Source organism: Electrophorus electricus, chromosome 16, assembly GCF_041902795.1.
Source record: "Electrophorus electricus isolate QZ-2024a chromosome 16, ASM4190279v1, whole genome shotgun sequence".
Taxonomy (NCBI): Eukaryota; Metazoa; Chordata; class Actinopteri; order Gymnotiformes; family Gymnotidae; genus Electrophorus; species Electrophorus electricus.
Window position 1 is genome coordinate 7,816,102 of NC_137512.1, and position 72,089 is coordinate 7,888,190.

At 40.2% G+C, this 72,089-nt stretch overlaps 3 protein-coding genes across 12 annotated transcripts in view; all 3 read right to left on the reverse strand.

Annotated features, from left to right (window-relative positions):
- fgf24 (fibroblast growth factor 24) overlaps positions 1–9,368 on the reverse strand; it is a 9,436-nt gene extending 68 nt beyond the window's left edge. The window contains exons 1-5 of the mRNA XM_035532296.2: positions 8,493–9,368; positions 8,234–8,270; positions 5,031–5,202; positions 2,512–2,618; positions 1–1,217 (exon numbers count right to left, since the gene is read on the reverse strand). The exon at positions 1–1,217 is cut by the window's left edge and continues 68 nt beyond it. Of these exons, the coding sequence (XP_035388189.1) occupies positions 939–1,217; positions 2,512–2,618; positions 5,031–5,202; positions 8,234–8,270; positions 8,493–8,524 (627 nt within the window). The 5' untranslated portion in view covers positions 8,525–9,368 and the 3' untranslated portion in view covers positions 1–938. The remainder of the gene's footprint in view (positions 1,218–2,511; positions 2,619–5,030; positions 5,203–8,233; positions 8,271–8,492) is intronic.
- Positions 9,369–18,565: 9,197 nt separating this feature from the next.
- npm1b (nucleophosmin 1b) lies at positions 18,566–34,789 on the reverse strand. 7 transcript variants are annotated; one of them, XR_014117610.1, is made up of 12 exons: positions 34,656–34,789; positions 34,134–34,216; positions 33,684–33,803; positions 32,044–32,137; positions 31,791–31,882; positions 30,886–30,974; positions 30,588–30,639; positions 29,053–29,136; positions 23,979–24,086; positions 22,129–22,203; positions 21,901–21,998; positions 18,566–20,156 (listed from the first exon to the last, which is right to left on the reverse strand). XR_014117610.1 is itself a non-coding variant. In XM_081699061.1 (12 exons), the coding sequence occupies exons 1-12, from the start codon at positions 34,705–34,707 to the stop codon at positions 20,112–20,114; spliced, it is 981 nt and encodes a 326-aa protein (XP_081555187.1). In that variant the 5' UTR covers positions 34,708–34,789; the 3' UTR covers positions 18,566–20,111. The 7 variants fall into 7 exon arrangements, 6 of the variants coding, with proteins under 6 accessions (XP_081555187.1, XP_081555186.1, XP_081555185.1 ...); XM_081699061.1 differs by having other exon boundaries at positions 21,901–21,993; positions 30,588–30,633; XM_081699060.1 differs by having other exon boundaries at positions 21,901–21,993; positions 30,588–30,636.
- Positions 34,790–37,682: 2,893 nt separating this feature from the next.
- Positions 37,683–50,507, reverse strand: tlx2 (T cell leukemia homeobox 2). Of its 4 annotated transcripts, none has more exons than XR_014117574.1 (5): positions 49,490–50,507; positions 44,225–44,413; positions 43,571–43,808; positions 39,125–39,740; positions 37,683–39,022 (listed from the first exon to the last, which is right to left on the reverse strand). XR_014117574.1 is itself a non-coding variant. In XM_081698995.1 (5 exons), exons 1-5 carry the CDS (start codon positions 49,968–49,970, stop codon positions 39,014–39,016), a joined length of 1,098 nt encoding a protein of 365 aa, XP_081555121.1. In that variant the 5' UTR covers positions 49,971–50,507; the 3' UTR covers positions 37,683–39,013. The 4 variants fall into 4 exon arrangements, 3 of the variants coding, with proteins under 3 accessions (XP_081555121.1, XP_081555120.1, XP_026873087.1); XM_081698995.1 differs by having other exon boundaries at positions 39,560–39,740; XM_081698994.1 differs by lacking the exon at positions 37,683–39,022 and having other exon boundaries at positions 39,029–39,740.
- Positions 50,508–72,089: the final 21,582 nt, after the last annotated feature.

A 72,089-nucleotide genomic window follows, 5' to 3' on the forward strand; every position in this document is an offset into this window, starting at 1 on the left:
TGTGTGTGTGTGTGTGTGCGTGTGTGCGTGTGTGCGTGTGCTAGTGTTAGAGAATGTTTGAGATCAGGCCCATTGTCACTGGCCCAGTGCATTCTCATAACCTTTGCACCATATTACAGCAAGTTAAGGTCAAAAGGTTCTCGTCAAATCAACACATCGCACTCTTGCAGTCCGTTCATTTCCAGGACTCTTTGTTTGTTTGAACAAGAACTGCCGCCGTGGCCTGTGCTGTAGCGTGGCTAGTCAAAGCATGTTGTGCACTCCTGAATCACAGGTTGCACAAATATGCAAAAGAAAGCATGTGGTGCTCCGTGGGCCTCAGCACATTTCACTCACAGACAGGCCCGGTGAGCTTGGGCTATCCAGAGGAAAGCATCGAGCGGAAAAAAGGGAAGTGGGAAAAGGAGAAATGGGGCCTTCAAAATATTGCACTCGAAGCTTCACGTTTTTCTAAGGAGGCCTGTGAGGGTCACGTGACCCTGCAATTGCTCTGTCATTGCTTCTCCATGAGAGCCCATTCAAGAGGAAAATATCCAATCCTCTTTGAAGGGGAAAAAAATTCAAAATGAAATGAAGTTTTTCTCAAGCGGCGTCGTCAGATTTCTTTTCAACTGGATGCCTTTTGCTGTAAACTTGTCAAAGCAGGAGACAATAGTTCCTTTTTTGTCATCCATAGTTTATCCAGTATAAATAAAGTAACAGACACAATATTATATTAATGATAACCCAGTAACATTCAACACTTGGGAGATACTCAAAGCTCCTGAAATATAAAAATAAAACATCTTTGAACTTTATTTAAGCTTTTTGTCTTTGTTTTTTTTTTTTTTCTTCTAGCCATCATTTCTCGCCTGTTGCTTATTTGTAATAGTCTATGCTGATTTAAGGCAAGAAGCTGAGGACATCTGCCTGTGGGACAGTTCACACACGCATCACCGTCAGTTCGTTTTGAGGTTGGGCCTCAGACGCCGTGCCCTGCGCGTCCGTTTAGTTACCGTGGTGAAACGGAACTCCTCCTGAGGGTCCACCGTGCCCTTGAGGCCCCGCTTCATGAAATGCACTTCCTGCTGCGTCTGGGCCGTCCGCATGCCTTTCTTGGGCCGGCCCTTACGGTTGAAGCCCAGGTACCAGCCTTTGTACTTGGCAGACACAAATGCCGTGTAGTTGTTTTCCAAGAACTCCTCCACGAACACACACTCCGGGCTACTCCCGTTGAGCTGCAGGGGAGAGAAAATAACATGTCAGATGAGGCCCACCTGTTGAGCAACTCTCCCCAACCCATCAGCTGGGGTTCTCGTAAGATTCTGAAGCCAATGACAATAGAACGATACTGGGAGTGAAGGTTAAAATAAAGACTCTTCCATAAGATCTAATTTGTTGCTCTTTGTTATGGAGTAACTACAGTGAGGAATGGAATACCATCCGGGTTGTAAGGGTTGAGATGGGATCCTCCTTGAGTGTGTACTTCGCAACAAAGCTTAAGAAAAAGCCAAGGAGCATGAGATGGAGAGGAATGATTGCTAGAAATGGAGACATCCCTCAGAACAGATAAGCCTCGGCTGCACTTTGGCCTCAGACTTAGTGTCTCGGAACATTTATTTATTCATTTATTTATTTGTTTGTTTTTGCTCAGTGGTTTATTTCAGATTAAAGTGGACAGTAAAATGCAACCAATGTGATTTTATGACAGGGATCTCGCTCAACTGTACTCGCTCAACGCCACATCTCTGACAAGACGGGACTGGACGTGTGCCACCTTTGGTGCTTACGGTGGGTATCAAACAAGCTGGAGGAAGATGGAATGTACCATTTATGGTTAAGTAAAGGGGGTGTTTCTCTTTCCATCTCAAATGTTCTTGCGGTATGGCAGCCACCAAAAGATGGAAACCAAACAACACAGTTTCACCTTGATGCCAGACTCAGGCATCCAGTTTGATTCGAATAGACAAGAGTGAAACCTTTGCTGAATTTGAACGAGGAAGGGGTGGACAGAAAAACACTGGGTCGACACTTTGCCAACATTGCAGCTGCAGCGGTTTTGAAAATGCATCGTAAAGCACGTCATCAGCTACCATACAGCAGGATGGCATGGGACAGTCACCTTGTTGAATGACAGTACTCCCAGCAAACAGCATGTCTAAGGTCTCTACTTAATTGTACAGAAGATATCATGAGAATCAGGAATATTAACTTGTGTCCAACCTCATCAAGCAGGATACATACAAGACAACATATTGCTGAGGCCTCTAGTTTTCAAGAAGACATCACACAGAGCACTTCATTGATCTAAGTATGATGTCTTCTAGTGCTCACACCATAGAATGGCTTTTTCATCACATTAATGAGGCAATTAATTATGAATGAATGATTAATGAATTAACTAATTGGCACCATAATGAGGTTCTACATCAAACTGTTGTCCAGAATTGCTGTGTAACTTCTTGCAAACAAGTCATCAAGGCTGTTCATTAATGCCTAATTAATTGGACTTCTGCCAGTAAATATTCTTACCTTGCCGATAATTTTGCCACTCTTGTCCATGCAAATATAGTAGCCACTCTCTTTTCCTTGTATTCGAATTTGACTTCCGAATGTTTCTGTCTCAACAACAAGAAGAGCTGCAACAAAGAAGAAGATACATTCGCTTAAAACCTTAAGAAAATACATACTGGAAAGAAAGAGAACTGAGCTATTTGTGCGCTCTGTCATTTGTTAGAGCTTCAGTTAGCAAAACACATTTGGTGTACTGACAAAACATGCTGAGAAAAAAGGCTTCACTGAAATTTAAAGATTTATCAAAAACTACCACACACAGACGAATGGTGAAAAGCTCTCCCATCACCTCTCTTACCCTCTGGACCCCTCTGCATCTACCTCCCTCCCTCCCTCCCTCCCTCCCTCTCTCTCTCTCTCTCTCTCTCTCTCTCTCTCTCTCTCTCTCTCTCTCTCTCTCCATTTAGCCACCTTTGTTCAGGCTCACCCCTCCCAGGGGGAGCTATCTGGCAAACCTCTTGGAGCAGTTAAGATCCCCGGGGATTGGGTTTCCAGTCGCCTTTAGTCCCTGCTCACTCAATCAAAAAGTTAAGATGATCCATTTGCTTAACACACAGAGCCATTCAGCAGAGCTCAAAGAAGGGGGCTCTCGGGGCAATGCCGAAATTGTCCCCTTTAAAAACAGCTCTGAGTACAGCGAGCAGGGGAACCAGTTCGGGCAGAGCACTTGAGATTTGTGAAGAAGCGAGAGAAATATCCCACTCCTTAGGCCGGCGGATAAGGAGGTGACACTTGGAAAGGGATTGTTGAAAAAGTAGAGAACTGAATAATCAAGGGCAGATGGAATGGCTGGGGAGGTATAGACTAGGAGGGAGAGGTACACCTGTTTCTCTTGACTTGAATGCTCTTTTTTATTTATAGTTATAACAAATACCTGCACTGCTTAAGAAGTTCCTCCTGTATAATCGGCGCATGCTTGCTCAAGGCATTTTTTAAAGGGCTGCCTGACATACTTCGTGTTCTGAGGGCCATACATCTGTTTCACATGTTTGCCAGACAAGAGCACCGAATGGCAAAGTGCTCACAGGAAAATCAGCTGTTGCACAATGTTTTTGAATTCTGAAAATCTATTGTAGCCTTATTTCGGTTATATAATAGAACTGAAATTAGCCTTGTAGAGAATGTTTTGCAGCACAGTCGTTCCATAGTGGTGAAGTCAGTGAACGCATTTATTCTCGCACATTACTGGAGCCCTAAGGAACAGTAGTAAATATGAGCGTGGCGTCTTTGTGCTGCTGAGAGGCGGAGAGCTTCCTGGTGCCAGGTGTGAGGATTTACCTGGATCTGCCTGCATTCCTGTCCACACTGGCAATGAAGAACCTTCCCTATGATCCCCTCTCAACACAGTTCTGCTCTCACTCTCAAAACCGCCTCAGCTGCCACCTGCCTAAACACAACATGAAGCCATTTTCCCATCAGCTGACAATCCAACGCCGAGAGCTTGGGATATCTGCCGCTCGTGTGCGCGCTCATCAAACCATTTTCCAATCAGCGCTCCCTGCTCTGACTCCGAACAGCTAACTGGGCTTCACCATCTGAAGCAGCGCACCCGTCGAGGAGTTTGTGCATACACGAAGAGCAAGATTCGGACGGACACGGTTGAAAACGAGGTCGGATGTAAACACACTTGTATCACTCAGCGCAGCTCAGTCTAGCGTTTACTGGGCTTATCTCTACGCACAGCCCTCCTCCTTGCTAGCTCTGTAGTACACACGCTCACAGCGGATGCTCCACTTTCGACTGGTCTGAAACCAGATTCCAGTTTTCTCCTGTGACATCTGAGGCTCAGGATGAGACACGGGCCACTGCACCTATGACTAGTAGTCAAAGAAGCTTTTGTTTTGGAACAACACAAATACCACTACCTGGGCCATAACAGAAAATGTTACACTTCAGATCAAGCTCCTATCAGGTTAAATATCTTTATATAAGTTAAAATTAAATTGTTTATGGTGTAGTTTTAACAAATCAGAGAACAGTTCTGCTTATAATTTTAAAATAGTCCAGATAAGGGTCTCTGTAAGGGCACCTGACCCTAGATCAGGCTAGTCACAGCCTGGTATAATACCTCTGAACAAGATGAAGCTAGCATTACTTTCAACATCATGTACCTTCCTGGAAGTGGGAGAGCTTAAAAAAAAAACCAGATAGCTCAATACAATGAATCTGTTACATTCTGCACCTGATTTTCATTAACTGCAATAATCCCACAAGCAGATTTTAAACATCAGACATCTAAAAGACGATTGAAGGTCAGGAAATACCTACATAAAGCCCATTCCATCATTCCACTTATCTTAGGTCCACATGGTCCTGTTATGTCATGTATACAGTATTCTTTGTACACCACTCAAACACATCGTAGAAACAAAATATGGAAATTCATGTAAACACTAATCATGCCAGTCTGGACGTGAGTGTTGGTGGTGTAGGGCTCTCAGCTAAAGCCGCAGAAGAGGAACAGGAACGCCCCATACCGTACTTGCCCCCATCTTCTCCATTGGCATTGATCTTCTTGCCGAGGATCTGGACATGCTTCCCAGTGGTCCGGCTGTACAGCTGGTATATTCGCACTTGCTTCCGGCTCACGTTATCCCGACTCTGGTTCTTGATGTAGAAGCGGAAGTCTGCAGAGCTCTGGTGAGACTCCTGCATGCAGAGAAGCAGAAGAACAGGGGATGTCTATACAGAGGACAGACACTGGATTTGATTGCATTACATGTTAGTAAAGTCACTGAAAAACAGAGTTTAATAATTTCGATTAGCGTATGTAATAGGTATCTTGATTTATTTACTTGATTTATTTTACTATTTATTAAAAATCAAGACGAGGGGAAAGTTCAAAGCTGAAAAAAGATAGATGCTTCAGTGAGCCGTTGTAGTCTTCAATAAGACAAAGCATGAAGCATGATTATTGTTCACTTCTTAGTGGAGAATACTATGTGCCTGGAGATAAAACCAGAAAACTAAGTATTCCATTTACACTAGCAAGCCACTAGCAATTATCCACCTGAAGGATTGAGATCTGTTTCTCTGTCATCAAACAAATATCTGCCTGAGGTCAGAATTACACCCATAAATCACACACATACAGATACACACATCTGCGTCCATGCTAACAGATATTCGTGCAGACACATCTGCAATGAGATATATGTACATCCACACCCATTCACACACACACGCACATGCACACAACTCAGATAAAACAATGCGACCTGAGGGATATTTCAAATGCTCTTATTCATTTTCATTCACTATGTTATAAACTTTGCCGGAAAAAACAAAACAACCATAATCTCTCTTCCCCTTTACTCTCCTCTCCTCATCTCCTTATGCTCTCCTTTCTTGTCACCCTATCATATGGGAGAAACGTATACTTTCAAAACCCCTGGATTCTCTTCCCGCGCCAAGCATGCGCTCCCCAGCTGTATGAGTGGTAATTACCCAGTAATGGTCTTTTATGTGGCTGCTCTCAGGTGGCTAATTATATACACATTACATACTCTGACTCGCTGTTATTTTAACCTCAGCAAATTAATGACATTTAAAGTGTGCAGGGAGGAAAATGCACTCATGGCAGAACAAATCTTCAATGCAGAGATGAGAAACAAGGCACTTGCGCAGAGCTGAGCATGCAGTGTGCTCTGAAAACACTCGGATTCGGGTGGAAAAAATACCAAGAAGATACAAACCAAGAAGGAATATCAAGAACGTGAAATCTCTCTAGCTTCTTTAGCACCATAGCAAATTCTTCACAGCTGTACTGATTCATTCATTAAATCTATTAGTTAGGTAGCATCATTACATTGAGCCCTAGAGCTTGACAATAAATATAAGTCTGTTGCATAATGGTTGGATAGAAGACTCTCGTGCACAATAAACCATGATACTGCAGAGATCCATGATACTGCAAACTAGACATAATACATGCTATATATGACAAATATGTTCTTCAAGACATTTACTACCCTGTTGTGCCATAGAATTTATTTAGAAATTAAAATAACCACAGTAAAAAAATAAAATAAAATGTATACATTCACAGTATGTCTTACATATATTTTGCATAAAGTTCAATTTATCACAGACAGAGGGTCATACTTTTCTTCTAGAGTAGTTACATCATGACATAAAGCCCACACACATTTTTCTCGTAAGGGAGAAAACAGACAAATACAAGCGCACACACACACAGCATTTCCTTTGAGGGATTTGCTCCGAAATCTCTCCATCTCTAGTCAAACACCGAGGTGTGTTCTGAAGACAGTTACATCTCATGGCAAGCAGGAAAAAGGGGCATGCCTACACAGCGAACCCACACCAAAGCCATGCGGAATATGTTTTGTTTTGTTTTTTTATTTATCACGCTGCCTGTCTCCCTTCAAAGCCAGCCTAGCAAGCTAGATATTGTTGAGACTTCAAAAGATCAGCACCATCCTTGCTAAGAAGCTGTGCACTCTTGCATGCCTGATAGGGCCCTATCTGCAGACACCATCCTCGACCGGAGCTCAGGAAACTACGCATCAATGCACTGCCAATTCAGCCTTGCTCTTATAGACATATCACACCACTGATTTCCAAGTATTTCCTTAAGGAAAAAAAACAACAGCAACCAAACCAACAGAAAATTGGGACTGGTAGAATTAAGACAAAAGAAGGCCTATATATGCTTGAATATGTTTGACTATGACCCGACCTGCAATTAAAGCACTAGTAGTGTAATTACTGACACAAAACACAGAGGAATCAGACAGCCTACACTATGGCCTTCTTTGCTTGGCACAAAAATGAGCGTGTAGTATTATATAACACACTTGAGTCTCATTTTCTTCAAGTTGCTGTAGTTCATTTTCTGAGGGGTATCTTTTTATATGCTTGCTTTTATTAAGAAATTCTCATTTTGGGGGCTGAAAATTACTTTTCTTCTGAAATGTATGAAAATGTCAATGATTTCTTTGGACTGCAATGTATTTAGAGATGCAGGGTGAATTCTGAAAAAGTGCAATGAATTCTGAAAGGTCCATAAGCATACACACAGATTGAGATTTTGGAGCTTCACTGGGTGGTAATTTTGTTGCCACAGCATGTGCATTGTAATTGTTTTGAGGAGCAAAAATACACAGTATTTGACTAAATAATAACTATTTCTGAGAGTAAAAATAGAATTTAAAACTGTTAAAATTACTATTAGCAATTTCTAGGACTATAAATGAGATGATGTAATGTTTATATATGTCTAATATTATATATCATTGTATTCATTAAATTATCCTTTTTGTTGTGTATTATTCATCTATAGTTTTATTATTTGCAGAAAAAAACTATAATTTGCCCGTTGCATTGCCCATAATAGGGATTTTCCAGTGCTGAAAATGTTCTAGTATTTTATTTCTCATTAGAAACATGCATTTCATCTTTAGATGAAACAATTATGTCAACCCCGATTTGTTACTTACACAGACATTTAAATAAATGTGAAAAATATATTTACATACAGAAGATGCCATTTCTCATCCAGTATTAATCTAAACACCTGATTATCTCAGCAGTGCATTTTCTGTAGTAGTCTCACTTTGCAAATGTTATAAAAAATACATAGAATTAGCAAATTGCTGAAAAATCCTTATAATCTCCAATTTAATCCAGACTAATTATCAAAGAAAACAGTAAGATTTACCTGTAACTGGAAGTAGAGGACCAGAAAATGTAAACACCTGGAGTGAGTGAGTGAGTGAGTGAGAGAGAGAGAGAGAGAGAGAGAGAGAGAGCGTGAGAGAGAGACAAAAAAAAAAGGGGGGGGGGGTGAATCATAAGTAATTATACGAAATAAAAGTGTACCAGCACGACATCTTTAAATCTGGCTTTCAGCGACTTCTATTGGCAAGAATGTACGGTCTGACTGAATGAAAAAAAACGTAGGACAATAGAATCCTTACACGTAGATGAACCTTGAAGGCAGAACAGACATCTTGGTCAAATACACCTGTTTCCACCGTTTGCTGCCCCAGTAAGTACTGCACGGAGCCCCACCAGTGTCCTCACACAGAAAATCCCGGAGGAGATTTGGAATCCCAATGAAAGGAGAGATGAATGAAGAATAACTGAGCCACTGGGAGCAGCATGAGGCTCTTCCTTGTCTTTAAATGATTACCCCAGCTGAAGAAGAAAGGACAAATGTCTCCCCGATGTTTTCCAAATCCTCTGTGGTCGGCGGTTGTCCCGTAAGCGTGCGCACGCCGTTCTCTTGCCGAAGCGCGGAAAGATTCAATTTGAAAAAGCGGATTAGTAGGGTGTCTCTTCCCCCGCTGAAAATCCCCCAGACTTTACCTTTTTTCCACCTAGGGAGTGCTCATCCAGTATTTGCGAGTTTAAGTTAAATTCCGTTCGCTCCTGCTGGGGACGTCTTAACGTAGACCTTATATGGGGCATTGTAAACTTTCCATGTCCATTGTTTGCGGAGGTAAAAAAGTACAATGTTTCCAACTACTCCGGGTTATCACGGAGATAGTTTATTTTCAAAAAAGACTCTGCTTAAGTTTAGTCTTGACAGTTATCCAAGAGGTGACGATATAAAAGACGCTCAGAGCCGCGGCGGAGGCTCGCAGCGCAGAGCGGGTGATGGTATAGATTCCTGTCAGCGGTCTGTCTGCCGCGAAGGCTTTGAGCGCTGCGAGGATTTTTTGTGGTAGTGGGTGGAAACCTGTCAGTGGTTTGCACCTGATAGGGTAATCTGAAGGACCATTCGTACGGAGAACGCTTTTTTTTAAAAAACAATACACCATTCTGCATTTTCTTAGCCCAGTTTTCTTATCCCATTTTCGTCATAAATGTTATTCCATGGAAATTATTTTCGGTTTCCAGACAAATTAGTGTGAATACAACGCAGGTACATTTTTTAAACTGGTGAAAGCCAGATCCACAAAATCGCGATACACCGACATAGGTAAAACGAGGTTGGGCTATTTACATAATATTAATAATATTATTATGATTAATAATAATAATAATAATAATAATAATAATAATAATAATAATAATAATAATAATAATAGTAGTAGTAGTAGTAATAGTAATAATAATAATAATAATAATAATTGATGGGGTTGTCAACTATAATATTTATCGCATTTTGCATTCAACTGAGGATTTATTCACATTTTGCACTTCAGAAATTGCAGAATGTAATTCGTTTGACAGAGGATAGGTGAGATGTCAGAAGAGACCGAGACGCCGTTTTGGCCCTCGTGCGTTTGTGGATTCCGTGCTGCGCTCCCAGACGGTATTGACATGCAAGTGGTTGTCGGACTCGATTTTTCAATATTGTGCTATAAGTTATCTGGCATTGAAATGCGAAGGAGGTGTGAATGCGTTTACAAGCCCTCTGAACATGCCCCCCCCCCCCCCCCCCCCCCCATTGTGCTCCTCGCATTCTTCGCTCATTATCGGGTAAACTGCAGCTCTTTTTAGTTTCAACAATAGAAAACATTTGGAAAGACAAACAGTTTGCAGTTATACACGTTTATTTTTTAAACCTTGCATGCATATACTGAGACTTTTTCATAATAGCCTATAACCAAACATGTGCTGCCCAGTCCGTTTAATTTTATTGTACCGGACAGTGGCCAAAATATCTTAAATTTATTTAAACAGGTATTTGGGGATTTTGCTATGCCACTAAATGTCCTAGAGCTTCCGCTTGCTGTATCTCCAAAATGCTTATTAACAGTCTATTGTAATTAAAGGCTGATGGGTTTTTGGGGTTTTTTGGAATACCGCACTGAGAAAGGACAGGCAATCGGCATTAACATTAATTAAATCCACAATTATAGCGCTGTGCAGTTTCTCACCAGTCACAGAACGTGTTTTAGACTGCAGGTATAAATCAGAGAATATGATACGAACCGACACCAGATACCTTTGATGTGTGTATCACCTAGTGCGTGAGACAAGGTCACAATTAACCTCCGACAACAACCGAAACAAAAGCTGTAAATCGGAGACTAGCACACAAAGGCACGTCCGTCACCGCTTAAATGAGATCAAGACTGGTCTGGGCACCCGGACCATACATCTCCACTAGTAAAGGGTTAGCCATTTAATCTGCAGTTACTGCAACATGGCAATTAACAGATTTACGATGTACTGATGTTGGTAAGGGAAAATCAAAGTGGAATAGTGCCTACTTCTTGAGCTGTAAAATTGCAAAGGTTTCGGTCTGTAATATAAGCGACTTTTAGCGACTATTAATCATCATTAAATTTGGGGCAATATAGAACAATAAACAATAATTATATTATTATATAATCAGGTAATTTACACATGCTGCAAGAAATTAGTTGGGGTGTGTTCTCTGAATTGGCTGAATTAAGTACCATAAACAATATCGCTTAGAAGACAAAGTGTTAGGAAGTCAGTAAAAGTTTTAAATTCCAAGCTTTGTGGCTGAGTATCTTAGTAGTAAAAACACATATTGAAAGGGTTGTAATTCAAACTCGGGTCAGTGCAATTTTTTTCAAATAAGATAAATAATTTGAATAAAAAAGCAGAATGAATGAATAAAAGTGTAGATGAGTGAGTAAACAAATGAAAAACATCTAGGGAAAAAAAGCCATGAACACAGGCGAGGTCACGAGTTAAAGATCTCAAAGAATTTTTAGTTTTGAATGTCCTCTGCTTCTCTTCAGTGAATCGGTGTGGTGATCATCAGGAATGCTCTGAGACTGGCGTTCCTGAAGTTGAATGAAAAAAGAAAAAAGGCTAAAAAAATCTCTGAGGGGCGGTCACACACAGTTGTTCAAAGGCTTATAAGGCCTTTTAAACCTGACAAAAGAGCTTCACAGTTGTATAAGTAAAGCCCTGTGTACTACGTTAGTGTCAGAGCTCCCACCACCGCACACATACACACACAGCTTCCCACCTATCCACTCTTTCATCTCTGACACGAATATATCGGTCGAGAGTTGGGGCAGGCCGGGGGTGGCATCTGCATCTTATTGAACCAGAAGGTGAGTTGGAGGCCTCACTGGATGGTCCACATACAGAGGTCTTTCAGGCATTGGGACCAACTGACTTCTTTAAAATCCTCTTTTACGTTCTCTGGCTCTCATTGTGCCCACGCCAGCGGTGCTACATACTCACTCATCTGGGACCGGTCACAGTCACAAACAGCAACGCTATCTGAACAGAATCTGAGACTCAGTCCGAGTGACCACATAGATGGAAGAGCTACAGTTGCAACCGAGCAGGTCGATCAGGGGTCGCGGCCCTCGAGAGTGTGACAGAAGGTGTGCAGGAGGGAAGGTGAAGTCTGCCATGCTGCCTTCATGGCCTCGTGCGCAGTCCTAATTTGTCCCCTGTCACAAGTCGACTGCATGGAACCATTTAGCGCTACACTGAAGCGCAGCGTTTGGTGCAGATGATGTTGGTTAGGTGTGCGTGTGGGAACAGGAGTGTGTGTGGGATTTAAGTGTGTGTGAAGGAGTAAGTGGGTGTAGGTGGGTCTGAAGTGTTTGTGTGGGAGTAGGTGAGGATGACTGTATGAGAGTAAGCTTGGGGGAGGGTTGTTGGGGGTGGCAAACATGAGCTAATATGTGGGTAGTCTGTGATCCTTGTGTGCCAGCATGTATATGTGTGTCTTCATGCTGAGGGCAAGGGCGAGTGGTTCTGTGCTGAGGCTGCTTTGGCAACTGACTTTGATAATTGTCCTGTCAGTCCAGTGCAAATACCAGTGTCCATATAGAATGCATTCGCAGGGGCCAATGTGTGACCAGCGCAGCATGGTGCTAATGATGCTATTTCCCCTCCTGCCCTCCAAACGCTGTCCAACATCATAAACACTCGCTATGGCTCCCTCGCCGCTCGCCGCTAACATGTGTTTTTATTTTCGGGACCGCATCAATTTGCACGCCTCAGCGCACCTCTCGGTCCTTAATTATTCTGCAGTCGTTCGGGGAGAGCATTTTGCGATGGAGGTTAATAGATTTTAAAGAGCCTGGCTGTCGGAGCCTGTCACAGCAGAGGAAAAGCTCAAACCTGAGGGCAAGTAATTGGTACAGGATTGGGCGGCGTTTCTCCCTGGTTGTCTGGCACACTCGGCCCAGCCTGACAGAGCAGGGCTGGGGAACCGAAGCAGCAGCAACTAATCACACGTGCTTATTTGCTTCATCGGGTCTGCTGCTGAAAGATGAGGTTCATGTTGTAATGACACAAAATTCAGTAGTGGGTGGATCTGAGCAGAGGGGGTTAACATACATGATGTAAAACTCATGTTGATGTCTTATGAAGTACTGCTGTAATTAATTGACCCTCATCCCCCAAAAATTATTTCATTGCTGTAATTACCTAATTGTGGCCCTTAAGAAGGATGTGTGAAGACATTTTAAACATTAGCAGTGATGATGGCATCTGTTACATTTACAAGGTCAACAAAATACTTTGCCCTGAACTTCACCTTGTTTACTGCATCTCTTTGAATAACACCATGAAAAGTAAAACCAAACACTTAAAAATGGTCAGTTGAGTAAAACCTGATCTCAAATAACAGTAAACACAACAATGCCTGAACATCAGAACCCATCTCATTTCAGCTCAAGTGACATACTGTAGTTTAACAGACAAGCTTTGTTCCTGTAAAAACAACCCTGGTCAAGATTAAATGGATTCTGGTTGCCCAGCTGAACTTGATATGTTCACCTCTCCCTCTCTCTCTCTCTCTCTCTCTATTTTTTTCTCTTTTTTGCACAAACACAAACACACGCTCACCGGTAAGAAGCCTAGATTGCAAGCTGAGTGTAGTTGTGGTGTTAAATGTGTCCCTCTAGCTAGTCCCAACTTGTTGGCCAAGTCTGGCCCAATGGGCTAATCCATTCCCCCTCTCTAACACCTAATGGGTCGGTCCAATCCATTCCACTGTCTAACACCTCCTTAGACCGTGCGCTTCCTTTGTTCTGACAATACACAAACTGCCATTCACATGGACACTCTGTAATCAGTGAAATACTAGCCTCTGGGCTTTTGAGAGAGAGAGAGAAAGAGAAACACAGAGACAGAGACAAAGATATTCAGCCATGACCAATTCATCCTAACTACCTGTCTGGTTTCTAGCTGCAGATGTTATTTGAAAGAGAAACACAAGAAGTGCCCATACCAGCTGTAAAATTCAAATATCAAAGGAAGAGATGCTGGTACCGCCACTTAAGCAACTCACTTAAAGGTTGCATACCTCATATGAGACCCACTTCTTTTTTTTAAAGTTTCTGCATTGAAACAAATTCTATCATACAGCTCATGTTTAGTGCTGGTGTTTTACTCATATCAAGCAACCTTAATTTATTTCTCTGATGCAATACATACACATCTTCAGCATGCAAACATAAGTATGACAAATCTTTGTATCCTGCTTGGTTGATGAATATACTTATATGCTCCCTGAGCTGACATATTTGTCTTTGCTGCTGTCCTCACTGACCTGCAGCTACTGACATCTGTTATGCCTCCGTCATAATCAACCAAGACCAGTTCTAGCAGTGCGAGTCTGGCCTAAACCAGATGTTTTATGCTTCCACGGCCAGCCCATTTCCAAAACCAAGGTCAAGGTCAAATCAAAGTCTGGATTAATGGTCATTTTGCCCCAGATATATGACAAGGTTCACACAGAACAGTACATTCATCCTTTCACAAAGGTACATGCATTTAACATGACTGAGCTGAACCAAAGTTTGGGTCCAGCCAGCAATATGCTAAGCCAATACTGCTTGATTTACATTGTGATGCTCCTTACTGAATATATTGTTGCCACAATGGACACTTAACAGGCTGAACACACATCAGTTGTCTGAATCAGGCTGGCTAATTCCAGACGATGGACAGAGGCTACCCACGTTGGCACAAAAAGTTTGTACATCATGCACCTTGTCACAGACCATTTTGCTGTAAATGGGTTCAATTCATCTTGATAAGAAGCTCCAAAACACACTTATGAGCGCAAAAAAAAAAGCCTGCTGCCCCACTCCCCATTTTTCTCGTGGGGCTACAGGTGCCCCATGCAACCCTGGTCAGAGGATGTGTTTGAAGTGCGCTACATCTGTATACCTCAGGGATGGTAGTCTCCTTAAAAATCCCCCATCCCTTCAGGACTTGTTTAGAAGTGACAAATTGCACTTTTTTTTTGTTTCATCAGAGGTACATTAGCTAAAGGTCTGTGTATGAAACCTGGTCCCAAAGCAGAGGACACAATGCAGGGGATGGTCCGGGGGAAGGGGGGTTAAGGAGATCTAGAGGAGGTAAATGAGTTTTCTTGCCCCTGATACTACACATTATAGAGGTCAGTCTTCTCCCTCTCCTGTGTTCATGGAGACCATTATCTAATTATCTTATTTGCATGATAAAGGAGCCACCATGCCCTTCAACAGCTGCTAAAGTGACATTGTTGCCGAGCTGTAATTACAGCTTCATAAAAGAACCAGGACCCAAACATACAAAATAGATCAGACAGAAAGGAAAAAGCAAAACTGAATTGACCATGTTACGATTTTATCTAACTGGTTATCACATCAGGATTCACACAGTTTAATGAGAGGACCATGAAGAAATTCAGTTAACCCAAATTAAGCTGTAAAAAACCCCGAAACTTTAATTAAACACTTTCTGCATTTGTGTGTGTGTGTGTGTGTGTAAGTGAATAAATTTATTTATCAATATTTCTTATACCCGCCTCCCTAAATCCCTGTTGCTGATGTAGATTCATCCAGTAGGCCAAATCAGTGTCCAGGAGCTGTTTACCTCTTTCATATACCCAGGACCTTTTCTTGTCTCAGAGTCTGTACTGGGCGTTGATGGGCTGAGCCCAAGGTTTTGTGGGTCATGGAATGCAACGCACATCTTTGCCATAGCCAGCCATGGAGGTAATGTGCTCGCATGTTGGTGCATGTCGGGAGAAGCGCACCCTCTCTCATATTAATAAAGCAAGGCAGAAGCACACCAGCCCTCTGAGCTGATCTGTTTCAGCAGTGTGAGAGAGGACACTGCAGACCACAACCTGCAATCAGTGCACTACAGTGATGTTTACCTCATGATGACAGGGAATCTTTCAAAAATATATCTTTTAAAATATCAGGGGTTTTTTTTATCTTAAGCCCTGCCGCATTAATCTTACTGAGATCTTCAACCATGTGATTGAGAGTACCGAGTGTCTGCCTAGCAGATTAGAACAGGTTAGAATGTCAGAGAGCTGAGCAGTGTAAAATGAAGAACCCCCTGACAATGACAATGATGGCTTCCTTTCCAAGTAATATAAACATACCAGCAAGATCACTGCTTTCCCCCTCAGGCTGCGGTATTGTTCCACTTCCATTTTGAAAGCTCTCCACAAATGCTTGAAATGTTTCCTTGCCTTTTTTATTGCTCTGTATCTAAGCAATGTGTTAACGTGTCAGTTTTGATGTACGTTGACTGCTAACAGCTAAACACACACACGGCATGCAGAGTTTGAAAAGAGAAGTTGTGCTCAGAGACACAACCACACACACAGAGGATCTGCTTTTACAGATTCACGCATACACGTGCAAAAACATGCACTTACCACCTCTACCAAGACAAACCCATCAGCCATATAGATGGATTATTGGGGGCTGATGTATATGCATTTGTTCCATGGTCCAAGAAGTGTAAAAGCACTATTCAGTGATGTGGCTCTTGCACAATTCACCTCCCTTGAGATGATAGCTGGAACATTTGCAAAGTATTTCATTCATGCATCTTCACTTACGAGGGCACATCTCATTAAGATGTTGGTTAAACCGTCAGACCCTAACAATAAGTCCAACTGAGATTGGACTGAGACCCACTGCTATCTTATGACAGGACATGGTATGGTGGGATGCACACAGACATGAAGATTTGCTTCAGTGCTTTTGGGGCTGGCTGCCAGACTGTGAAGAAAAACCTGAAAGCATACCCTACGTATGCCTCATAAACTGTACGGCCTACTCCAGAAGCAACAAATAAGACCTTCTGGGTCCACCGGCACAACGTTGTTGCAGTGTTGTGCAGCTGTTCAGCCAGTACTAGCTTTCCCACAGTCCTCTGCCTCGCCTGTGCTGGTGTGAACTCTCTCAGGTAGTATGGAGCTCTGGAGGCGTGGATTGCATAATCCATTCCCAACCAGCAGAAAATAAAAGCAGGCCGAAGAATGAGACTGATGGACCAGTTATGGCATACATATTGCACGGGAAACAGTACAGAGGCAACGCTGGGTCAAGCTCTGAATCAAAAGATTTGGAATCCTTGCAAATCATGGCACTGATTCTACACCTATTTATCTCCTTAACTAGGATACCCCTAAAAAAGTAGTTCCTGAATAATTTATATTTATTTTCTATGTACTTCACCTAAGAATATGCAGGCAGCTTTTAAAATGCATATATTACGTTTCTGAATATTAAGTGATAATTTAGAAGTAACAACCTTGATACTAATGTGTTGTGGATGAAAGCAACTATCCCATTACCATGTCCTATTGTTTAAGAGTTATAGGACGGCAAAAGTCTGTGATAAATAACAGCATCGGCACTGCCATCAAACTAATATCCCCAAAAAGGTTTCTGTTCCTATGGACTGTCCCTCAGATGCAGCCAGAGCCCAAACCTACACTGAGATCATGTCAGTTTAGGAATAACTGGTAATAACACTGGCTGTTGAGTAACAGTAGAGCCCAAGATGGAGCATTTGGGAGATCAATCTGTGTCTAATGCACTAAAGCTTCTCAGAGTTTCATGCAATTTCCATAGCCAACATGAGTCTGTCTGTCACTGAAACACACAGACAGACATTACCTGTCTGACTGGGACTTCCTCCAATGTCTCTTTCAGACTGGTAGCACTGCGGGTTAGTGGTGGAAGGCCATTCATCATAATTTCTCAACTTCTCTGTGCATCTTCTCCCTATGTCTCCCAATGAGCCGATATTAGTCCTATTCATTGATGATATTGATCTGGGGTGTCAAACTCTCTTGGGAGGTCTCGGAGTGTATATCACTGACTTTTCACCATCATTAGATAATAAAGTGTGCTGGGGTAGATTTTATTGCCAATGTTACTTACATAACATTTACACACCATCATACATCTCAGCTAGTGAAAAACATCAAATTTAGAATCACCAATGACATTCAGAATCATCTCTAACGTGACCACTTGCAGCTTTAAATGAACATTGATGTTTTTCTGAAGAGTCTCTGGCCTACAATGGTAATGCGAAAAATCCACTGTGCAGCCTTGTATGAGCTCACTTCCTGCACGAAGATTCAGGAAATGGTTGTGTAGACTGTTAAACAGCACGTTAGGCATATTAGAGCGAGGTAGAAGGTATATGCAGGTAAAGGGTGATTAATTATCCTTTAGTTACAGCGGGAGACATAAATCATATCCAACCACCATTACAAGCCATTACCGCCACCATGTGGTGAATGCAAGGTTAGCTCTTACGTATCAGTGTGGCAATTCATGAGGCCTTATTCAAGACCCATTTGACAGCCTCAAAAACGTTCATTCAACAAATATTTAAAATTATGTATTAAAGGTGTCAAAGTAATTATTTGCTCTGAGCAGGGATTCATTACCTCATCAGCAAAAGAAGAGCCTCAGTAGAGGAACAGGATCTGCTCTCTACACTTTTTATCAATCTCTGCAGGCACATGAGAAATTACGCAATAAAAATCACACGGGCCGTCACATAACTCAGGCTGCCTTACAGCGCGCCATACGCAGCTCCATCTCGCCTTCATTTGAGTAATGAATTGTATGTTTAGGCATGTGCTTGTAAAAGGAGTTGCAGTGCATTAAGGAAATAATCTTCATCCTGAAAGAGGGTTTCTGTTTGGGTGTGATGCATGCAACGTGAGCCAGGTGCCAGCGCAGAGAAACCCTGTGGGCTGCGCTGGCAAGTTGTGCTCAATAAAGCGCTGCTTTGTGTGAGCACCCCGCACTGAAAAGACAGAGCACAACCACAGAGCCTGGATCAGAATCGTTTAATTCCTTTCATTCCACGGCTATTATAAACGTGGATATGCTAAACTGTAAAACAGTATTTGCAAACAAATAATTCAACAAACCTGAAATGTGATGGACATGGACAATGGAAAGAGGCTGTCATAGGAGAGATTCTGAGATCAGTTACAAGCATTGTAAAAAACACTATATAATTAAATTTGACTTTGACAGAGCACGGCCAGTCATTCGGACAGATCAGAGGTAAGCGTTCGTTCATGAAACTGCTTAGCCACCTCTCAGGGAAAATGCAACAGGAGAGTTCCATGTGTATAATTATTTGTCATCATGGAGTATGTATTACAAATGAGCAATTTACTCTACTACACAATATTATAATTAGAAGCACTAATCATTATTTAATAGCTAGACCTAACTGTTCAATCAGGGTATTTTGCCATAAATGTCAGCAAGCTTTTTTTTTTTTTTCCAATTTGCCATTATTAAGATATAAACAAACATCACACTGTATACTGTAAGAACAAACATTTTACCCTCTCAGTTAACTGTTAAAACAAACAAGAAAAAAAAAAAAAAGAACAGGTTCGCTCTAGCATTAGGTGACCCCAACACGTTTGCAAGTTTTAGCTATAAGACAACTAGCAAAAAATACAAAAGTTAGAGGAACAACAAAATGTAATACTAGAACATAATTAACATCAGTACTAGAATTCATAGCAATAAAAGAGCTGAAGAAATGATGTGAACTCACTTCACAAATAAAGCCAATGACCATTTTTTTAATGTCCTTTTCTGGCAACGGGATTGCGGGTAACCTCTTAAATGATCACTTTATATGACTACATTGCCTGGGCAGAGAGGCTTAGCTCACCAACATTTCCAGCTTAGAGCATGTAAATGACAGAGAGCTATGGAGCCACAGCCAGACAGGATCCTCAGACCTACTGTGAGCCAGACGAAATCCTTAGTCAGACGGAACACTTAGAGCCAGACGGAATACTCAGAACCAGACAGAATCTTCAGCAATATTTCAGCTGCCATGTTTGCACATTAAAATGAATAGCACTATTTACACAAAAGACCAACATTTCAAAAAATTTACCAAAACAAGCCGGCCCAGAAGAAAGTACTGTAGTGCAAAAGCTAACCTGCTCAGATACACCACATGATTCATACAGAAATCTCTTTTTAAATACTCACAATCCAGTCTTAATTTGCTGCTTACTGTAAATAACTGAACAATATATTTCCAGTATAATATTTCATTTTAGAAATTGCCCAGGTTATTACCCTAGGTATCTTACAGCTGTCTTACCATAAATAAAACATTGGTGGGATCGTCAGCTGTAGATCTGGCTAAATGATGGTCAAGATCTGTCACTATTCTATGTCTTTCTGCTCATTTATATGTCTCTCTCTACATTTATAGTGGAGCTGACAGATTCCATGTGTGGAAGAGGCCAGTATTCACAGGTGAAGGCAGTCACTGGATACCCTTAGTCTTCTGGTGCACGGAGGACCGCAGGAGAGAGAGAACGGCAAAGGCTGCAATTACTTTTTCAGTGTTTGTACAAAGTTCCAAAGGTCTTTGATCACCTGCAAGGAAAGAAATGGAGGGAGAAAGGGAGAGAAGACAGACAGAGAAGGGGAAAGAGGAGGGGGTAGAAACGCAGAAAGAGGGGAGAAAGAGGATGTCTTTGTAAAACTGGGAAAAGGGTCCCTCTCATGTTGCGAATCATTAAGAGTCTTAATAATTAGAGCAGAGTGACTTAGTTCTTTCGAAAAAGAGCCACATTGGCGTACGCCTGGAGGATAATGGGAGGCGAGAGAGAACAGAGGGAGGGCAAGCAGGAGGTGAACATACCAGAATGTATGACTAGTGCCTCTCTCTGACACAGACATGTCTCATATCTCTGCCTCAACCAAAGTACTTCCAGAGCTGGTTCTACACAAATGCGCAACACACGGGCTCCACCCGTTTTCCATCAGAGAGTACACCTGCTCTGCTCAGAGTCTGGAACTTTGAGGCTCCGCTGTGCTAATGGCTGCTCTGTTCCTCTGAGTCCACAGTGCATCGGAGAGCTTATTGCAGACTTCGCTGACATAGGGTCCCTCCCCCCGAATCACCACGTGCTTACTCTAACATGCAGATGCAGAGGCAAGCAAATGCAGCTTAATGCATGCATACACACACACACACACACACACACACACACACACACACACACACACACACACACACACACACATTCAGATCAGTGTGCACATACACAGTGAATGGTAGGCGTACCAGTACTTGCTCTGTGAAAAGCAGGGCCCAACAGGAACATGAAACTTGGACGCCTTTTAAAAGAAAAGTTGCATTTTTCTTTCAAACCTAAACACTCCTTTGTGAGGGATGGTACACATGTTCCAGTTCAAATGTGACATACTCTGACATGTTCGGCCGATTTAGTGCTTCTTTGACCAAAGATGTACTACTTTTGAGATCTGGCGATGTCCACTTCTACAAGCCACCAATGAGAGGACGTCATTGGGCAACTACAAATACTGGCCATGGTGTGCTCGTTGATCATGTACACTGAGCAGTCATTTCCTTTAATCGCCCAGCTATCGTTAGATAATCTTCATAGCACAGCCTGACTTTAAAAACACACTGTATCGCACACTCGGACACACCAAATTTGCCAGAATTTTACTTGCATCATCTTGTACAGACTGACACGCAACAAACTTAGAAGACCACTGAATTTGCACAGTGCAAGCCCGGCTTTAGTGATTTGTTTCAAAGTGAAGAAACATGGGCTCCTATGTAAATGAGCAGCATTACATAAATCGTGAACATTCATTGTCTGGGGAAGATCATCATGTATAGTTTTTAGTGCGGGCCTAGCTGCCAGCATGGCACAGTACTGCTGTCTGCACTCATTCTGCCCTGAGGAAGGAAAGTTCATCCAAATACTAATTATTTCTGCTCGAGCAGCAACTTGACGGCCTTGAACCAGCTAAAGTGCCTGGTACCAACAGCATACCTCCATCCAGTTCCTTCATTAGAGTGCATAAGAAACACTTTACACAGGAGAGAGAGAGAGAGAGAGAGAGAGAGAGAGAGAGAGAGAGAGAGAGAGAGAGAGGAGAGAGAGAGAGAGAGAGAGCGAGAGAGAGAGAGAGAGAGAGAGAGGCCACTAAATCATTAGTAGAGATGTTAGCCTTGGCAGCTGCCTGCTCCCTCTTCTCTTGGGCATATTTCATCCCCTGCTCCCCAGGCAGCAAGCAGCTCTGGAGACATGAAAAGATGAGAAAAGGGGACAGAGGGAGGAGCAGGCCCGGTCAGACGCACTTTCAGCATGCCGCCCCGCCGACTGCACACAGGCCATAATGCGCTTGTTGCACTCTCACGTCGGCGTCCGCTCATCTTTGGACCGGAGGGAATCTGATCTTTCAAATGGAGCAAGCACAGCCATTTCAGGGATATGTACCTCTCTGAGACAACGCAGGACCATTAGAAAACCGCAGGCATTTTGATCAGGCTAACCAAACCTTATGAGTACTAAACGATGGTACTTACTTGCTTATCAGAGATCTTGAAAGCGCTTTTGGCGTAGTTCTCAAACTTCTGTTCCGTCTTAGGAAACGGCTTCCCCTTTTCAGAAAAACAGATTTTTCTTGAGGTGGTTTAATTTTCAGCAGCACAGTCCGACCACTGAGCTTTGAGAATTTTTTGCTGAATTTCAGCCAAATCATCGCTCTGAGGCTACACGGGGTTGAGTGGAAGGTGCTGGATGGCCCATATTTCATATTCTTAGTTCATATTCTTTCTGTATCTGAGGTCCAGTTCAGTTGCCCTTGCTGATGCAAACAGCTTAAAACATTCATATCTATATACACTTACATCCACCTGATCTAATGCTGTACTCCTAATATTTCAAACTAAACATCTTTATTGTTTATTACTGTTTTGAGATGCATAAAATCTGCACAAAAAAAAGGGGAAAGGCTAAGTGAGCACATTTTCTAATCTGCTCGTGTGCTGATGTTCTCCAGAGCAGTCAAGTTAAAATGGGTGCAGTATTTCAGATTATAACAGTTCATTCCAATCTTACAAAAACTGTTCTAAACATACTGATGTACTGTGAACGTGTGTTTTTCACACCAAATCTGTATCACCCCGCTGATGTGTTGGTAAGTAATAGCTATAACCTCAACCCTTAGGTGTTTTGTTCGTATATAAAATAAGAAACGTATACATTGACTTCTATGAGATAACATTTGACCCACAGCCTGTTTGGTCATACTCTGTAGGAGAGTGTGACTGACAGATGCAAATCAATTTTCCTTTGTATTTCAAACAAATGTTACTTGGTAGTGCTATCTAAGCTGTATGCCTTTGTTGTTACTGTTGCATGGCAACAGTTTATTCGTTGTGAACCAGACTGTGTTTGTTGTGAAACTACTTTTTGGCAGAGGAATTGCCAATATCAAAACTTATTAACACTACATTTTGGGCTTCTTTTCCTTTGCTTGTATAAAAGCAATAGAATACTCAAGGTAATGTGTTAACGCAAATAAGACATTATTTCGTGATAAGACACTGCCTCTCGCGTTCTACTGCTTAACTCAGGACTTAGTAATAACTAAAGGTTCAGCTGTGCTGCAGAGGATCAAGGTGATAGTGAATGATGTCCCTGATTACAAGGATCTCCCTGTCTCCTCATCCTCGTCCCCATCACTTTGATCCTCTCTGGAGCCCAAGTGGCCGGGGGCACTGGTGCCCGACTCGGTGCAAGTGTGTGTGGCGGTTTTAGTGGGGGTCAGCACTGATGAGCATGTGGTGGGATGACGTGTGTGAGTCGGGCTGGCTAATCTTTGTGTGGGCCTGGTGGAGCGATGTGATCGACTGGCTAGTGAGCCTTGGGCTAATGGGAGGCTTTAGTAACTGCTGAACCATCACCCTAGTAATGGCCTGGGTGGCGCCGCTGAGCGACCCTAGGTCCAGAGGAATGCCCACTGCATAGCTGCTGCAGGAACTGTAGGATGCAAAATGGTCTCAGATGTTAACAGAAGTTCAGAGATGCTGTAAGAATGATTAAAATTTAGATGTAAACTCTCTAATCCGTTTTATATTAAAGTCTATTCTGGAGGTTTTAAGGTCTGTTTTGAATGTTTTAATGGCTATACCTTATCTGACAACCAAATTATTGCTATTTAAGCAAATCATGTTAAACAAAAACACAATAGAGACATGTTAAACCTAATGAGAGAAAAAAAACAAAACAACATCAGTTAGCTCTGAATAATTCTTTTCAGGGAAAACAAGGAAGATTTCGAAGGAAATAAGTCATCTTCAGCTCGTCTTATTAACGTGAACGTTGCCGGTTGCAAGACAGTGGAGGTGTGTGAAGGAGCGCATCTGCACACCTCTTTAGCTGCCGTTGCTAGCCTGCTCCTGATCTCACTTATGCTGGGCTTGGTGGGCGGCTTCCCAGAAGGCCCTGCTCCTGTCTTGTCTTTGCCTTTTACCTGAACCTGTGAACAAAGGCACAGTTAAACCGTAAAAATGGGAAGCCTGCTTTTTATGGCTCCTTAAGTACTGATTCATGACGTATAACCCAGAACAATAACTGCAAATACCTGTTTCCGTTTCTAACTTGAATTTAGCAACCACGATTTAGCAAACGTCGTACGGGTTGATAGTAAATGCTCAAAAATTATTAGAGAGAAAACAGCTGCAGAAGAAAGGGAAACTGCTCATCAATAAATAAACCCACAGCAGAGAGTATGTGCCATTGCCAAGAATTAGTCACTCAAAGCAATGTAAGCCTAACAGTACTGTGGATTATTTGATTCTATTAACAAATGGCCCAGTCAGGACCAGCGAAGGAACTGGAGTTGGATTAAAGCAAAAAAAAAAATTGTTTTTTTTTTTAAACAGACACAGAATTCTCCACTAATGACATGACATAGCCTTCTGACAAATATGGCGGGGTGCAAATTATCCTTTTATTGCTTCCAAGCAGGAGAGGACAAGCCCAAACTGTTCAGCAGTGGAGAGGGAAAGACACTGCCAAGAAGAGGAAGAAAGGGCTTGTTTTTCAGTGTCGGGATCTTCGTTTCCTGACACCCCAGCGTATGAAAGACGGCGAGCCTCAAATGATCTCATACACAGCAAGACAAAACCAGAGAGATCCTCAGTAGTACAGAGCAGAGGTACTATTCTTACACATTTGATCATCAGTAGCTCATTTCCAATATCAATTCTCATCAAAGACTGATGTAATATTGTCTGATAATAGCCATTAAGGCGCTATTTGTGGCTAATCAAATTCCTCAATGTTCTGGAAAATACGTTAGACAGTTTTAGATACCACTTCTAACCTCTTCTGTGACAGTGAAAATAAAGAGTTAGCATTCAAGTGTTACAGAAAAATTCCAGGAGTCACTCTGTGTTCATGTTTGTCTGTTCATCCTTCCATCCAGCTTTTATGTACATGCTCTCTTGCGCGCGCGCGCACACGCACACACACACACACACACACACATACATACACACACATACATACACACACACACATACACACACATACATACACACACACATACACACACACACATACACACACACACACATACACACACACACACACACACACACACACATACACACACACACACACACACACACACACATACACACACACACATACACACACACACATACACACACACACATACACACACACACATACACACACACACATACACACACACACATACACACACACATACACACACACATACACACACACACACACACACACACACACATACACACACACACATACATACACACACATACATACACACACATACATACACACACATACATACACACACATACATACACACACATACATACACACACACATACACACACACACACTGCTGTGAATTACACAAGCAATTGCGTGTCTATACATGCTGCACAGGCTGGAATCTACTCTTGATTGTAGGGTTTCATTGATGGACAGAGGCATTTTTTTTTTCCTGAAAGCGAGATCAGGAGATTAAAGACAAGAAAGAGTATGAGAATCGATTAGGGCGAATTAACTCAGGAGCCCTAATAACTTGCTTTTCTCGGCTAGCACATTAGGCCCCACCTCTGGGTCATTAATTATTACTGAAGAGGCTGAATTTGAACATGCAGGGAAAAGATGAATCGTCACAGACTCATGAGAGGCCAAGGACGGAGGGAGCAGGGAACACGTATTGCTGAAAAGAAAAATACAACACGTTGGCTGCACATCCCTGTCTTTGCCGCTTCTCAGAAATGAGCCATCCTCTCTTTCCTCTGCAAAGATTAACGCTTGTGTCACAGATCAAAAGGCATCAAATGAAAGGACAAACGCGCGAGCAGTCACGTGCTCTGAGAGCGCTGGCTAAAGGCCAGGGGGGCCCGGTGTGGCGTAGTCATTATGAAGCTGGGTGGGTTTTTCTCCCCCTCCTTTAGAGAGGACAGCTGTGGAGCAGAGACAGCTGATAGGCAGAGAGCAGCCAGCTTTTTAATCTGCGCCAGACTCTGATTACAGATGCCACGGGACAACACTTAATCACTAGCACGCCAGCATTTGATGTAATCGTCCATCCTCAGCGAGCGCCCACACGCACGCACGCAGGCACGCAGGCACACACAGCCAAGACACGTCAGTATGTCCTCTTTGACACTGCCGAATGCCAATTCATGTAGGTTTTTGGACGTGGTAACTAAAAGCAGAACTCTGGAGCTAAAGCGATGTTTGTTTCCAACCAAGAAACAGTGACGGGAATCGTTATGATCATCATCACCCTGATTTATAGTTCAGTGCCTGTGTATATTCCACTTCACCAGACACACATGCTGATGGGAGGCAATTTGTCTCATTCGTTTTGGGCAGAAAAATATCTTTACTTCAGCCTACCTTAACCAATCAAAATGTGTTTTCATTTTACTACTTAATTTATCTGCAAATCAAGTAAACCTGGTTGGCTTGGGAAAAGGACAGAGCCCTAATACCCCAAAGAAAACAGTGTTCCAGCCTGTGAAAACCAGCTCAGAGTTTCCCCGATAGACAGCATGCTAACCTTAAACAGGGTACATTTCAGTAGGGGGCTTTCTTTGTCATTTCAAAGTTTCCTTTGCCGTACTAATAAAGACTGGCTTGCCTGCTGCAGCAATTCCTGACCATGGTTTGAAATTAGCCCGAAGTGTGCTGCAATCAGCAGACAGCGGTCCGACTCTGGCAGATGAAAAGCGTTTTATGAGCTGCCCACCTGTTCAGAAACGGAGATGTCACTCATCATCTGCTCTGCATCACCCTCTCCAGGGCCCACGTGAGCCCACTCCCCCTCTCTGCTGTCAGCCTGCCCCACATGCAGAGGGGCCCCGCAAGTTAAGCCCGCAGATTCGGCGCTCTCGGCCGAGCTCAGTGTGTCCCTGCTCTGCTGCGCGTGTCCAAACTAGTGCAATTACATGTTATGCTGAAATATGGCACCTGCAGCACTCGAAGCGCCACATTCGATCAGCGTAATTTGCGGAGCCTTGTGCAACTTTTCTGGAGTGGGCCAAACAGCGGCGCGGCTCAGTGGTCTGATAGGCCATGCGGCAGAAGGTGTTGAGTGTTAAGGAAAAGGTCGTCCAACGCGCTATAATCACAGAGCAGTGGGTTTCCGCTCTCCTCGGGGCCTACAGCAACATCAAACACCAAACCCTAATGAGGACTAATGGCAGAGGACTGACCCACCGGAAATAAGAGGGTGGCTAGCTGTGTGTGTCTGTGTGTGTGGGTGTGTGTGTGTGCGGCAGAGGTTCAGATGTGGATGAAGGTTCTAATATTGGTCATCTTGGACAAAAACACAGAATTACATTACAGAGGTACACTTGCATGCAATTGCACGTAACCCACACAAAAGCAGCACCTAGGCTGCACTTATGACAAGCATCTCTATTGCTAATAGGGCACTAGCTTGGCCTTTTGATGTTAGGTCAAGTGAACTGCCACCAGGTTAGTTAAAGGGGAGGTATTTATCCACACATAGCTGACTGTGTAAAAAGGTGGTCTGAATTCCACTACACAGAGGTCAAGCCTGTCTTGAAGGGGTGATTTCCAGCGGACATAACTGTTTCTCTACGAGGGAAGTATAGCGCTGTGCTTGTTTTCACTCCTTAATTTCCCGCTTCTTAATGACATTATCTGCCTATTTCAGATTGCTGACCAGGTTCACTTAATAGCTTTGTGTTTAACACACAAAGCCTGATGGACACCTTTCCATGCAGGACTGTTCCTCACAAAAGGTGTTCCGCATAAAGGTGCACCAGGGAATTGTAGAGGACAGAATCTTGCCTTTATTATCTAGTCACCCACCCATTCTTCCCCGGTTATGTCTACAGACAAGCATTACTGTCCACCTCTTGTAACATAATATCAACAAACACCAGGTTGTCCACACACATACGTGTGCATTGTGGACTGAGTAGAACAGAGGCCTCTCTCTCTCTCTCTCTCTCATCCAGAAAGTTGGCCCCTCTGCCAGAGCTCTGGGCCTTTCAGACAATTTTGTTTTTAAAAGTGGACCGCAAACGACCCTTTAAATTGGACATTTTAGGATGTGCGCCATCAGCAGCTCTTGCAAACGCTTTTGCGATTTTACCGCCTGGGAAAGCAGTGTGGTACGGCTTCAGCATTTTCCATGCTGTCCGAGAACATTCTTTGTTTTCTGTCTAGCATACCTATTTAATAAACATGTATGGAGGTTATTTTAAAACCCTCCATCACACAGAGACAGGCATAATAGCTCTGTGGATTTGGGACCACAATGTTCTGAATGAACCATCATGTTGCTCGCTAATCAGAGCTGAAGCTCTAAACGCTGATGTACATTATTATTTTTAAAGTGACCATTACTAGTCTGATTTACCCTTTGCTTTTGGCACTATTAGATTAACCCCTGCTAGACAATAGGGAGCAACATATCCCAAACGTGATCAAATGATGGCTTGTCTTAACCCAAAGCAAGGCTTCAGTCCACATCATTTACCGCACCACCTCAAACAATCTTCTGGTTTGTTCTGTGTGCAGGTCATGTCTGCTATCAAAATTACGACAGTCACCCAGTTTTGAGGGATTAATCAAGAGTGATGGGCTCGAACACTTCTGAAAAGCTAATTATCAAACAACATAGATACATTGCCACAATTATAGTAATTTAGGATTTAAGTAGACTTCTACCACTCAGCAGAGGTTTCCCTGTAAACCAGCAAACTTTCAGAGTTCTTTTATCCCCTTCTATAGTTTCCAAGTTCACTCCTCAAACTAGAACCAGTTAACTGATCCATGGTACTTACAAAATGTCATTCAATCCTTAAAAACTGCTTTCAGTGCTAATATTAGATGACGCTTATATCAGATAAACAGAAAATGTTTAACTGTGGTTAGAACACTTGCTATAGGGAACCTACCTGGCTCTGAGGCTTCCCTGCTTTGTCGTCTTTTTTCCCTGGTGAGCCGTTCTGTTTATCTGCACTCTTCTTTTTTTCTGGGGCCTGAGGAGAAGCAGGGAGCACATCACTGGGACTAAAACATGAAAACATTTAGCATGTGCCAGAAACAAAGCAGCCCCTCAGGTGTCATGTCATGTCTGTAACAGGGAAACGGTGCTTGTGACAGGCCCTGAGGTCCCTGTGGTTCTGACTGACTCATGCTTTATCTGTGTAATTGAATCTGATCTTCCTGGGGAGGCTGTCTGTGAAGAGTGATAAAAGTGCTCAGTAATTTGTGGAGTGTGTAGCCTGTCGAGTCACGGCCTGCAGGGCCAGCGGAACACTGTTGCTCCTCAACCCCTTGGGGGAAGGGAATAGAAGAGGAAAAAAAGGTGCGTAAGGTTAGATGTAGCGGAGTTGGGAATTAGCAAAGTACAGCGAGAGTTAAGAAGGGGAGGCTGCATTAGACCAATACAGAGAGTAGGGAAGAGCTAGAGAGAGAGAGAGACAGTGAGATTAGGCTTAGGGGAATCAAAAAGACATGAGAGAAAGAGTAGGTTAAATGAGTGTGTGACTGCAGTGTTTGCCCGTCATCCCCCGTAGAGCAGGAATCAGCACTCACAAAGCAGGTATGCAACTCCAAGTCTTTGATCTCATCACTCACACACACGCACACAAAAATCTATCAGACATTACAGAACACGCACCCCCTTTACACTCTTTTCTCTCAGAGATGATGCCTGCCACATACATGCTTATTCGCAAACATAAGTGCCCCCCCAACAAGCCCTTGCCACACACACACACACACACACACACACACACACACACGCAGTCTCAGACATGACAAATACATTGTCTAAGCAAAAAGGCCAGGTGCCTAGGCAAGGTTGAAAAGGCAGAAGAGGGAATGGACAAAGCAAGAGAGATGGTGAGTGAAAGAAATAAGGATCAGAGCTGAAAAGAAAAGTGTTGCGTGGTCCTGTGTGTCCACGTGTTCTCTTACAGCAAGTATACCTGCCACACGTGCCTGACTGGCCACTAGACGCTTTGCCAGATTATAGTCAACTCATTATTATGCTCCAGACAACTAATAGTTCCAACACCTGATAGGCACAGGAGTCACAGCAGAAGTATGCTTGAGCAGTTGGAAAACACACATAATGACATGCTATGATATATGCCGTGCTGACATGTAATGTATTCTGCTGCTGTTATGCAATGACACTGAGCAAATGGACACTGTTATAAAACAGGGGTGTGTTATTGGAACAGTTATGAATTTGGGTGCATTTAAAAGTAGTAGGAATGAGTGTCTCTCTCTCTCACCCCCCAATCTTTTTCTTTATACTACATTGCGCTAACCCTCTCCCTGTGTCTCCCCAGGAACACAGTGGCACCTGCTGGCCAGTAAAGGTACTTCTCCATTTTTTGACAATAAAGGCAAGAGTTTTAGGCAGTGTTTGTGCAGTAAATGTGGGTTGGTTTGTTTTTTCGAGAGCTGAAAAACTTACTTTCTTTGGGGATTTGATGGGGCTCTTTGAAGCTGGTTTTTCATCTTCATCACTGAAAATGTACAAAACAATTTAGATTTTAATTTGCATAGAATTCAATACACATTTACGCTCATCCTTATACACAACTAGGATAAGGACAATTATATTAAATACAAGTACTGAAAGGTATTAAAACAGGATCGCTCTCTCCATTCTGTTCATTGACCAAGCAAAATATAATCGCATTGGCTTAATAATATAATATAGTAATAATATTCAGTTTATACAGTTTAAATTGTTAAGAAAAGAATCTCACTCATCATCATCATCATCATCATCATCATCATCTTCACTGTCATCGTCCTCATCATCCTCATCCTCATCTGAATCCATTTTAAGCTTTTTCTGCAGTGAATGAAGAAATAACCAGAACAAAACTTACTGAATGTACTAACTGAATCCTTAACATCAAAGCAACACGAAGTGTGCATATTATATATGTGTAAATAGATACATATATTATATGTATTTATTCTGCGCTCTTTCCCCTTCGCACGCGGCACTCTGACACGTGCTGTCATTTACCAGTCACTTCAGGGCACATGTCCAACTTTTTTGTCAATGCTTAGAATTCCACATATCTGTCTGTCTTCTATACTTCATTCCATATCTGATATCTTCAATATACAGTAATTGATTGTTAACTGTTATTAAAAGTACACTTTAATATGTAGTTATACATCTCTCAGTGGAGGCCTATTATTTCCTAGGCAGAATATATTCCTGTGATACACCTGTAATGTTTTCTAAAAGATAGAGATCTAATATTAGCACCTGGAATCAGCATATTCAAAGATTCCTATGATTTGTTAAAGAACTAATGGTTGCCCTTTGCAGCAGTTAATGATCATGTCAACCAAACATCTCTAAAAATTCTTTTGCTAATTTCTAAAGCCTCATTAATGGCTTAATTGTACAGTGATGTATTTAAAATTCTGCGGTGGTCTAAAGTTAATCATATCATTCTAACCAATGTTGCTCACTTTCAAATTCCAATACAAGTTCTTACTGAAATCACAAGATATCCCAGCATGTGCCCTACCATGAATGTACCAAGACACCTTGACAGATTTACAGTAGGTAAGTATCGAAACAACAGGTCGAGGCTACTGCCTCAAACATTTAAAGGAATTAAAGTAGAGGCTATTGGGATTTGTTTACCTGTGGTACTTTCCCAGAGGCCATGATGGACGGTCTCTTTACTGGTGATGTGTTATTCTCCTCCTCCTCTTCCTCATCAGATTCCTTCATACCTAAACGCACCAAAGAGAGATTGCATAAAAGCCACTTATCACAGGTTTTGCATTTGCATATTCATGCAAGATGAAAAATAAATTAATGCTCAAAATAAAATGCATTATTCCGTATAATTAATTGGTCTTAAAAGGGAACTAAAGGAGAAACAGTAACTTACTAACAAAATGTTGTCCACTGATATAGACCGGGCCAGTTCCGGACTGCAGACGGAATGAAACTGGAGGAGTGACTTCAAAACCCCCTAGACTCAACTAGCAAACACAAAGCGAAACAGGACTCAATCTAATCAGGACAGGGACGGTCCACTAATGTCCATGTTGCTCAAGAGTTTCAGGAGTATTTGTTTCTACACCACTGATTGTACTCTTAGTCAAATGCTTTCTGACATGTAATGCAAACTTACTTAGAATGACAAGGGACGGGAATTATAATCCAAAATATTCTTATCAGTATGAACTTTACCAGACCATTTTTGTTATATAAATTAACCAAGTTTACTAATCTAGAGAAGATCTAGGGTCCAACAACAGTGCAACAATAACACTAGAGCAATCTGGAACAGTTACCAACTGCAACCCAAATCTGTCATGATTAGTGTTTAAATTTGCAAATCTGATTAGTTCATTTCTAGAAACTATGGGATAGGGGATGTTCTGAACACAGCATTCAAGAAAAATTCACATGGGCCTGGAGTTAAATAAACTCTTCCTCAGAACAGTGTTGTGCAACTCTGGAATCTCAAAGCGCAGCCAAAGATTCTGAATGAACATTCCACAGTGTCATGTAACAGCACTTGCGTCCATAGCAACTGGATGTAAACAGGTGATGGCATGCAAGGATGTTCTGGTTAATGTTTATATGGCAGCTGTGTAACTGAAATAATTACATCATGGCAAGACATGCAATGCAATTATCTAGAATCATCTCATCATATCTGTTTCAACACAATGAACTGTTTTATGAGCAAGGGCTGGATAGAAACTTGTAATTAAGGTTTATGAATTACAGCTGTTACAGTTGGATTTTTCTTTTAAAGCATATCTGAGACTTTCTCACTAATTTTCTGTTATCACTTTAAATGTTCATCAAACATAGGCAAAATTCTTTAAAAAATTCCATCCATCAAAGCTCAGTTCTGATTATGAAATCATATTTCCATAATTGTTGCTAAGGGGGCGTGCAAGCAATGATGTCATGGAGGGCGTGTCTTCAATGTCCTGATGATGCAACAATGTCCCCACCCAGCACTGAAACAATCTGTCACTACTTTCAGGCAAGCAATGTTTTTTTTCATGAGGTAAATTCTTACAGCGGTCCAAAATGCACAAGCAAACTTGGCTAACAGAAATAGCATTTTTGCTTAGCACGTAAACTGTAACAATGTAAAACCCCTATGATAAAGCAACAGAGCTCACATTTACTTATGTGAAGCAAGGCAAATATGCATGTCAAAGGAATCTTGCTGCCACTCTTAAATTTAACACCTAGTGTTAAATCCAAACAAAAAACTCTTTTGATCCTATTCAATTATATTGCTCCGATGCTGGCCCTCTACAACTACAACTCCGAATATACATCTCCATATCTAACAATACATGGGTAGTACAGATATTCTTAAGCATTTAAAGCCCTATTCCCCACAGTCACTCACAGTGAGAACAAGGCAAAAAGGACGCTGAAAATTATGCGCAGAGACAATGCTTTAATAAAATAATTAATAATTAGATTAAAGATTAATGATCTATTTAATGAATGAAAATGTATTCAACATACTTTCCAGTAGCCTAAGTCACTTACAGAAGGCAGGATAGATGGCTTCAGCACAGCAAGTGGGATTTTGGTCATCTTGCCATTGTAGGTCACCCCCTCTATCTCAACTGTATGGAACTTATCCTCAGCTTCTGCTCCCAGACAAACCTGAGAATACAGGTAAGCAGGAAGTGTGTGTGTGTATGTATGTATATATATATATATATATATATATATATATATATACATATATATATACACACACACACACACACACACGACACATTCAAAGCTCTACATGAATATTAAGAAAAATCAGAAACGTCTTGTCTTTTGAGTGTATTAACTAGCTAATACACCCAGATCCAGCTAACACCGTTTAAGTAGCTACATTTATTGCATTATAAACAAATCAGTCCTGCATAATTTCTGATTTAGCCATGACCCGATCACATTAATATAACTTATATACGTAGTTACAAATTCACAGCTAAATACCGCTTTCAGAGACAACTGGTGGTCAGCTTCGTCGTCGTCAACCTCAACTTTGTGTTCTTTCTTATCCGACTTCAGCACACACCCTATGCGAAAAGAAAAAAGTCACCCATTACAACTGCACAAGCACAAAAGCTGGCTATAACTGCCTGTTATAGTTCGCTTGCTAAAAACTCATTAGCGTTAGCTGGCTTGGGTAACCAAAAGTAGCCTTGCAACAAATTGCTTTTAGCTAGTTAATACCAAACACGTAAATATGGTTAAGAAGACCGCACACGGCTTGTAAGCATAGAAATGACGAACTACAGCTAGGTAATTGGACAAAAATATAGCTAGACAGCTAACAGTTAATCTAGCTAAATACAAAGGCATTTGACTAGCTACATAACTAGCTAACTAGCTAGCTAGCAACCACACTTACTGCGCCAGCTATCCTTATTAAATAACTGTGGGATCATATGGTGGTTGAAAATAAGTGCTCGGAAAACTTATATGATTATGCAACATCTTATTTGATTATCTCACCAAATAAAAACATCTGGGGTCTGCTTAGGTCTGGCATGCTATCCTCTGCCATTGTTGCGCTACAAACGGCCACTCGGAAGTTGTAAGATACGATTGACGGCTCCGTGAACGAATTAGCGAGCGGAATAGGATCCTCCAATAAACCGTCGTCCTATAGAGCTGCAGTTCTTGTGGTACAGAAGACAACGCCCCCTATGGCTTTCAGTATGATCGGACGATATTTATCCAGTAGATGGCGTAAGAAAAATGTGAACGTGTATTTGCTATAAGCAAACCGGTATATAATATTTCTGAATTCCCACCCAGTTCCACACTTTAAAGTAACAAAATTACGCCTAACTTACTTCCAATATAAAATACATTTTTTTATTGTATTGTATGTATACTTAGTCCAGTATAAAATGATCAAAACATTTTATTCCAACAGGTCTGTCCTGAAAAATATCGCTCTTCTAAGTATTGTTCCAATAAAGCCATATTATAAAAATCCTATTCATGTAATTTAACTGTATCATAGGATTACATGTATCTTCTCTCTATCTTCAACACTTGACAGGTTGCTAAAGCCTGCAATCGTTCTGTCAACAATAAATAAAGCAATTAATTTATTAATTAATCTACCATCAATTTAATGGGGCAGTATCCTAGCAAGCTGGTTGGAAAAACCCTATAATTCACAACAGAGCAAAGGTGAGTGATCCATATAAAACAACTTAGCGCACAGACATGCTGGTATTGCGATATAGGTTATCCCAAAGTGCTTGCCATGCATGACATAGCTACTCAACTTCTAAGACCTGTTTTTGTAGCCATTGTGCAATTGAAGTGAGACATGACCATGAAACATTCTGTTTTGCAGCATTGTGTGAAAGAAGCCTGTTATACTGATACCTTAAAATTATAAATACAGTCCCTGAAGGTTCTTAGAAGGTTTCATGGGCATGTGTCAAAAAAGGCAGAAAACCCACACACTTAAGAAGAAGTTAGACAAGTTGAAATCTAAAGCTGATAGATTTAACAAGTGTACCTTTAATGCTTGATGCAAATAGAGCTAAGCGATTAAAATGCAGACTGTTTGCCCTTTAGTTCATCATCAGTGACTTCCTCTTTCATTGTTTTCGCATGAAACATTTGGTGTATCACTATCTGGAAAAAACAAACAAACAAACAAAAAAAAAACGATATTGATTTGAGTCTCTGCAGATATAACTTCACTTGAGAGTGACTCTATCTGTGTGCTCCATCAAACAGGTATACAAACGCCCCATGGATTTTATTGTTTACTGCTACAACTGTAGACCAGTGTCTAAAATATCTTTTCACTGAATATGGGAAGCAGATTTGGGGAAAAATATTCCTGGTACAATTGTGTTGAAAAGACAAATTTTCACATCATGCTACATTTAGTTTCTTTCATGATGTAAACATGTAACTATACATTACATATAGTTAGGTAAGTTACACTGAATTTCACATCAAAATAAATTAAAGCAAAATAATTTAGTCTAAGTACAACCATTTGTTTGACATACCTCCTTTCTGTGGGGTTTGACATTCCTCCTTTCTAGGAAGAGATCCAGTGACAGTAGGGGACTGAGGTATTTATACAGAAAATTTTGTATAAACAGTTCTGACAAGTCTTTAAGGTATGTTTTGAATAATTATTGTTTTATATATTAGCTTGCGGTCTAGTTATTCCCAGGCTTACATCTATACTTCTGTAGTGTGTATGTCTGAGTTCATATTTCACTGTATCAAGTCTTTTTTGTATGCTTTTGAGTTAGTAGGGTTAGTTTTTTTCATTGCCTCTTCACCTACTGAAATCAGCAAGCAATTCAGTTAACGCAATCTCATGCAAATGCGTTATGATGAGAATATGGGACTGAGAACAACAGCTTGGACTGATTTGTTCTTGCAGGTGATAAACCCAGGAATCTGTCTGCAAACATAATGAGATGGGAAGTATGATACAGTCCTTCTTTGAAAGCTGGCTCCTGATGTTGTACATTTTATGGGAAAATGTGGATGCCCTCAGGTAGACTGTGAAAAGAAAAGACAGAGCACACTGACAGAGAGAAAAGGAACTTCACAACACCTGTAGCTAAACACAATGCCGGGTTTTGAAAACAGTGGGCGTGAGGAATTTTGCTAAAAGGAGCCAAGTCACGTCGCCGTGACGGCAGAGACAGGAAGATGAAAGCGACTCAAGGGTTGGCAGAGGAAATAGGGGTGAAGGAGGCATCACCAGGGCAACAAGCTCATACTGACAGGATCTAAACCAGGCGAGACACCATCAATACCTAACTAAACAAACCAGAAACAGAGCAGAAAACTTAGACAGATGCTTTGCATTCAACATCACAAACCTTCTGAACTCACGTAAGAAATGGGATACGTTAGTAATATAAAAAAGCTTGTGTTATTTTTGTTATACTGGAGCTTACTGATCCTGAAACCTTAATTATCTGAAAACAAAAAACAAATTTCTGCAAAAATCAACTTTGGTTTTTATGTACTGTTATGACAGGATTTTGATGTAAGCAGCTGCCATTACAAAGCACAGCTTTCAGCACCTGGCAGCACAATTCTTCACACAGATCCTTTGGGGTATATAGCAACATGCTTAATGTCATTTGATTATCAAAACAGTATGGACGGAAACTCTTTCTGGAAGAAAGCACTGGTCAGTCCAAATACATTTTTAGCAGATTAATGGGTAACAGTCAAGAAACTTGTGGGTTGGGGTGGAATTCTCTTACTGGTCAATTCTATACATGCCATGTGGACACTATTTCTGTTTAGGAAGTTAGAGTTAAAACACCTCAATTTATTATTTTCCAGAAATGTTTTGCTTTGTTTTGTCACTAAATAAAATACAATTACAAATTACTATTAGCAGCATTGAAAGGCATGCCCAATTATCAAAAAAACTAGATTTTTGATTTGATTTTCACAAAGTAATAGTAACTGATAATGTTAAAAGATGTCATGTTTCTTTTAATGAAACCACATATTCTGAAACTGGATGTTATCAGGTAAGAAAAACAGTCCACATACAACTTTAATGGGTTTTGTTAGCAGTGTCTCAATTCAACATTCCATATTTAATCATTGCTAATTAGTGCATTTAGTCCAGTGAAATGAAACTCAAAATTCTTTTCAAAACCCATTCACATAGTAGCATAATAAGGAACACTTATTTGTGTGTGTGTTTATGTGTGTGTTTTATAGCATTTTCTATACAACAATAAACATGTTTAAAAGAGATCATTAAACTCTCATGGGAAAAGCTTAATTACAAAAAGGATGAAAATAAATAAATTAGAAAACAAACAAAATTTTAAAAGCATGAGAAAGCAGCTTTCAAAACCAATTTATATGAGAATGTACAAAACACATATAATGTAGGTTATAGAGATAAATGGGGTTTAGATAGGGGAAAAGACCTGAAGACTGTACTGGTGCTGTGAAACACTAGGAAGTAGCATGTTTCCCGACCCAAGCAGAGGCGTGTGATTTATGTTGCTGGGGATTCTCTGGTGAGGGCCATGGGCTGTGCTGCACACACCGCTCTAATCAGTTTACTTCTTCAGCATTTCCTGGGAGAAGCAGCCATGTGTACTGAGGAGTGTGAAGGCTCATTTACTGCAGAGAACACAGCCACGCTGCTGCTCCCTCTGGAGATTAGCCCTGATAGTGCTCTACTGCGGTATCCAAAGCGGAAATCTTTGTTTTGACTTGACTCGTTTTTTTAAAAAAACCCTGAGATGATAATGCTTGTTTACAAGTGTCTGGATGGACATGGGCCACAACTAACAAAACACCTCATCATATCAGGTTTTTATACCAATCTCACCCAGAGCCTTTGATGGGTATGGTGGAAAACACTACTATAGGTGCATTGGGAAACACTCCAAAATATGAGTAATGCTGGTTTCAGTTATTATTGTCTGTTTTAAGCACATTTTAAAAACAGGTGTAAGAATTTTGTCTGGGACACAGGGTAAAAAATATGATGCCCTTTTTAGAAGTCACAATTATGTTTAATATAAAACAATTTTAAATGTCATGTCATGAAGAATACATAGGGAGCACTTTCGTAATTGCTTGCAAAGTTCGGGTAAAGAAGAACTCGATCTTAACAAAACTCACAATCTTCAGTCCCTGTCTACGCACAGGAGACACAGGGAACATGCATCACAAACACATTGTATGGCGCTCAAAGCAAAACAACAAGAACAAACGAGTTGGTGGCTAAATCGGTGCCTCTGGTGCCAAATTGCACGTAGACAAACAGCCGTCTGGATGGGCGAATCCATGGTTTCGGATTGGATGGGAGAACAGAGTCCCACCCTCTGTTAGACGGGCTGTTGAAGGAAAGGGAAAATGAGTGTAAGGGCTGAACAAATGACCAGATTCAGGTAGGAATAACAATATTTATCAGGAATGGGAGTGTGTTTGTTTTTCACCTTCCATTACAGTCCATTTGGGGATGAAGAAATGCACAACATATTCATTTTTCACAGACCTCCCCCACAATTCTTCTGAGTCAGTATTATCTCATTACAAAGAGGAAGCTGATTCCTCAATGTGATTGATCGTAAAGCATATAAATGACTACATTCTTTCCATATATGCATTGAAAAGAAAACAGACCGGGACTGCATGAAGTGAGATGTCTGCTAGAGTTTTCACAAAATAAATATGTTTAACTTATGGCTTGGAATAAAGGGTCCTGGAATCAGTCCGGATGAGTGTGTCTGAGATCCACCCAAATGTTCCCCTAGCTGGTGTCCCATAATCCTATTAAACCCTGGCTATAAAAATCCTTTCCTTTCTCATTAACGAGCACAAATGGGAGGTGGGGGTCAGACCACGGATGCGACAGAGGTGACCGAGGTCACCTTGTTGTCGTCCGCCCACGGCTGTAAGTTTTGCAGGGCGTAGAGCGAGGAGTTGTGGAGGCAGAGGGGGTCCGGCTGGATGGGTTGGCTGAGAGTCTTCTGGAAGGCCTCCTGCTGTAGCTGCAGCATGAGTCGGTTGGCCTGCTGCCGCTCTGCCTCGCGCTCCTCTGCCGTCTGCCTCCTGGCTCACCGAGACAAAGACGAGGCACAAATACAATGTTCACTGCAATGTTTGGTTTTAAGATGTATTAAATTTCAATACAAAAGAAGAGTTTCACATATTAACAGTAATGTGAATGTCTGTTAGTCGAAAATTTAAGCTTTTAATAATGCTGTCTTTTACTGCTCTGAAACAAGGTCAACTTACACAATAAACATATTCGATAAACTTAAAATTAACATGTGAGACCAAACTATTTTTCAAATTAAATGTTCAAATGACAAAACATTGAAAGTTATTCTGGTAGTTAACTATAGTTTCCATTTTAGAGAGTTCTAGTCTGTTTGAGAAGCATTGCACAACATCTCTTTGCAATGATTCAGTAATCAGTCAATTGAAAGAAAACATTTGCAGTGGACCAAGCAATACTGACATATATTTTTTTGGCAGTCCTTGTTTTACATCCTGCTTGTGCATGTTTTGGAGACACAGTCTGTGAATTTATGTCATCATGCATTCAGGTAAGGTTCCTCTCTTAAACTGTAGCTAGACATTTTTAACCACAGTGTCCAGAAGAACAATTTTTTTGTACTGTGGGAAGAAAATCTGGTTGAGATAAAATTAAATTATCATTTGTAACTTCAGAAATACTCTACCAGATTTGGAATAATCATAGACACAGCTAGGCAGAAGGAATTTAACACTGAGAGGAAACATGCTGATATGTTCACTTTGGTAGGAGGATTATTTGGACATTAAAGGGGTTGTTTTTGGCTATGGTCAGTACTAATCCCTATAATTAGTCATTTTCAAGAGTTGTGTTTTGAATGAGTTAACGCATAATAGTGACTGAATGTAAGCAATGTAAATAAGTAAATAATTAGTTTGCTAAAAGTTCAATTTTTAGTTCCTTTATTTAAGCAGCTACTTAACCCTATTGTGCACCATGTTTTTTCACCACTGAAACACAGAGCCGTCTGGATGGTAGAAATCAGTAACTGATTTTCTTTTCAATTTGATACCAAGGAATGCCAAGGCTAGTATCATAATACCAGTACTGTTTTGTATACACAAATGGTGAGATCATTGTGATTTCCATAAATTTGAAAGACTTTGCATTTGTCTTAAGTAAACTTCCAAAGATTCAACTGCTCTCTTTACTTTCCTGTTAAGAGCAATTATGAAAGCCTATTCAGTTGTTTACAAATATTCAGTCAGTTGTTTACAAATGTTCAGTCAGTTGTTTACAAATGTTCAGTCATTGCCTATTTTAGCTTTGCTGATCAAACACCCTAAAGTGAAATAACATTTGTTTTTAAAAATGCAGTTCAAAGAAGTTGTTTAAGTAATAAAAAACAAACTGCGTGTCCCTAATAATTCAGATGAGTCAAAATACTGTAGTCAGTGTTTAGTAGTCTGGCACATGGATGTCTGGCTTTCCATTCCCTGTCCAGGTCAGAACACTCAGTAGAACATATATACCACAGAACATACCATAAAAGATATATATTGTGAATTTAAATGGTCTGCTAGAAACTCCTGAAGTTTCAGTCTAGAATTTAAATAATTTCAACCTTGTTCTGTTTATTAAACTTTACATAGTAGATTGACATAATTTACAATATAATTTTTAAAAATAAGATGGTACAGCACAGTGGGCCTCAGTGGTAAATTTGAAAACCCTTTGCAGCTGGTTGCCTTAATATTATTTTTTTAATGAAATATGCCTCAATAGCTAAAATATTTATAAGGCCTATTGCATGAAAAAATAACTAACATGCACCATCTTTCTAGTCTGTCTGGATCCACTTGCACATTCAATATAATTACTGAAAAATGTCATCCTATGAATTAGGTAAATATAAAAGGACTTTTAAAGTGTTCATTTTGTATGAAGCTTAGTTTTTTTTACTATACTAATTTTATTTCTTCTGAAACATCTTTCTCTGTTGCATCTTTGAAAGGTTGACTGCTAATCCGAAGAGAGGAGACATCATTTTAGATAAATTCATACAAAACTGAATTCCACCTAAGTATCTAACAATTGTTCCTGTTCCTGTTTAAATGAGGTAGAGATGGATATGTTGACACATCACGTTGCGCTTAATCAATTTAAATTCTTTAAAGGCCATGACTCAGCTTCATTATAAATACATCTACTTTGGCAGTGACTCTCCTGCCTGCTATAGCTTGTTGATAAAAACTGAGGTAAGTAAGCCTGTTCTTTAATTAGATTGCACAGTCATTTGTTCTATAGGGGCCAACAGCAACACAGAGATTGGATTAAAGTGAAAGGATGGACGTGCACTCAATTATTCAGACCTATGGGCTCCATAATGCACTGGAAAGCAAGTTTCAAGACAAGCTTTTAAGCGCTGCAGCACTTCTGCTTGGTCAAGGAAATTGGTGTCCGAAAAAAAACGAACAGAAATATTTAGCAGAGCTAAGCAAAAACCACTTTGCTGTTAAAAGGAGACAAGGAATGCCATCCGCAGTGAATCTCACCAGTTGCCGAGTTAGCTGTCTGGCTTGGCACAAAAATATAAACATTTACTGCCAACAGGAGAACATACTAATCCAATCCCAAATTTTAACAAATGGTGGTAATCTAAAAGCTCTAGTTCCCTATTGTTCTCATGATATCAGCTATATCTGTGTCCTGCAATGCTCTTCCCATGTCAAATTAAATTTTAAAGTAGCCCTTCAAATAACTTGCCTACCCTTGTGAGCCCATACAAGGAGGTTTTTAATTCCATAGTTTACAAGCTTACATATAGTGGAATTGTTTACAGTGTATACAAAACAATTACTATTTCTTCTAGGGCCTCATGGTCATCACTTAGTCTTGTAATGAATCTTCGTCTCTGACTACGAATTTGTAATGGTTGACATTTTCTCTCTCTGCCATTAGTTTGATAGCAAGTCAGGTGCAGGGTCAGACTATAGCTAAATTATCGATATTGTACATAAATAGATGAATAAATGCAATAAAGTGCTAATAGACTTTTCATTAACTGGTTAAATTAGTATTTTGAAAAAAAAAAAATATTATAGATGATGACCAATGTTTGTACATGAACAGCTTTAAAGTGCAAAATTGATTTCAACAGCTATCAAAGAAAAAAAAAAAGCCTTTTTCAGCATTATTATACCACATATAGATAGTTATAATGTTTGATGCAGAGTAGTTCACACAAATCATCACATATTCACTGATTTAGGTCACTGGGTGGCTGTAGTACTTGTTTTCCCACTAGAAGCTGTGAGTATTTTTCAGTACTGCTTACACAGCAGGGTTCACAGCTGATTTTATGAAGAAATAAAATGCATCTGTACTTCATATAAAGTGAAAACATGCATGACATTTCTTAACAGGGATTCAGTGGGATTTTATGCTCATATGCAAAATAAAGCCTAAGCCTTAAAGAAGATGGATGATCTCCAAACATTCTGAAGACGCACTTAGAGAATGGGAATGATCTTTACGAAAAACAGTAGTCGAGTAAAGGAAGCTCTTCAGATAACTTTTTAATTAGTGTGAAACATCTGGAAATGTAATATGCTACCTATGTATACATCACTGTTTAGGACAGTGCAGTTAATTTCTTGGTTTCATGTGTAATGCAACATAGTTTTTGAGCAAGAATTCACATGAATTCACATTCAGTTTGCATTTAGCTAAAAGACACTTCCTTGAAAACAATATAATGTGACTTCTAACAAAAACAGATTAAATTCAATCACTTAAACTAAACATTTTAGAATACACATATAACCCCTTTTTATTATAAGCGTGAAAGTGATTAAATGATTAAATTCGGACACTAACGATTTAAATAGCTTGAACAAACCTCCACTTTGTTCTTCTGTTCTGGAACCAAGTCTTGACCTGCGCATCCGTCATCTTCAGCGCTTTGGCGAGCGTCGCGCGCTCCGCCGAGGCTAGGTATTTCTGACGGTGGAATCGTTTCTCTAGTTCGCAGATCTGCACGCGGCTGAAGGACGTACGAGGTTTTTTTCGCTTTGGTGGCGTGCGGTTCTGGTACGGGTGTCCGATCCTCCTCGTAACAGAGAACGGAGAGAGAGCGGCTGAAAAAGCAAGACGTGCGTGCTGTTAGTTACCATTACCGTCTACAGTCGTTTTCTCTATCTTTTGGCAGCTTGGCATTGCAATTTCAAGCAGAGCAAAAATGTTTGTCAAGGCAAGATTTTTATATTAGCTACTTTAGTGTACTTTTATCATTTAAAAAAGAGGGTAAGTAGCACAAATCTCAATAAATAAAGAAATAGTTTTATTAAAAATAAAAGCACGTTTTCTAAATGTATCTGTGTTTATCTCCATATCATTCTCCCTTTATTCACTTACTTAAAAAAGCCTGGAACTAAAATATATAGCCTGCACATTCAGTTGCTTTGAAACACACCTGAGGATTGCTTGGAATAAGTAGATTTTGGTGTAACTAAGCATGTGGAGGATTCCTATAAGGTATTCACTAGCAACTCACCTGGACACACACCCTTAGATAGGGACATATGTGGACTAAGGTAATATTGCTTGGCTAACACCTCCATGGAGCTCCAGGGGGAGTCCCTGTCCGTGTTCCCTTCAGATGGGGCTCTGAGGCCCCGCAGAGACGTCAGGAGAGCCCCAGGCATGGCGAGGCCTCCTGCATGTATGTCAACAGCCTGCTCTGCTGAAGGGTGACAGAGGGCACACAGTCAAGGATCCTCACTGGAGCAACAGAAGGTGATATGAGCTTATCTACATCTGAGCCTATCGTCTTATTGGCAATATTCTGACTGAGTGTGCATGTGTGTGTGTGTGTGTGTGTGTGTGTGTGTGTGTGTCTGTGTGTGTGTGTGTGTGTGTTTTGTTTGTTTGTTTGTTTGTTTGTTTGTTTGGTATACATAAATTGGTGCACCTGAGTAAAGAAAATCCTTGACACAGCTGTGCATGGACATGGTAATTCCAGGAAGGTACTAAAAATGATTACTATTAGTTGCTATTTAACGTACTATAACAGCCCTACATATTGGTTATATGCTAAAATAAAAATTAATACAGACATTGCTGTATAAAGCCAAAATTCACATCATGCAGAATACATATGAACATTAATTGATATAACAATTAACAATTAACAATTAAGATGTGACATATTGCCTATGAGTTTGGAAAACTTATCACAGAACTGTATTCTAATCCTACAAGAAATTGTCAGTTTTCTGGAAAGCAGGTTTGCACCAGAACAAAGAACTATGCAAACCACCTCCAGATGAGTCTACCAAGAGCAGTAGGTGTGTTTTCATTCCATTTAACCTCGACTGAGAATGTTAGAGGCACTTGGATAACTGCTTGGAAATGAATACGGATCACTTGCCAGTTAATGGCCTAGTTTCTCAAAAGCAACATCGTGTTCCCATTGCTATAACTATTAAAGAAATTACTAAAATTACTAAAGAAAATATTTTCATTTTGTCATTTTACAGTGATTTGTCATACAGTGCTTTTCAGAAGCTTAGCAAAATAGACTAGTCAAAGACAAAGACAAATAGATTTGGTGTTCATGGAAACCTGGAGATATTATTAACCAGCATATATTTATGTCTTTTGACTACATATCTATCATATACCATTTGACCAAAGCATGCCCAGTGGATAACCTTCTTCCTGAAGCAATGCTTACGGTTTGGTAACTTGAGCTGACCTAAAAGTGCTAGTTGCACTTGCACTGGTTGACTGCCCATGTGTGGAGAGAGCATGTCTCAGTTGGTCCCAACAGCAAGCCAGAATACAAATAAAACTGTTGGACTGATGTAACAATCTTTTCATGGATATACCCAAATATTTTTTACATGCAAACATGCTCCTATGTAAGACAAGTTCCACATGCAAAAGCTTTTAAGCAGTCATTGGAGCTCCAAGGCATGTTTTACATGTTTGCACTGGTCATACTGGGAAGAGGGATATAAAGCCCAAAACTAGATCTGTTTATAAGAAATAACATCCAAGTTTATACTATTTAAAAGATTTGGCTTTGAAGTCCTGTAAGAATTCTAAATTTAAAGATAAAATATTAAAGAGTTTACTATTTCCAACAAAATGAAATATTTATTTGCATTCCTGTAGTTCTTTGCATTTTGACTGTTTTACCTCTGTCAGGACATTGTCCACTTTATTGGAAATGCAAGCGAAAGGGGCTCTGATGCTTTTAAATGCCTCCTGATTTTTGTGCATAATTGGACCTGAATGCTTTTAATTAAAACACTGAGTGTTTTGAGTGACAGACTGTCAAGGCCCTGGCAATCAATTTGATAGGAGAGTAATGCATTATTACACTGAGGGAATACTAGGATAAAATTGTACATAACGCTAAGTAGAATCTAGCACAAATTGCTTAGTCTGATACACAGAGTTTTTACCCTTAATCTCAATGTTCTGAATTCTGTAATCAAACACTTAATCCCTTTTTGGGAAAAAATATATTTATTTTATTTAGATTTTATCTTTTTGCATTATAGTAGGAGTCGTTGACAAAACTAATACATCACCAAGAAAACCTCAGTTGTGAGCAAATAAATATTACAGGTCAGTTGAAAATACAAACATCGCCCCTTTTGCGCCCGACAGCAGAGGGAATTCTAAATGATATGTCGGTGTAATATAATTTAGCGTGGGCACATCAAAAAATCAAACCCTGCCTTAGAGAATATGCGGACAGTAATAAAATCATTTATACGTGATATCACCTTCATACGACAGCGCCAGTCTTCCCCGTTGCGAATATTACCTTTGTAGCAATCTAATAAATATACATATAATGGATTCAATAGCGGATATTGAAATATAACATGGGCATTTATCGCTATTTATGCTCGGTGAGGCAAAACAGATTGTGCTTTTAAATTTTCCTCTAGTCTGGGAATTGAAATATCGAATGAAATAAAACAATTGTCAGGGAAAAGCATACAGCATCGGCTCAAGAGCGCCAGTGACGACTGTCTCTTCCTTTATAGACAGTGTCACCATGACTACACAGCCTAGTCTCGCTTTCCTAATCATTTGTATTTATGGGTGAGCAAGATCATTATTGTCATTTCAGAGAGAGCACCATCCACATGCAATTCCATTTCCCAATTTCTCCCTAGCCAGCGCTATCATCTTACAGACACCACCTACACTTGCTGTGATGCAGCATGGCCTGACAGTCTCCAACAATCTCGTCTGCAAAATAAATTTCACTAGACTACTAGACAAAATCTCGATAGGTGCAACTAGGGTTCTCCGAGTCTGCATGAGCAAAGAGAAGATAAATATGTGAATCGCATTGATGACTGCATTACATACATACATCACACCGATTCTATTTTAAAAAGTGTATAGCTCGTCTCACGCCGCGTTTCTCATTCCGCTGTGTTAACAGCATGAAGCTAATGGTGTCTTGCGTAAAAATAGACCGTTTACGAGATCAGTTTTTTATTAACCTACAAATTGTCAAGGAGACAATTAACAAAAAATATGAGGTGTTAGCTTTCAACGCTTTCCAGTCTCTACTGATATGACTGGACTGATGAAACTATCCGGGCTCAGGCGGTACACTCCTACCATGACACCTGCTGTTACATTGAGATATGCGTCTTGAGAAGACTTGAGAATAACATTGTGAGCGCCTTGAAAAGCTTGGAAAGGTATGTTGGTCAATGCATAAGAAAGAAAGAAAGAAAGAAAGAAAGAAAGAAAGAAAGAAAGAAAGAAAGAAAGAAAACTTTAAAAAACGACTTTTATATCCTCTAATATTGGTATTTGTAGCATCATATATTTTTTTCTAAGAACACGTTTATTAATTGTATTTTAAGAAATATTTTAGATTACGGTACTTTTATTCTTTTATTTGCAATGCCAGTAGGCTAAAAAAACAACAGGCAATTGAATGTTTAACTTCATGAAAAGAATATATCTAAAAAAATAACAATCACTTGCTAGGACAGACTAAACTCTAACTGCTGAAAATGCCTGTTACAGTATAATCTAGATAAATAAAATTTAACGCCACTTCACAACACCAGAGCCATTCAAAGACTCGCAAAGATAAAACATATTAAACGAGTGGCCCAAAGTGACTATGAGTAAAATTGATAAGCATATTTACAAAAGAGCCTTTCTAGTTGACATATCATTCTCTCATTTTAATAATTAATGTGAATAGAACAGCTTTGTGAATATTTAATGTGGAGAAATCCATACTGTTCTTAATTTTCATCTTAATATGGATGACGTCAATGATGTAGTGAACTTGCACTGCCCAAATTGAAAACGGTGGTGGAGACCGTGGCGTGGCCCACTATGAGGGATATAAATAAATAATAAATACACAAGAACAAGGTGCTACTATATTTTTTTTATATATATATATATATATATATATATATATATATATATATATATATATATATATATATATAAAATGTATGTAGTCAAAAGATGCTTTTTATCTTGTATTATTTTTTGCCACTGAATAAAATAAAAATCTTTGCTAATGTGGCTACATATGCAAGTGTTTTTTATATTTGTGGTAATTATGTATTATTAGTAAAAGTCTAGTGATGCAGCGAATTAAATAAGCAATGTCTCAATAATGTGTAACTAAGAAACGGTTACAAATGCATAACAAAGCATAGTATCATGACGTGCCAGTATAATCAGATTTTTAGCAGTGCAAGAATAATATAACGCACTGAGACCACGTCCAGCGTACTTCTTGATGAATGAACTCTATACGGTAAGGGGTACCTCCGAATTTTTCCCCAAAAAAATATAACGTGTTTTTGTTTTTGCTTTGTTTATTTGTCGTAAATGCATACGGGTATAGCTTAATTTATAGCCTCCAACGCAAAAACTTTTAGTGAATCACAACGCATTCATTAAAAAATCTTTATATAATATGCAGAGCAAAAGGTGTTTCACAGCACAAAAGGCCTATCTCTGATTCAGAGAATTAAATATTTTATATTCCTCTAGGACACAAGTCATCAACCATGATGCATAAAATAAAGTCAAGCTATTTTTAGGGGCGCAAGAGGTATTAAAATGATCAAATGGTAGGTTGTATGTAGGCCTATGGCAATCAGACAATTATTCATAATTGAAAAAGATTACTATGACTAGTCTAGTATTATACTTCGACGAGGCATATTTTAAAACTATGTTACTATATTTAAATAGCATACACACTTAATATCAACAATAACTACCAATAATAACCCAAACAAAAATTATTAGCACTCTAAAAACGGTTAAAACGTTTACGTAAGATCAACCGATAGAATTCTTCAAATTGTACCATTAATTATAAATTATTATCGCATTGTGTTGTGTGGTTTTCAAACTAGTAATATACTATATTACATTTTTGCAGTTGTAGTAGTAGTAGTAGTAGTAGTAGTAATGATGATGATGATAATGATTTTATTATTATTATTATTATTATTATTATTATTATTATTAATAATAATGTTGATAATAATAATAATAATAATAATAATAATAATAATAACTCGAATTACCAATAACAATCTTTGAAGTATCTAGTTTTCAATATTACTTTATTTCACTGCATAATGACATTATTATTAGTCTAATATAACATTTGCTCTCATAATTTTGTATCACTAAACTATGACAGTCATTTCTTTTCCCTGTAATTTGCAGATTGTGATACAAACTCATGATATGAGGATCATTAGGCAATAGGACATCCTCAAATACTTACCAGTCAGTCTGTCTTTCGCAAACCTCCTACTGCTCTCCATCCACGGGAAGGTGAAGCTCGATGGGTTGCCCATGGTTGGCACCGTGGGTACGGTGGGTAAGCCGGCTGCGATGCCTGGCGGATGGGAAGGGGGAGGCGGATGAGCCGCCGGTGGCAATGGTCTGTGGGCCGGTACACGAATAACACCCCCTGCGTTTCCCGAGTTCACGTTAACGTTCATGTTCATGCTCACGTTCATGTTCATGTTTACATTGTAGGAGCCCGCCAGCCCTGCCGCCATGGAGCAGGCCGGATTGTACACACTGTTGTAACCATTGGCGTACACGTTGGACGCTAGCTGGTAGTCCGTGTCACCAGTTCGGCTCGGCAGCATGCAGCTGCTGGTCTGGTCTGTGCTATTCAGAATTTGATCTATTCCAAAGCTGATGGGCTCGTGTTGCTGGTGGGTTTGGTTCACCTCTTCGATCCCCGTGTGTTCCATTGTCGCAGTTCTAGCTGTAAAACGCAAAAGCCACTGCAATAAGCGTTGCAGGTTTGTTTTATTCCACTCCTAGGGTTTCAGTTAATCCCCAGTGTGCAAAATGTATTTTCCTTCAAATGTTCGCAACACTCGAAGTCTGAGTCGCAGCCATTCGACAGAAGGAAATTATTAGACTGTAAATCAGAAATCACAGCGAATCCATAATGTCTGTCAAATACCCTGGACAAGCCTTTCAGTTTAGATTATCCACCACCCTCTTGCATTTCGTCTGAATCTTTTTCAAAAATCTCGTTGGCACATGAAAAATCTCATCGGGAAAAATTACTTCTCACTACGCGTTAAATCCGTGTGATGAGTTTCTAAATTTTCTTGATAAAATTGGCGATGTATTCAGATTGCACTACTACAGCAGAATATCGTGTGGCTTTGGCAACACGACTTCAGCACATCATGATTATCTAAAGTGAACTGTTAACTGGCTGATGCATGCATATTAATTGTCGAAAGCAGAAAATGTCCTGTTCGCGCGCCTCTTGAAGTGATTTCCAGCAGGTGAGACAACCCGTCTGCCCAAACTCTGTCACGCGCCTACTCATTGGCTCCTGTATTTCTGGATAGACTATGCTCCACCGCCCGCACCCCTCTCTTAAAGGACCCGCTTCGATTTTCCAGTTGGAAGGTTGGTTAGAATGTTCTCAGTAGCGGATTGCACTGGACCAAAGTGACTGACAACAACGGAGAGTCATCTCATAGCCACGTATATCCCGTGTTTTATTTATCAGTTATGCTCGTGTAAGGAGCTTGCTTAATTGTGCCTAGCCAGATTAAAAATATGGCCTACAAATGATACGACATTAGAAAAAATATTTGATGTTGCAATAGGGTTTCACACGGTTTCACCGCCATGAAAGATCGTAGAACAACAATTCCAAATAAATGCATTAATTTAATTGAAAACGGGCAAAATTCTGGTGTCATTGCCAAAATAAAATTAAATAATCAGGATAATTCACGTTTAGTATTTAACAAAAACTTTGGCAAGAGATTGTTAAATCGAATTAATTCAAATCCTACTGATATATGTGTTGCCCGTGGGGTGTAAACTGAAGGCTAAAGCTATAGAGCAGCCTCAGTTGCCTTTAGTGATGCACAGGCTTCGCTGATTGGCACAAATAATTTAACCTTTCTGCGCCTCAAGCAACACGGAGCGTCCTCCGCTTTCAATTCAATAAAAATGAAAAATGACGCATAATAAAACGTCAACACGAGGGAAACGAATTTAATATATCATCGTTTTATTACGCACTTATTTCGGCTTTCGCGCGAATAAAAATATTTCTCTGCAGCACAAACTGGCTAGAGGGAAGCATAAAAATCAATTTTGTGAATTCTAAGCTATATCAATAATAAGTGTTTCTGTGTGTCTCAATGGGAAGAGAAGGAGTGAGGGGACATTTTAGGTATGGCTTTTAACAACACAGCGCTATATTTTGCCTCTGTATACCAGACCAAGCCCCTTGTAAGACAGGTCTTGCGTGACTACACACATGTACTCTTATTTTTTAAGGTTGTTATGACTGCACATAAACTCTCAAGTGGTAGCGATGGTGCCTCAGTGTGCAGTATGAGAGATTCATAGAACGTCATAAGGCATGATACGAAGAGCCAAGTCTGAGGATGAAGGTCGTGATTCGGTTTAGCTCTTTATTGTCCAGTAGAGGGTTAGTTAAATATATTCGCCGTCATAACCAGTGATTAATATTACAATTACGTTATGGTTGTATGTTCCATCTTATTAATTATCGTTTTCCTATAGGATATTGTGCTTCGTGTGTAGGCCCAGCATATAGGCCGGTGTGAAATTATATACCTTATCCTCATTTTTATTAAGAATATTTTAGCAGCCATTTCACTTCCGCTTGATACACGTTAATACAATTATTATCTGAATAAATGAAATGTGCCGGAAAAAACCCACCCGCTTCTTTTAATTGTGTTTCTCTCTTGCTCTATTATTGACTTCAATTCAATTTCAGGAGAACTGTGCACCACGTTCCTGAGATGTTTTCGACGTCAGTGGATGCTAAATACAATCCATTTTTCTCGGGGAGCCAAATGGTATCGACTAATTCGTTTATGTTGCAATTATTTTGAATACTAAGAAGCACTCGCATTATTAAAACTGACAATTCGCGCCTACCAAACTTGTTTCATTTCATTAGGCTTTGTGCACTGAACAGTCTATTCTAAAATCTAACTAATTACTGTCCTGTTTATACATCAGATCAAGCGTGAACCGAATCACCTTTTTGCATATAACGCTGTTAAAAGAGGTGATGATACACCCTTTCCAACACAGTAACGTTTGATTATTGCATAAATTGCAACCAAAACTGTCCTAATTACCTACCTCAAATATCTTCATCAAAGGTTATATAGCTCCTATGTGTCAAAGAATCCTTGGTTTCTTAGGTATCATAGTCGCATATATGAACTCCCTGAATTTGTCTTTTTTCATATATTTATAGCATCACTTTGCAAAGTACGCTCCCCCTCACCCGTAAATGGCTAATATAAATTCCAACTCTTTCGCCCGCAGGCGATTTCTTAGCCTGGTAGCAGCGAGTATAGAGTCTAGTGATGAATCGTTATCTCCGGGCTGTGTCGGTCGTCCGAGTAATAAAGTGTGGGCAAAACCAGAGACAATAGGAATTTGTCACAGCTTCCCCGTCCTCATTCCGTGACCTTCCGCCCTCTCATATGTTACACTTTAGTCGGCTTTGACAGATTTGCAAACAACTAATATCGCTTGCTTAGTGTGGGTTCACCGGGATAGCCTTTAGATCTGAGGGAAAGGCGATACCGTTATTTGTCGATTATAGACTGTACATTGAAAGAATAACAGAACCTTAATAGCTGTTAGAATTACGTAGCACCTGCCAGCTTGTTTCAGTTCTGTCTGAACACGTGGATATGTAAGGAATACCCTCGCAGCTGCAGCGTCGTATAGTTTACTGTTGTGCACTGCCAAATTGTTTAATAATTGCACTTACCTACTTATTTAAAAGATACATTTTAAAATATTTTTGCTAGTTGTAGGCATTGTTGTTAGGCCTACCCAAGTGTAGGCTATAATATAAAGACTTTTTAAAAGGTCTATTAAAATACCAACAACAACAACATGATATATTTTATTCTTTTAATTTTCCTTTTCTTCCTCTTCTCATTATTATTATTATTATTATTATTATTATTATTAGTAGTAGTAGTAGTAGTAGTAGTAGTAGTAGTAGTAGTAGTAGTAGTAGTTATTACTCGTTGTTGTTGTGTTGTTGTTATTATTGTTGTTGTAACAGGACCGTCAGCTAAATGCAGATTTTAAGTATTGAAAGTCGGTTGTTGGGTGACACTGCTGAGTAGCCTAGTTTAATTAAAGCAAATTTTCACAGAATGAAACTTATCAGAAATTCTAAGTCATAAAAACGTATCGTTTACCCGTTCTTTATTAGCATTCTTTCAGAAAAAAATATGTAGACGTCCTCAAATCCCCAAAATGTCCGGAAGTTCCGAACATTGTTCTCCTCGCGCTCTTTTTATGTCACCTTGTGAATTATTTCCTTGTGTGTCTATGTAGGCTATGTTTGGCCCATTGCCCCTGATGTGTGTGTGTGTGTGTGTGTGTGTGTGTGTGTGAGAGAGAGAGAGAGAGAGAGAGAGAGAGAGAGAGAGAGAGTGAAAGATGTGCATAACGCTGATAAACCCGTCAAGCCCCCCCCCCCCCCCCCCCCCCCCCGCCTGTTGTGCTTTCTCCTGTAATTAGGTTGAATTCAGAGCAGATTGAATTACTTTATTCTGCATTGCGAGCTACAGTCCTTGACTTTCCTGCTCCCTCGAGAGAACCTGGCGCCTCCTTGCCCGATCAGACGGCTTAAACTGGACCGACGGCGAGGAGAAAAAGCGCTTATGTGCACACCCAGGAACTCCGATACGTCATCTCGTAATGTGGGATAAGTGGAAGGTGTGAGGGGTGGGGAGGCGCGTGTAACCCATCGAACAGGATAACGTCGAAAGGTCTAGTGTGACTTGAAATAGATAAAGTGTTGGATTAATGAATTGTTTTACTCACTTTGTCGATATGAATTCTGCACGCAGAGAGGGTGTTGTGGAAAAAACGAAGGCGGTAAAAAGAAAAGAATGAAGGCTGCCATTGATATTTTTAAATCGGCATTAGTTTTATGTTTAGGTTATTGCGGCATTATCTATCTATCTATCTATCTATCTATCTATCTATCTATCTATCTATCTATCTATCTATCTATCTATCTATCTATCTATCTATCTATCTATCTATCTATCTATCTATCTATCTATCTATCTATCTATTTATTTATTTATTTGTAGAAGTAGTCATGGTAGTAGTTTTGTCGATATTTCCGTTGTCATAGTATAGGCCGTTGTTATCTGCACATTCTGCTGTAAGTAGGCTACACATACAGGTAGGGATATCTTTCGGGTTGCCTCTTTTTGTCTTTTTGTTTTTACTATTTGCCAGTGTAACGAAATAAAGATTAATGATGTTTTGGGGTATAAATTAGAATATGACTCTTCATTGTACGATAGATTTTTCTCTCCAAAGTTACCTTTTTATGCATATTAAGTGTAGAATGCTTAAATAACGTGAGCTGTTTATAAATGCATGTAGCTTTCCATACTTATCATATTGTATTACAGTATCCTGTTGAATTTTACATAATCGGTTGGGCTAAAATGAACTAGCTGTCTAAGGTTGTATGCTAATTAGCTTTTGTTATTGCATTTTGTTTTGGTCAGAAATTTGCATTGGGGACAGCGCTGTGCGGTGCTCATGCTCCAAAAAGTTCAAGTGTGTAAAAAGAAAAAAAAAAGCATGAAAAAGATTTGATGGAAATAGTTCCCATTATTATCATTCCAACAACGATGTCGATTATGCTTCTGCTGACGTGTAAAAAAATTTCAAAATATTCAAAACATGCCCCGAGTGAAACTTAAGTCATATGCACGTTTGTGTGTGTGTGTGTGTGTGTGTGTGTGTGTGTGTGTGTCGCATATTCGGCCTTCAACAACCGTCTGTTGTTAGGTAGTCCATTAGGTGGTTTTAAACTTTAGTCTGAGTCCTGTGGCAAAGTTCTCCAGACAATGTTTCATCAAACATCTGTTGACAGTGTTCTGTCAGCCATGTGGCACAACTGCAGAAAACCGACCAAGGCATGAATCAACGAAAGACGATGGTTAGCCAAAATACAGCAGTAAAAAAGGCGATACGCGAACAAAGACCGAAACAGAAACAGAAAAAAAGCTCTTAAACATAATGTTGTGATTGGATGGTCGATTGGACTGATAGATAAACTGACGTATCTACAGTGGCATTGATAAGCATTTGTTTTCTTTTATTTTATATTATCATATCCACACATACATTTTTCTCCAAGACATAGCTGCATTATTTGAGGCTTATTGTAATCTATCTTTTCTGTGAGCATGTCTCTTTCATGCACATCTGCGGACTTACGTACGCCTTGCGCTGAAGTGTCAAAAGCGTAATTAAGCGTATCATTGGCTTTGTGTTGTTTACAAACCATGCAGAGTGAGCCGTAATTTAATTTCTTCCATCGCCTTGAGCGGCCACCAGCTTGCTGAACTGGTGTAGCCTCAGGATCCGAGCGGACAGGGACCTTCTGCCAGGCACCTGCGGGGGGAGGGAACGCGGGGGAGGGGTATCAGAATAGTGTCATCTGGGAAACACCGCACTTAAACCAAAGTGTAATATCTTTTGTACTGCATCCTGGGTCTACTTATAATTTACAGAAGAACGAAATAAGAAGATTTTTTTTAAAGAAAACTAAACCCAACTGCCATTATAAAATAAAAGTTCTGTCAATACAAAACAAATTTAAATGTAAACAAGTTTTTCCTGTAAGCATTAGGTTACGGTGATAATATATTAAAATACATTAAAATACAAACACTTTATAGTACAGGGCCAATATATATAAACTATTAATTTTAGTGTGATGTGCGCAGCAACAATTAACATTCTCTATTTATTCTGTAGGTGTTGATATTGTTTATGGTTTTGAATTACGGACTATTAAGTCGTTATTGCACATTGTTAGGATGCGTTAGTAAGATAATTACACCATAATAGTGGCGTTGTCATGGAAAGTGTTAATTCTTTCTAAAATCAAGGATCACTTTTTATTTTCAGAAAACAGAAATGGAAGAACGACAGGAAACAAAGTAAGTTTTCTCCAGAAAGAGTTGTGGACTGAACTGTAGAGACAAAGATTGGTGGACACTTTTGGATAGTTGCCAACCTTAACTGTAATACAATTTCCGACAGCTGATGTTAGGGATGTCACTTAGAAACTGCTAATGGTCAAGATTAAAATACATAACATGATTTAATGAGCACAAAACTTAAATTAGCATGCAGGTTAATATAAAATGTTTATCTTTCACCTTTTGCTGAAAAAAATAATTCAATAGATTCTTCAACAGAATGCTTTCAGTTTCAACACAATCTGCTCTATACTTGTCTGTTCCTACAAGTATAATAAATGCTGCTATTTAACGTTGTTTAAATGTACAGTATATTTCTGCTTTACAAAAAAGCTGCTCAATAGAACATTCTTATGCTTACTTTCACTCACCCAATATTTTGGTCTTTTGCTATGAGAAAGAGAGAGAGAGAGAGAGAGAGAGAGAGAGAGAGAGAGAGAGAGAGAGAGAGAGAGAGAGTGAGAGAGAGAGAGACAGAGAGAGAGAATGACAGAGCTCAGCCTAAGGGTATATTATTATTACCAAAACCATCTTATGTCTTTGTGCTGTCTCTCTCTCTCTCTCTCTCTCTCTCTCTCTCTCTCTCTCTCTCTCTCTCTCTCTGTCTCTCTCTCTCACTCTCTCTCTCACTCTCTCTCTCTCTCTCTCTCTCTCTCTCTCTCTCTCTGCAGAGTCTCAAATTAGACAGGCCCTTCATAGGTGTGGAGGGGGAGAATGGGGTCTGGGCCAAAATACAGGGAGCACCAGTCTCTTAATTGATGACTCCTTTTGAGTGAGAAACACCAGGCTAGATTGATGGTTTTGCAATTTAGAGCTTTTGGAATAAGTTCTATCAGCAGCTCTTCACTCGGTCAGATGTCCCCCAAATTTAACCCTGCATATGACAACAGAGATTCAGCGATAATAGAATTAATTACAAGGAAGTGTCTACAGTGTTTGAAAAATAATGAGCAATATAAAACAACACATAAAACAATGTATGGGTACCTAAAAGCTGTGTTATTAACCTTTAGATGATTTTTAATTTTTTTTGGTGTAATGCTTTATCAGTGTGTCATGTAAGATGCAGAGATGAATACAAATGCATAGGAGTTGTGATTAAATAAATGACCAGTAATGAACGGAGTAACACTACTATACAAACTGTGCATGATAACAGATGGGCTAGAGTGTGTAATTGCACACCTATATCATACACCTGTAAGACAGGTTCAACTAATGAAGTGGCCAGTGAGTACAAGGTATGGGAGTGTTTTTAATAAAGTGGATGGTGAATACACAGACTAATGACTGTCCAAGTAAGTGTTAATAATGGAGTAGGAGTGCAGGAAACATGTTGCTGGGGAGGTGTCCATAACATGCTTCCTGCTCTAGTCTATAGAAGTCATCTACAATTCCACTAACTTTTACATTTGGCTGCTATGAGATTCATTTGAATGACAGTAGACTAAAATGTCTCATCTTAAGTATTCTTGCATGGGCAGCATAGTCCAATCTTTTAAAGTCAAATAGCAGTAGACTGATAGGCTTTTAGCCTCATCAGCTTCAACTACATCAACTACAACTAACTATATAATTATCAATCACAAGGATTATTATTTAGAAAGTGCATTGAAACAATTTTGAAAGTAGTTATATGCTGTTACAAGTGTGTGGAATGAGTGTCTGGACCCTTAGGCTGGTCCTGGCAGTGTTAGGGGTTAAAAAGGGGTTGGAGGCTATCAAATGGGTGTGAAAGCATCTTTTTGACCAGATGTGTCATTTGGGGTTTTCCAGATCAGTCCCATACTGCCAGATCATCATGCAGCTGTGATCTGCATGTTTTTAACAAGGGCGTAGATCATACATCAACTGTGTGACAGTCCATGCGTTTGCACAAGTTTTTGTTTCTTGTATTGCTACATCTGATGAATGTGTTTTTAAATCGTTCATAATTAGAAATACTTTTAGTATAGATTTGTTTGCAATGTTGTTTCACTAGTATGCTAATATGTCTTTTATAAGAAGGCATTAATATCTTTAATTTAACTTGTCTCTATAGTATATCTGAAGAATTACTTTTCTGTGAGAACTTTTATTGCTGTTAGTTTTATTTTATATCAGAAATCCTAGAGGTGTGAAGCAAAATTTTTCCATCAGTCCTTTTCATGTATGTTTAATTAAAAAGATGAGCAGATCAATAATGCATATTAGCCCAGAGACAAGCACAGGAAATCTGGTTATTCCAAGAAATGGACGAAGTGATAACATTTATTACAGTTCACTGCACACGCTTCAGGCTCAGTTTTCTGTTCCTGATAGTAACAAGTTCTTTAGTTTTCTTTACCTTATTTAACTCTATAAAGGCACACAGTCCAAGGACTTCATTACAGCCCAGCAAAACACAGCCAAATCGATCTGGTCAGTCTTTCCATGACCACATCAATCTTGGTGTGGGGGAAAACACAATCAAGGCAGCACTGTTTGTGTTCAGCTCCTTTCTGCCCTGCAGTAGTGGTTGAGGCAGATTCATTTCTGATGAAAGGGTCCCCTCAGTAATTAAGAGCGTCCAGATAAACTCTCTGGTAGCTGTGCAGTATGACAGTGAAAAAGAGATTAATTAAGGGCTAATGAGAAAATGATTGCACAAGAAGACAAAGACAGGTAAATTCACAGCAGTAGCTGATTTCCTATATTCTCAGTTCCCTCAGCCAGGTGTATTTGTGTGTGCGTGCTTGTGTGTGTGTGTGGGTGCATTCATGTGTGTGTCCACCTGTGTGCATAGGTGCTCTTATGCATATATATTTGTGCATGTCTGACTAACTGCATTTGTTGATGTGTCTGGTGTATCTGTGTGTGCGTGTGTGTGCATGTGTATGTATATGTGTGTGTAAGTGTGTATAAGGTAGCCATCAGTCAGGTAGAAGGTAGAAGGTGTCAGCATACATACCTTGCTGTACATGAACCATGTAGCCGTGTTGCAAGCCTCCGATGAATGATGATCAAGAGATGTCTCAACAGAGCACAAAATCAAATGCATTTAAAGGATGAGCCTGAGTCATCCACCTTAACGCTCCACTTCTCAAAACAAATATTCATTACACTGAAAGGTGCTGTGCCAGAAGATCTTGAGTCAACACACTGGCTGGGGTCAACCTGAAAAAGAACTGATGGTATGAAATGGAATGTGGCAAACATGCCAATGGAATCATTCATTTGACACAGGCCACTGCTGCACACTTTTTTTTCAATGCATTCATGCACCACTGATTAACAAAAACATACCAGCAATAAAAAGGTTTTAACGTTATTTTTTTATGTGTCATGTAACATCATAAACCAAAGCCACAAATCATGCTAAGCATATAAATCCCATTTTATTGCTTGTTTCTGTACTCTCATTGTAACGTGTGGTGGCCCGAGTGCCGCAGGGCGAGGGGCAGGACGCGCAGACTCTCTTGGACGTGGACGAACATTTAATTGAAACATAAAGATGACGGCACTCACATGTGTTACAAACAATGAAGGCAACACAGTTACCACTGAACAAACACGATTACATTGAACAACGGCAAGAAAAACATTTAACGTTCACAAATTACGCCAACAATAACCGACAACACTGCACACAATGACAAGAGTTTAAATACACAAAGACTAACAATACAGGTGTGTGCAGGTGTGGCTACGAACATGACCCTCCTACTGCACGTGGCTGGCCAAACCACGTGCCTCGTGGGAGGTGAGCATTCCATGACACTCATCAGTTACTATATTATAAATGCCCATCTAGTAAGAGTATAGTTATATTGTACCTATACTGACCTCTGCCTCTGATAGCTCTTTGGAGTGAGGGTTTCTTTAGACTCTAGCCAATTTGTATTAGAATAAGTATTTGAATAAGTTTCTACAAGATAATAAGATATGCAAAATACTGTAAATGTAAATGTAAACTATGTTAGCCATCCTCTAGATTATACTTCAACTGTGTGACAGTCTCCTGGTTTGTTTACTTCATTAAAGCTCGTATATATTTATATTACACATCCATCACTGTTTTGTTCACATGACCATGCTGGTTGGATATATATAGTGATTGAAAAGCACTATATTGTTATTTTTACTTTCAACCCAGCAGTGACATTTACACATGTAAAAACCCCACATGTGCCGTTTCATTGTTTGTACTGCATTAAGAATGGTCAGCAGCGATTGTGTAGTCAGACCGGTGATCAGCAGGGTAGAAGGGGTCGACAAACGCCGCATGCCAACAGATGGTCGAATAGTCTGTAATTGTACACCTATAAAATACATGTTTAAGATAGGTTTACTTAAAGTGGCCAGTGAATGTAGGGTTCTAATAAAGTGGCGTGTTAAAGTGGGTGAGAGTATATGTCATATTGTACACAACTTGAAGTTGAGAAAAATACTTGAATTAATGAATTAATCAATCACATAAATTAATACATAAATCAAAAAAGTAATCCCACCAATTAGGGATCTGCAAAAAATGTGATTAATTTAGTTTGCAGTCCCTATTATGCATGTGATTTATTTTTAAACTCCTTATCATTATTTTACACCACGTCCTTTTGTAAACTGTGTAAATCTCATAAGCAATCTAGTCCACACAAACTTGGACAGCCAGTGTTTATACCAGCACTCTGCCTCAGCAAATGAATGGAGACCGATGAAAGCTTGGAGTCACTTGTGATGAAAGGTTTTGACTATGGAGATGAAAGTTTGTGAATTCCACACTACAGCACCATATCATATTACAAAAAGAGGTCAATCCACTTGTCCTGACTATACTGGAGTGGCAAGACCAAGACTGTGAGCTCACACCGGCCAGGAAAATAGACAGCCTGCTATGCTATGGTGTCCACCGGCCATGTTTAAACATGTAAAAAGCAGAATGGCTGCTCTGTAATTCTCAGATTATTGATCTGTGGGATTAGGCATTGACATTGCTGCCATTCCGCTTCCCGAGAGCATATGGGTCCAAGCTGTCCCACTGTATCGCCACAGTGGACTGATAGAAAATTGTGTAGTCTTCTCCCCGCCCTGTGTATTTGCAAAGACTTGCAGCACAGCATAGCGTCAGCCTTACCTGAAACTTGATCTGCCACATCTGTGCTTTCGCTCCATGCTTGGATTCCTGGCTACTGTAGCGGGAGGTTGGTTTTGTTCCACTGTAATGCAACTTCAATGCTCTTCTGCCTGGCCCTTCCATAAAAATGTCAAGGAAGAAAAATTTGGATTAAAGCCAAGTGTAGTGCCTTCCATTTTGGACACGTTTTGAGGGAAGGGGCCTGGTCTTCCTGCCCTGGAAAATGCATTAGTTGTGAAAAGAAAGGACCAGAGCACGCTTAAGTAACCAGATACAAAATAAAGGAGGTTGCTTCGATATAAAGCTTCTAGATTTATGTGTGGGTTTAAATTTTGCAAGTTCATTAGGCTCATGTTGTTGAAAGAGGCGTCACAAATCTTTACAGGTGCCGTTGGACACTACTGACATTCTTCTGGTGGAGCACTTTCATTCATACAGCTGCCACAATGCAATTCTCAAATTGCTTCAGTCACCTAAGTTAACCAACTTCACTACATGGATATTTATTCTTTACATTTCTTCAGTTCTCAGTACAAAGGCTTATTCATTCATTTTTCACTTGATGAAAAGCATTACATCCAGTTTCATTGTGACGTTTTATTTTTTATTGTGTTTTGACAACCTGTCATGAAGGCTGCATGCCTTTTCTTCTTTGTAAGCACTTTCGATTTCAAAGCCAGTTTTCATGAAACACACCAAAAGGGACTAATATAGCATCTGCACAATGGATACATAAAACAAGATACATTTACACACACACAACATTTCACAGGGTTTTCCAAGGTTTGTCTCAGTGTATTCACTGGTTTATTATTTCATTCACATTTTTGACTGATTTGCCTGCAATAAGAGTTGTATAATGAATTTTTCAACAACTCACCTCTTGCAGCTGCATGTCTCTTTGGCATTGCTTTCACTTTCAAATTTTTTTTAAAGTTTCACTTTCAAAGTTCACCTTTCAAAAGTCATGATTAGTACAGCTTGCACGAGTCTCTTAAAATTAAGACGTTTGTTAATGTTGCACATTGGATATACTCCCATATGATAAAAATAGAATAAAGAGGGTGACCCAGAAAGAGAAAAGGGAAGTTTTTCTATGCCACTGAAGTGTTGAGCATTCTGACTTTTTGGGTGATGCTCCATTGGGAAAACCCTGTGTAGTGTCCTCTGGATAGCTCTGCCCAGTTGAGTGGGGTTGTCTTTGTGCAGTCCCAGGCTAGTCATTTTCTTCCCTTCCCTCTTTACATGTCTTCTTCCACCTGTCAGCCCACAGTACCCCTCTGGCCTTACTGATGACAGCACACAAACATGAGTGTTCTCCAGCCAGTGTTGTGTATGTGAGAATATGTTTGCATGTGTCTATGTGTGTTTCTTGTTGTGTGTCTGTTTATGTGTGTCAAGGATCTATCTATCTATCTATCTATCTACCTATCTATCTCTATCTCTCTCTCTCTCTCTGTGTATGTCTTCTGTTTTGTGTCTGTGTTTAGCATGAGGGTCTAACTCGTTTTGTTTGTAATGATAGAAAATAAAGCAAACATGACAATTAGCAGCACAGTAGCAAATTGTTTTTCTTAGTTTTCTTAGTATCTCTTACATTTAAATCAGCTGTGAAAACACTGCTAATGTAATAGGTGCTTAATACTATCCATATTGTTTACTTGAGCTCTTGGAGCACACAAATATATTATGTTATAAGGCATATATTGGACCACATGCCCACTAAGATAATGTTAATACCACTTAAGGCTCTTCTGCTGCAAGAAGGCATTTTACTATTGATACCTCTGTCAAAAGCAAATAGTCATCAAACAGACTGAAAGGGTATCTGAGCAGTTGGCTTGCAGTTTGTGAGAATCTAATCACAGAAACCTTTATCAAAACCAAAGGGAAAGAGTCCAAAAAATTGATAGCATATTCCAAAGAAACATGATCTGCTTTAGAATTGAGGTTCATCAACTGGAAGTTAAAGCTAGGTGTGAAGAACTGAGACACGATTGAGAGATGGTTAAAAACAAAAAAAACATATCTGGACCCTGTTGAGCTGTGTGCTAGACATTTTTCTAAATCTACTGAATGAATGGCTATGTTCTTTGTTTTAAACGTTTTTTTTCCCTGTTGGCCAGTCAACAAGGAGTGTTTTCTTGGAGGAGAATGTCAACTTTTGATCTGGTCTATGTGACCTAACAGACTGTAACGGTGAGCGGTAAGGAGGCGGAAGCAAGTGCGGAGATTTATTAAGGGCAAAGACAGAGTCATAGAGCCAATACATAGAGTACTAGGATGCATGATACACACAACAAGGGCTAGGATAGTATACAAAGGAGCTAGGAAAAAACGAAGGCTAGGAATAACAAACCAAAACACACACGAAGCAAACAGGGGAAGCAGGCTATAACAGAAACTAGGAAGTAACATACGGAGGTAACGAAAAACAACACGGCTAGAATCAAACAGGCTAACCTAAACGGAAGCTTCAAAACACAGCCATTCAAATAGCCAAACAACCACCGATCCAAACAATGAACAGGCAAGACAAAGGCCACAAGACAGGGTTTAAATACATGAACTTAATCAAGCCTAGAAACGAGGGACAGGTGTGGGAAATCAAACGAGGGGCGGAGAAAACGAAACTACGGAATGGAACTAAAAAAGACAAGACGCGGAAACCATGGATCATGGAAGCCGGGGGGGACTAACCGTGACAGACTTGTGGTAAGAGAGGAAACATGTTGAATGAGAGCATAGCCAAGTGCGCCTTTGTAGACCACAGGCACAGAGGTGGTAAAGAATAACATTTAGGATTCAGGGATAGAACTCAGCTTTGGAGTGCAGAAGAATGTCAGATGGATGAGTGTAATGGGTGTAAAGGTTTCACTCTGCAAAAGGCAGCACTAACATACAATACATTCGTGTTTCTATTACTTTGTCTCTCTTTGAGAATTCCCTTAGGGTTTTTCTTCTGAACACACACACACACACACACACACACACACACACACACGAGTTATTAAAGCAATTAATATGAGACAGATGAAAGAATGTAAAAATTTTCATGTGTCACAATAATTCAAAGGCCCTACATTTGATGCTCATTAATACAGAATCTATGAAATATCATGTCAATTCTTTCCAAGTAACATCCTTAATACACTGTGTCTCTCTGAAAGTGTGATTTGCTCTTGAAGTGTGTAATCACTTGTCATAGACCTTAAATCGGATATTGTTCTGCGACAGGACTGGGTTGCCATTTCCCAGTGAGTGTCTCACTCACTCAACCATAAAGTCTTTCTTCACCACTTTAATCAGCTTTCACCCCAATTGTGCTTGCTCTAAACCATTAAGCAATAATGAATTCAAAGATGTTTCAACACAGAAGAGAGTGAGACACGTCTGGCGTGCTGCAGTTCCACTAAAGTGAGAATCTTTGTACTTCCCTCATTAGTTATGTGGGAAATGGCTCGATACACATCTCCAGCTCATCTCACAGGATGTGAGCAACCTTCATCCAGCATCCGGGCTTTGCTGATAGATGACGCCTCGCTCAGGCAACTGTTTTTGAACTCTCTGCTCAGCTTCACACAGCCAGCGCTGAGGGCCTTTTGGAGGCATCTAAACACTACCATCATGGCTCTGTTTCAGCGTGCTGGTTCTTAGCCACTCCAGTGTCACTGTATCTCCACACCATCTTCAGCTGTTTGCTAAGGTTGAGTGAAGTTACCCCTAGATCTTACCCACTTTGATGATATTAAAGACAGCACATTTAGGAATATCACTCCTGCTGATCCATTATCCTCTTTCCTGTTCATTAATCCCAGGTGTCACCCCGGAAATGGAGGACAAATGGGAATGCCTCATGAGTCATGGAAGGATTTCCAAAGAAGACTGAGAGATAAAACATGTTATGGTTTAAAAGAAAACATATTTGACTTTCCTCAGGTTCATTCAATTCCAATAGTAGCTAAATTATTTTAGTAGCTGAATCATGGAGTTATATGTGATGCAGTGCTCAGTCAGCTGCTTGGCCTTCCCATTGTTGAGCTGTGCTCTTGAGCCTGGGTAATGACGTTGATTTAATGCTGTAGTCTTTTCAAGCAGATTTGCTCTAATTTGTCTGTAATATGATCCTGGTGCAGCTGCAGTTTTCCTGCACCTAAACATGTCCACATAAATATGCATGCATACAGTACATAGACATAAATATACACACATACCCATCACATGTATACACATCAACACATATAGATACATACAGATATATCTCTCACCCCCCCCCCCCACCCCCCCACACACTTTAGAGGCACTACTGTACAACTTTCTACAAATTTGTTGCAGGGAACACTTCCAAAAGTACATTAAAACTGATCGAGATTAGTTTAGGATTTACTTTTCATTATATTATTTACAGATGCTGCTACTTTTTACAGCCTAACAGCTTTAGCAATTTTCTGTTTAGCTTCTTTTTTGTTTGTGCAGCAATGTAACAACAGTTAATGTGTTTTGCTGTGACAAAACACATACCATACTCCTTAAGGCTACCGGTAACCCCCCCCCCCCCTCGCCGCCACACACACACCACTCATCTGTTTGCTCCTGTTCATTAAACCCTGTCAGTCATCTTGCTCATGCCGGGGTCTTGATTGCGGTTCAGCTGTCAGAAATGAAACACCTTGGCTGAGCACAATGCACTTTCTCTCACAGCACTGCAACCAAAGTGACAGAGCTCCAATAGCATTAAGCTATCCTCCCCGACCTGAAATGCATTTTCGGCAGGGTTAGCTGTGGCTTAGTGTTGTGGCAGTGCCTGTCAAATATGTGTTTTGTCTTCTCACCTTACAGATATTTAATCACCTCATATATTGTCGGTGAAAGGCTCCCTCTAGATCCAAACTGTTTTGTCAATGACATTTTTCTGATATCACACAAATTACTTTGGCAGGTTCCTTGGAAAGACATATGCTTGTGTTTTCTTTTCTGTAGATCCAGATGTAAAAATAAACAAGACCAGCTGATTAGGAGCTGCAGTGAAGAAAAGCTCCACACCTAAGTCCACATCGCATCCTTCACGGTTGCTAATTCACTGCATCCATGACAATACAGTACTGGTTTTTGTGTGTCTGCTGCAAGCAAGGTTAAATATAGCACTCTAATAACTAACTGCGGCCACAGGATGCACTGCAAGCCTGTGTGTGGCAGGGCTGCACTAATGAGGCAGCAGGTATGTGCAGCGAGAGCTAACGTGATTTGGCCCTCGCGCTCAGCAGATCCTATGGCACATAAGTGGCTGTGATGGATGAGTTGGTCCTCTCCCCCATCTGATGCAACACACACACACACACGCACACACACACACACACACACACACACACGGGCGCACAGCACCCAGAACCTAGACCCAGGCCTGGCTGGGTGGTGCCAGCCCTGGTGTGACATCACCACAGCACTGCGGATTGTTTCTGTTGCCTGTAAGTGCTACCCTTGTCTGCAGCATGAATAATGCAGCGAGGTGAGCTGCTGGGGCCGGGCCACGTCGGCTTGCATGAGTGCTGCAATTAGGCTAGCGTGGCCTCCTAATCGTCTGCAGCTTTGCTCCCAGGGCTGTGGGCAATAGATACTCTAGAGTCTGTCCCCTCAAGGGCAAGAGGGTGCGTTTTTAACAGGAAGACCAGGGGGACCATCTGTTGGGGGGGAATCTGCTGTGGTAACTTGACCAAACATTGGTGAAGGGGAGATGGTTTGTGCACACTGTTGTCCATTAGTACAGGGATGTTTTCAGAAAGCAATACAGATTTATCCCACTGTAGGATCTTTGACAGGGCTGCTGAGCTGATGAAACCCTAGCACAAAGGGAAATCGGTGGAGCAGACATTGCTTAAGGATGTGGATTGATGGACCCTTAAACCATACTATAAGATAGGTTCTGCAATAAAATAATAGATTACTAATCAGTAATAATAGATTCTTCTAGCTTCCATGAAATCAAAGTGGCGGGTTCAGAGTTTTTGATGTGAGTTTGATGTGAAACGATATATGTGTGTGGCTTCATGTAAAATAGGCTCATCCTTTGTTTGTAGGGTGGATATACATAAAGGATACACAGCCTGTGTTGTGGCAAGGTTGCACTAATGAGGGAGAAGAATGATAATTTTCCTGTCCCACAATTACAACTGCTACTAGCTATCAATAGGATGCTAATAGATAGCAGTATCAAGCAATGAGCCATGGTTCATTGCTCTGACTTTAATGGTGCACCTGTTTCCACTGTGGTCCTCTTCTCTCTCATCTGTAGTCCACATCTGCTAAATTGGCAAAGATGCGAAAAGATGTTAGCAAGAAGTCTTCCACAACTGGTCTTTATTACTTCATGTTATCTAGCTAGCTACTGTCAAGTGTGTTTACAGGTGCCCACCCTCAGGGTGGTTATTGGGTTGGTACTTGAGGCTTGTATTGAAAGCTGTAGGCTACTTACTGTCAAAAATAAGTCAATCCCCTAGACATGACCCACTCCAGTTTCCTGTTTCGGTAGGAAATATGTCAACATTGAGAATCAAATCACTCTCTTCAAGAATCCAGGCAGAGCTCAAACACGGGCCTGAGCATAAATGTAGCCTTTTCCATCAAATCTAATGTTGATTTTTATATGACTTGCTTGGATGCCTTGGGTGACTGAAGGATTCATAGTAATTTTTGCAGCTTGTTTGTTTCCATCAACACCTTTGCTAATTTAAAATGTAAATTACCCAAGTGAAATTATTTGCATTAGTGCAGTTTTGTGTTTTAAATTTCAACAATCAGTGAAAGAGAAACAGTTAAGCCTTGTCAGACAAGGTGTTGCATACCTCAGTGGAATTCCACAGAACAAACTGGGGCAGATGGAGCAGATGCCTCTTTTGTAGAAGATGTCAACAGTTGTACTTGTCAGTTATGCAACACTTACATTTTGGAGAGTGCATGTACAGAATGTGTCAATCGTTACTGTGGACATAAAGCAGGATGCTGACAACCATTTGAGGTATGGCTGTCAGTCATTACATTTAGCAATACCTTTTCTGCAATGTATATTTCTCACTATTGTTCTAAAGTTTTTATTGTTTGGCAATGTGACTTTCTCCTTTATTTTTTACTGCTGAAAGATTGGCCGGTTTTTAAATATGGATCGTGCCTTAACCGAAATACAGCCAGCCAGCTGGATTTCAGAGGTGACAGTTTCTTATCAATATTTCTTCTTGGGTGACAGGCCATTCCATGCCACCATCTGTTAGAGTCTCTCTAACCTTGAACTGTGCTGTCCAGAGGCTTGACCTTTCAGACTTGTGGGTGAACCATGTAGTTGGTTCATTGTTGAAAAAGTTTGGTAGCTAGAAACTTGCTGAGGCTTTATTCAGATCATTAAAAAAAAAAAGAAAGGTGTCCAAAGGTGGCAAAATCTGCAAGATGCAACTAGTATCTCCTAGACTCATTATGGCTTCACTGCAGTTTCAGTTTCAGATCACCCAGTTTCTCAAAAACTACAACAACTAAAAACTTTTTACTAAAGTGGACAGGGTTAAGTGTCAGTGTCTTTCAGAAAAGCTTTTTCACGAAATATTGGATGGAAACCTTAGTTTGTCTCATGGTATGAGATGATCTCTAAAATGCTTCAGATGGGAGTACAGCTTGATGATGTTTTTTGTCTTGTTTGCTGTATATGTAAATATATGCCAGGAAAATGCCAAGGACATTTGCATATTTTCCATCCGCTACATGTTCCAAAATTAAATGAAATAAAATTGGATGGGTAAGATAGTAGCTGATCTGTATGTTTTCTGGTATTAAAGACAGAAGTTATAAAAAAGTTCTAATTTTTATTTTAATGTTTATTTGTAGGGTATCCACTGATGTCTAACCCCAAGGATATGTCATGATTTTAAGCAATATCTCTCAAAATGGAAAACTTAATAGCATTTTATAAGCTATTTAAGCAGTTCCTTGGAGTTAAACCGATATACTCTAGAATGTTGAATCTTTTTTGCCTGGAGTCATCATAAAAGATTAAATTTGTCAGAGTTTATTAGCACACATAAAAAGACTTTATCACCATCACTGGCCATTGTTACAGCCATAATCTGCCAAACAGCACCATCAAAGAGTAAAGTACAATAACTCAGTTCTTAACGGTCAGAACAAACAATGCCAAATCACATTAAATTTCACTGAGATTGCTGCAATAAAGCCTGTCAGACATAAAAAGGGGCTTCACTTGCCCCAGTAGAACCATTCAGCAGTGGCAGCAAATATGATCCATGCCTCAATACTGTCCTGAAGAGCATGCTGGGAGTCTAGTGCTTTAGCACCAACTAATTAGACCACCATAATATTAAGAGCTGCTGGAAGCAATGCATCATGGGAAACATTTACACTATTGGTTCTGTTAGTTCGCCAAAATATAATGGCTCATAGGAGTCACATGACATAGCTTTCATGGCTGCAATCTCTGTCATTTGACTCCTCTGTTGATTCTTCATAATTTAACTGGGAGAAAAAAATTCAAATCATATGTAATTGTTACATCACAATAGGGAAATAAAGCAGTGTGCTACAAGGGGCTGCTCCAATTACTGTTCTCATTAAGGCAATTGAAATGACATGATGATATTATAAAACTCTAATGTGAAGGAGCACTGAGGCCTATACAGCACTACAAGAGCGCAAATGTCTAAAAGAACATACTAGGACTAAAGTGTGGGTGACATTCATATGATTTACATGGTCAGAACAGTTTAGATTTTGCTTATGTTGTTGAGATTCCACCTAGTGTTAAGATAAAGGCTGCAAAGTCTCTGAAGAACTAAAGGGAAAATGAATGTAGACATTGCAATGTTTGTGTGCGTGTGTCCACATGCTTGTGTGTGTGTTTGTGCGTGTGTGTGTGTGCGTCTGTGTGTGCGTGTGTGTGTGTGTGTGCATTCATGCATATCGTTTGCGTTCATGTGTGCTTACTGCCCCTGTCTGCTGCCAGGTTTAACGTGTCAATAGCTCCTCGCTTTAGCTTATTGATCCATCCAATTTCAGCCATGTGAACTTCGAAGATGGGTGCTCGTGTTTCCCCTGACAACTGTGGCCAATCTGCCATACACCCTAGTTTAGAAACCTTGGACATTAGAGAAGCCAGGCAGGCATTGGGGGAGCAGCAGGGTTTGTCTCCATGATCTCTGGTCTCAGAGGGCCTGAAATGGAAAGAGCAGTGTATGTCAATAACATGAAGTCCAGAGTCCTCATGTCACCCCATACTTTACAGATCTTAACTCAAAGGCATTCTGGAATTTATAGTTCAGTGGTATTTAAATAGTGATACTAGGTAATTTACCGAAGACCAGAGGTTCAACAGATCAAAGCAATTTGTATGTGCCACTTCTGTCAGCACTAATGTAGTTTCCAACATGTAATGGCATGTGTAGAGAAAAACAGAAAACCTGTTTCACATAGCCTTGACTTCCAGGTGAGAGCATGGACATGCTGTACCAATGACCTGGAATTAACCTTCTTACTGTGCTTTAAGTAAGGGGAATACATTTCAAATGCAAGTATTTCTAGTGAACTTTGCATTCTTTTTGTCAGGCTAATAGGCATGTTGCAGCAGGATGTACAGCAATCATTCAGCAATGTTCTAGCATTCATGGTAAGTGCTACCAATCACATTCACTTCTCTTGACTTTGCTGACTCGAAACAGATATTACAGAGACTAGGTACTGGATAGAAAATGGACTGAAGTATTTTTGCATGGGTACTGTAATATCTACCCAAGGTTTACCAACAATGACTGAAAAAGTGTTTTGGATGTTTGTAGTTACAAAGATTAGTTGTCAGTTACAAATTAGTTGGTAGTATTTGAACAAGTCAGAGAAGGAAATCGGAGAAGGGTAGTTGAAAAATGAGACTCTTCGTAGCAGTATATCAGTCCTACAGGAAATGTGTACACAGAAAGGCTCAGCAACATCAGCCAGACAGGACGTGTGTACAATAATGCTCACTGACATCAGCCTGACAGGAAGTGTGCATACAATAAGGCTCAGCGGCATCAGCAGGACAAGAAATGTGTCTATAGTGACTTTCACAAATATAATCAAGATGTCAGGTGGCTGAGGATTTGCTCTCCATTTCTCACACATGCCTATGGAAACAGTACCCCATTTGCAGAGACAGTAGCCCCTTAGCTGAGACAGTAGCCCCTTAGCTGAGACAGTAGCCCCTTACCTGAGACAGTAGCCCCTTAGCTAAGAAGCAGTTTTCTTTGTCTTCCAAACTCGAGTTACAGATATGAAACATGTACTAGACAGGCAGCTATGTCAAGAATAGCAAAATAAAACAGTTTGTCCCTCAGTTTGTACTGTCATGTACATATAAAATCAATAAATATAAAAATAGATATTGATAATCTTTTATGAATTACATTTATATGCCTGAGGTTTGGCAGAAAGCTGAGGAATTGGACAGGATCTTTCCATGAGTCCTTAAATGATTTACTTGTGTGAGTTCAGAGGGGAAAAATGCCAAGTAGCTGTAATGAAGGAATGGTGAAAGAAAGAAGAGGAGAATCTTTTCCCAGGAAAGACATGATTGATCATAAGGATGATTGCACCAAAATGGGGCATCCAGTGCGTCTCTTAAAGATGTCCCCAAGGAAACATCATCCCCACCTCTGGCCACTGGCTCCTCTCAGTAACGCTATCCA

Bases quoted from the DNA above. Each gene is read 5' to 3' on its own strand.
- npm1b (XM_081699059.1), bottom strand. From the start codon at position 34,707: ATGGCAGAGGATAGCATGCCAGACCTAAGCAGACCCCAGATGTTTTTA. The intron at 33,804-34,133 runs GTATTTAGCTGT...CTGTATTCTCAG, and splicing joins ACCAGTTGTCTCTGAAAGCG to GTTTGTCTGGGAGCAGAAGC. The intron at 29,137-30,587 runs GTAAGTTTTTCA...GCTTCTCCTCAG, and splicing joins CCATCAAATCCCCAAAGAAA to GCCCCAGAAAAAAAGAAGAG.
- tlx2 (XM_081698994.1), bottom strand. From the start codon at position 49,970: ATGGAACACACGGGGATCGAAGAGGTGAACCAAACCCACCAGCAACAC. The intron at 44,414-49,489 runs GTAAGTATTTGA...GTCACCCTTCAG, and splicing joins TGCGAAAGACAGACTGACTG to CAGAGCAGGCTGTTGACATA. The intron at 43,809-44,224 runs GTGAGTTGCTAG...TTGCTTTTTCAG, and splicing joins ATCTAAGGGTGTGTGTCCAG to CCGCTCTCTCTCCGTTCTCT.